General features: G+C 41.5%; 1 protein-coding gene, 1 long non-coding RNA gene and 1 pseudogene across 2 annotated transcripts; all 3 read right to left on the bottom strand.

Moving 5' to 3' along the window:
• Positions 1–3,280: 3,280 nt before the first annotated feature.
• Positions 3,281–5,076, bottom strand: LOC133811494 (ureide permease 1-like; annotated as a pseudogene).
• Positions 5,077–22,832: 17,756 nt separating this feature from the next.
• Positions 22,833–23,783, bottom strand: LOC133811495 (E3 ubiquitin-protein ligase BRE1-like 1). Its single transcript, XM_062246176.1, has 4 exons — positions 23,678–23,783; positions 23,396–23,578; positions 23,155–23,315; positions 22,833–23,083 (listed from the first exon to the last, which is right to left on the bottom strand). Exons 2-4 carry the CDS (start codon positions 23,433–23,435, stop codon positions 22,967–22,969), a joined length of 318 nt encoding a protein of 105 aa, XP_062102160.1. The 5' UTR covers positions 23,436–23,578; positions 23,678–23,783; the 3' UTR covers positions 22,833–22,966.
• A 1,580-nt stretch (positions 23,784–25,363) lies between these two features.
• Positions 25,364–26,711, bottom strand: LOC133811496 (uncharacterized). The gene is made up of 3 exons (XR_009883064.1): positions 25,821–26,711; positions 25,585–25,637; positions 25,364–25,474 (listed from the first exon to the last, which is right to left on the bottom strand). It is a non-coding gene; the product is annotated as an uncharacterized LOC133811496 (long non-coding RNA).
• Positions 26,712–53,555: the final 26,844 nt, after the last annotated feature.

Here is a 53,555-nt window from a genome sequence, read left to right as displayed (position 1 = left end):
GGCAATATTATAATACTTCTGACTGAACAAGTCCTTGAATCCTTCCCAAGTCAAAGCAGTAATATCTCTGGTCTGTGATGCCACCTCCCACAAGATTCGGGCATCCTCTCTCAGCATATATGTGGCACAGGCCACTCTGTCATGTCCCTCTACCCTCATAAAATCAAGAATGGTAGTAATCATGGTCATCCACTGTTCAACCTTCAGTGGATCGGGTCCTCCCTCAAAGATCGGGGGCTGCTGCATTCTGAATTGCTCATACAACGGTTCCTACTTGTTCCCAACCTCAACTGGCTACACAATAGGTACCACCGCAGGTGGCACAATGGGGGAAACACTCCCAGATGGAGCCTGCTGCCACAAAATTCGAATCTGTTCATATTGGCTCTATAGTCGAGCCTGCATATCTGCCATCAGCTGCTGCCAGTTCTCAGGGACTGGCGGAGGGGTCTGGCCCTGATCATCATCTCTAGTCCCGGACCTGCCGGCTAGTTGCGTAGATTTTCTTGGACGCATAATTATCCAAGTCAATCTGCAATCAACGACTCGGCAATCAGACTATGATGACAGGGTAATAATCCTGTCATGATCCATCACAGGAACTCCAATCATTCACAAGCATTGTTAATCAAGTCGTTTAGTTGAAAACGTGTCTCTAAGACCATTAATGAACTAGGGTTAAAAGCTTTTGGTCATAAAAGATACATTTCATATATATAAATAAACGTTTTTTACATGGGATCCCAAAAGAAATAACGTTTGAAGGACAGTTTACAAAATTTCCAGAGTATAAACATTAATTGGCCACTCTAAGGGCAAAACAGACGTTTAAGGTCCTCCTGACCCTGTCCCTCCCTCAACCGTGGCGGCCCAGCAGCTGATCATGTACATTCCGCCTCTAGAGCTCTCCAAATCAGGGCTGATCAAGCTTACCCTTGCCTTTACTTGCACCACATAGCACCCGTGAGCCAAGGCACAGCAAGAAAACTGTACTATCACAACATGAACAACAACAATAATCAAATAATCTATAAGCACAACCGTATACTCAGTAATTCATAGCATTCACATAATCAGAAATTTAGTATACCAAGTTCATCAAATCAATATTGATAACCAGGTTATTTATTAATCAAGTTCAACGCCCTTAGCTCGCACCCTCTATTTACCCCACTGATTGAGGTCCGCTTAAACAAAGCTCAATGAATATTAAGCTGTCCTCAGCTACCAGTGGCTAAGTCGCACCCTGAGCGCCAATATAAACTCTGGCACTCTTAGGCCATTTGTTTTATATTCACATGGCATAATACCACCTTACATAATGCATATAAGAATAGGGAACCCTTAGTCCCGTCATAAACTCACAACCGGGTGTAGTTTTTTACCTTTAATTCCAAGTGTTCTGATTATGAGAGATGACCCTTGAGCACGATCCCTTTCTCGAGCCCTAGCTTACACCTAGTCACAACCAAGATAAGGGATTCCATAAATAATAATTGGATAACGATTTCCAGGCCAAGTTCTAGCCTCCGAAACAACGAATTCCACCAAGCACAATAGTGGAATCGATCCCGAGCACCCTAGGTTAGGTTCTCGCACCTAAAACCTCCTTAAGGCCAAAAATTCCCTTAAGATTTGCGGCCCTAAGCCCTCTATGATGTGGCCCGCCTCCATCCAGAGGCCCAGCCTCACCAAACAACAGACACGGATGCGGCCCAGCACTCCCCATGTTGCGGCCCGCCATTCTTCCTCAGCTCCCACCTGCTCTAGAGGGCTACGCCACATTGAGTCGCAGCCCGACCCCTTCAAACCCAGAAAAATCACCATTTCTAGCAGTTAAACCTCACTCAATCCAACCCAAAACCATCCCAAAACATAAATTGATTAACAAAAACACTTTAACACATTCCCAGCAGCAAAAACCAACAAAATCCTAACTTAGAAACTCATCAAAATCCCACTTCAATCCTTGAAACCCAAAAGCTTATAAACCTCTTAGAATAGACAGAAATTCCCAGAATTCTGATGCTATACTATAATTAAAAGATTACCTTCACTGAAGAACAAGTCCACCAAGTACACTACAAGAAAAAATACTTTCAATAAGACTGAAAAAGTATTATTAAATATATACCATAACACTTTTTGATGTGTTAAGGAAAGCGGTGTTATAGTTGGTTTGAGCACTTTGCATAACACTTTTTCATAGTTATAGACATGGGTTGTGGTATAGCCTACGATAACACTTTTGTTGTGTTATTTTAATAGTTAGATAAGTTTTTCATTATGTTATTTATAAATAGATTATATAACACTTTTTCATACTTATAAAGTAGTGTTATGATACACTTTATAATAACACACTTTCTGCATTATAGAAAATAGTTTGCATTACATAATTTTATGCTTATAAACTAGTGTTATTGTAAAAGATACAATAACACATTTTTTTGTATTATTCATATATTTGGATAAGCTTGAATTATTATTATATAAACCTGTACATTATAATTATTTTTAATTGCTTTAATTCAAACCCGCTTTATTTAATAAACTTAAGACACCCTTAACATTGTACAAATATATTTTTCAGTACCAATTATATAGTACATAACATATATAACCAAATAATTGTGTCAAAATACATTCAAGATTATCTAAAAGACAATCCAAAAGTCTTAAGATATTCAACATTTCCTAATTAACATAAACAAAACATTCTCACAGTAGTCAACAAAATAGTCGTAAACAGTTGCATATTCAAAAGTAAAGGTAGGAATTCATGATCTTCCAAATGTCGGCACACCAAAGCCTTCCAAATCATATTTTCTTTTGCACTTCACTTGTTGAATCTGGTAAATAAAACTTACAAGAAAAACTAATGAGGTCATGAAATATCATATCATTCATCTAAAATAGTCAATAATATCATGACACGACCAACTTTACAATAATTGAGTTTGAATAATAATGAAATTATTATATTACACACATTACTATAACTATCTATACTCAAGTGACCTTAGAACTTTAATTAAATGGTGCATAATATTAATTCAAATTAGCCACATTATCATTTTGTCTTTCTCATCTTCCCTATCAAATTAATCAAATAATACTATCATAATCTTGGATTGCATGTCGGTTAATGGTGAACAAGCATTTATATAATCAAATAACCAAATAAATACCTCTCGAAATAACCTTTTGAGAAGGTCATACAATTGTTGAACCAACAACTTCTCGTATATTTTGTAAATGCATCCTCATCTGTATTATCAAACCACAGGCCAACTTATTGCTTTACACAAAACACTTCCCAAAAACAAAGGCAAAGGGTTGTGTATGCAGCTGACTCCTACTTTCGATGCCCTGATGATGCCATAAGAACAACAACAACCACAATAAACATAGAAAACATACTTACTAGCAATATATATGTTCTTCTTGATGATTTTCTGTATTCTCCAAACAAAAGAATTCCCCAGAAAGTGCTTACTAGTGGAAGTGCCTGCCAATCATCACCCCAAAAAAGTCTATATTAGTATGTGATGCACATTTTGGTTCAGTTGAAATTTTGCACAAACAAGTTTATCCAACAAAAGAGAAGTTTGGAATCAAGACAAAAAAATATATTTGAACCAACCTAAACAGCATCTGCTACAGCATACCCTGCAGCTTGGCCTCCCATGAATTGGAGACCATTGCCAAACCCGCAGAGCAAACCGGCCATTAAGGCCCAGCCTCTGCCATTCTATTCATTCATATAAGCCTTGAATAATGATTTGGGTTAGTCCAACACAGGGTAGTAAAGGAATGTGATGTTGAGGATTATAGCAAGGACAAAAAAAGATATTGAGAAGTAAAAGAATGCAGTGTAAACAACCAAGTGAGGAACCCCGTCTTTCAATGTATGCCATTGATCATTTGTTGCCAAGTTGAATGCTGGTGAGAATAGAGAAAAGCGAACACCAGCAAAGAAACATATGGACAGTCCAATGAGAGTGATTTTCTCAAACACCTGTAGCAAGAGTTATAATTATTAATTGTGATAGAGAATCTGAGATGTTTGGATTTGAATGTCAGGTGATGAACCTCCAAATATTGTTGTGTAGTATTTTTGCAACACAAGATTATCATTTTTCATCTAAATGTGAGAATTTTAATTGATTTTCCATACTAAAAATTATTGCCTCTTACAGTGCCATATATAGTGGTACAACTAGTTTTCTGCTCATTCTCATTATCCTTAAGTGAACCATCAAACAAAACAATTTAAGTAAAAATTGCATCACTCAACAAGCTCGATGATTTTCTTTTTAGAAATGAATAAAAACCAGATGATTCTTAGATAACCTTAACATTTAATGAACGAAACATACCCTTCTTTAGATGAAAAACCTTCAAGCTTTTCTTTATTATCAGTTGCATTAGATGAGTGGACAGCACAAGCAAGGCAAACTACAACCAAGAAGCAGCCAATGCCATGGAAAAGGATCTCAGCTCTATTAATTCTATCGTCTAAAAAGTAATTCAAGGTTGTTCCTGTCACCATTAAAGATCGTAACAGAAGCAAAAAATTCAGTATCTATAAGAGCAACACAGACAAACATCAACATTTAGAAATGGTCAGAGAGAGAGAACGAAAGAAAGGACCTATAACAACTGTTATGCTTGCAGTGATCACTTCTGTGACTGACAAGCCAACAAAAGCCCAAGCATACCGAGTTGGGAGATTTCCAAGGCTAAGTACCACCCCTCCTGCCATTACAAACATCACAGAAGGCCAATTATCCTGCACCAATCACCCTAACATGAATCAAAACCAAATACATACAATACAATACAACTCCATTATGGCAAACAGATGAAATTTTGATTATGTTGTGTTCCTTATCACTGGTCTCTCAAACAGCACCACATTCATCAGAGAGAATAGAGAATGAATGAACTAAACTTTATCCAAATATATGCAAGTGTTGAATATTTGTGATTCAACACTTGTAATGAGCTAAAAAATACAATCAATACTGAACTAATCATGAGAAGGAGCAGCCAAAAGAATTATAAAAAAAAGAGGGAAAACAAAAAACAATGGATTCTAGACACGTCTCGTAATAATTAGACATTTTTATTAAACTTCATGGAGACAAGACTATCACAATAAAATTGTCTAGCAATATTTTTATCTCATTTTCTTATCATTACCAATATAATAAAATATAAGCTTTTGTAACTATTCTCTCCAAAAGCACCACATTCTTTTCATGTTCTTCAGTATTATTTAAAATAACAAAAAACAAATAGTAAAATATTTTAAAGAGTTAGTTCTAACTTTTAGCTTATAGCTTCTATAACCTCTGCTAAATTGATTTTCAGCTCTATTAAGGTAAAAAAAAAAAAAGAGGAACAGAAGCTTCTGTTTTGGAGGTAATCTCTGAAAATTACAGAGGCCAAAAAAATATGACAGAAGCCTTTGGCATGCCTTATTAATCAATGGTGGTCATTATCGAGATGGTATCATCATAGGAAGGAGCACCATCACACTGTACTACATGGTATTATCAGCATTCCTTTGTGATTAAATAATAGCATTTCACACTTCCAAACATGCCCCCTGTGTGATCGCTGCCATCACACACACATAAGAGTACTTAAGAGAAAATGAATTGGATAAAATAATCTCTGTAAATCTACCAGAGATATGAGACTTTATTATTTATAGTTGAATAGTACAAAGATATAAAGAGAGGGAAAAAGGAGCTGGAAACCAAGAAGTGATTAACAGAAAACTAACCACACTAATCAACTAACTATAGCTGAACCTATATTACAGTTAGAGCTAACTAACTACATGTGCTAAAACTTAAGCCCAAGCAAAACAAGAAAAACCACCCATTTTGTTGGGATATTTAAGCCATAGCAAACAATCAAAGTGACTCCTGACTTAAAGGGTGGTGATAAACCATTTTGCAGACAGAGATCATCCTATGCCTATGACGATTCTCTTTCACTATCAAATGGTCGGGCTACCGATTCTTTGATGTCATTGTCGAATCCAATGGTGCTTGTTCAGCAATGACAATGGTCATGGAGGGACCTGTAGTGGGGGACTTCCTAAACTAAAGTGATAACTTAACACTAACTTAACTTAACATACAAGGTCAAATCAGAGAACACAAACAAACAAAAAAATCAAGAACAACACCATAAGAGGGCAATCTTTTTCAATAATCAAATTGTTCAAGTCTGAAACCACAAAGATAAATATTTTAAAAAATGAAAATGGGAAAGGAGTTCAAATCCATTACAGTTGTACAGGGGCAAATATATCTAGCATTTTATCTTAAGTTATAGAATATATGTACCTTTATGCATGAGTTTTATAATTGAGTGTTTACCGAGTTTTTCGGAAACGAATACAAATAAAATAATAAAAAGATAAGAACTGTAGAAGTGCAGAAATATAAATAGACAAATAGGTTTTTTACGTGGTTCAGGCGTTAACGAGCCCTAGTCCACGAGTCGATGTTATTATACTTGTAGAGAATTACAGTAAAATGGCTGGTGTACAAGAACCTCACAAACTCACAGTGTTTCTCTCGAGTTCTCTAGAAGAAGACGAAGCTAGAGAGATTTTGGCAGAGTTCTTCCTATGTCATCTCTTCTTTTTTTTCTCTCCTATTGCAAAATGAGGAGGTCTTTATAGCTAGAGTTTTGGATTAGGGTTTTACTCTGCCCCCATGAGTCTTAATTACACCAGCCATAAATAGGGGATACAATTACCGTAGTCTCCTGGCTACCAGGTTCTATGTGGGTATATTTACATGAAAGTATGGGGAATGTAAAAAGGCAGCTGTCTTTTCCAGGCTGTCAGCGGAACAGTAGGCGAGAAGGTACTTTTAGGCGTGCTGGGATGTGTGCGGCCTCGACCTGTCGGGCGTGTCAGGCGGGATCCTGTGTCAGGTGAGTATCATTCCAACTATGCCTCCTCCATGACTTGACCGCTTGGTCTTCTTCCGTGCGAGGCACGGAACTGTATCCGCGAAGATACAGAGTATTTGTCTATTTATATTTCTGCACTTCTACAGTTCTTATCTTTTTATTATTTTATTTGTATTCGTTTCCGAAAAACTCGGTAAACATTTTGGTGCTTTCATTGAGAGCTGTAGGGAGTTGTTAGTCAGCTCTTTTTCTGCGTACTGAAAAGATGGTGACTACGAGAAAATCCGCGGTTGACAAGAATGCTAGGGTCAACCCCGATACTATGATGGAAGATGCGGTACAAAACGAACCCTCGGCAGCCCAGACCGAAGGAGAAAGTACCCACGACTCGGACTACCAAGGTGAAGACCCGACATCCCGCCAGGATCGGGTCAGTACTGAAGATACGACATACTTAGAAAACGAAGAAGAGTATGTCCGAGACAGTTACTACAAAGACGGCTACTACTACGAGAAGGATCCAGAACTGGTCCAAGTAGCCAAAGAACTGGTGGCCACTAAGGCCAAGCTCGCTGAGCAGGAGCGCGTCTCCGGAAAAATGCAGCGCATGATGGAGCGCCTCCAAAGTAAGTTCGGAGATCTAGGCGACTCGGACGAGGACGCCTCTGTTTTAGGTGGTGCTGATGCCACCATGCCGGATCCCGCCGCTGCTGGACCATCCAAAGCCGCCCCTAACAAGGGCAAAGAAAAAGTTGGGGAGCCTGTGCGCACTAACGCCCCTGCACCTCCTAAAGGCGTGAATCAACAGGCCGATTGCCCCCCCCCCTCGCGCGCAGAAGGCCTCTGGCGCTTCTAAGCCCAGACGTCCTTCAGCCCCAAGGGGGCACTCTGTGCCTAAAGGGCCTGGTGCTAAGGCACCCAGGCCTAGGGGAAGGAACAACCGCCCCAGTGATTCCATCAACCAGGACGGTCGGGCTGCGGACACGCACTCCGAAGATTGCTGGTCCACGGTGGACCTAAGGAAAAGATTGGAGGCCAAGTACAAAAAGGCCAAAGGAGAAAAGGCCCGGCCTCGCGGAGATGACCTGCGAAATCATCTCAACGACAAGCTCCGGGGACGTGACCTCCCGGAGAGCGATACAAAGAGGCTCGAGGAACAGATCGCTGCCTTGACCAAGCTGGTCCGGAAGCAAAGTGGGGCCCTGTCAGACTCTGAGGAAGAAGACCCGGAACCATGAATTCGGAGGATCGCGGAAACGCCCCTCCCGGAGAACTTCAAAATGCCTCACATAGAATTATATGAGGGGAGGACAGACCAGCGCACCCATCTAGCTAAATACAACAAGATGATGCAAGTGGCGCGCGTCAGTGAGGATGCCAAATGCATGTGCTTCTCACTCACCCTTACCAAGTCCGCGGAAGACTGGTGGAAAAAATTAGCTCCCGGATCCATCCACAGTTGGAAGGAGCTACAGTCTGCATTCAGGAGGCAGTTCATTGCTGCCCGGGACCACGACATGGAGGTTGGTTCCTTAACCAACATCAAGCAGCTACCCAATGAGAGCCTCAAAGCTTTCATTCAAAGAATGATGGAAGCTGCTGCTAAGACCAAGGTCAGCGATGACATGAAGCTGATCGCCCTTCAATCGGGGCTTGCCGTCGGCTCCCTGCTATGGGGAGAAATGCAAAGGAGGCGAGCAGAAACTCTGTCCAAATTCATATCAAAAGCTCAAGGAATCATCAACCTTGAAGATGCCTACCAACAGGCCTTTGGAGTTCCCCCAGCTCCGACGACCTCCGTGACTGCACCGAGCTTTGCTTTGCAAGCTCCCGTGCCAGCCCTCACGCTTCCAGGAGCCCAGGTCACTCCAAGCGTGTATGGACCTTCCGCGTCTGCTCAGACGCCGAGTCAAACCCATTTCTCTGGGTACGGAGCTGTACCAACCGGATGTAGTATCGCTCCCAGCCTGTCGCAACCGCAAGCGGAAGGCCCAGAACAAAATCTGAGCCAATCGCGGAATAAACGAGGCGGAAGAAACTCCAACCGGGGGGACCATTCAAAGAAACCCCGGAAGAACTATGAGCCCAAGTTCACGGAGTACACCAGTTTGATAGACTCGCGAGAGAACGTCTATCGGGCGACCTGTAATATGGCCAACTACCGGAAGCCCCCGAAAGTGTCTCACGGAGGAAGGCGTCCGCGAGACTCCAATAAGAGGTGTGAGTTCCACGGAGACGTGGGGCACACCACAAACGAATGCCTTCAGCTGAAGGATGAGATCGAGTCCCTGGCAAGAACGGGACACCTCGGTCAATGGGTGAGGATACCCATAATCTATCCCGGACAGGGAGTAGTTCACGGAGCTGCGTACTCTCCGGGACAGAGGGGGACCGCTAGCGCTCCTGGAGCCGGTCACCCCCAAGCTCCTGGATCTCAGTTCCCAGCACTTCCTGCTCCGACCTCTCCGGCACCCATTGCCATGTTGACTCCAGGACCCAGAAAACCTTATCCGCCTAGCCTTGCTCCGCCACCCGTTGACGGACACGTGGTCACCATTTCCGGAGGACCGCACCTTGCCGGAAGCTCCCGCAACTCCCAGAAAAGGTACTTGAGGGAGTTAGAACACACCGGGGAGATGTGCGCCTTGGTTCAGTCACCTGCTCAGCGTCCCCGATTGATGGATCTTCCCATCACCTTCACGGAAGATGACGCCCGACATGTGCATTTCCCCCACAACGATCCCCTCGTCGTGGAAGCCCAGATCGCCAATAAGAAGGTGTCACAGATCCTAGTCGATAATGGAAGCTCCGTCAACATCCTCTTCAAAGCTGCCTTCCACGCGATCGGATTAACCGAGACAGATCTGATCCCATGCCCCATCCAGCTTCAGTGGTTCAATGGGGATGCACTCATGCCCTTAGGAAAAATTCAACTTCCAGTCACCCTCAGAGGAGACAGCGACGCTTGTGCCTTCAAGCACTGCACATTCGTGGTGGTCGACTGCCCCACGGCGTATAATGCCATCCTAGGCCGATCGGTCCTAATCGATGTTGGGGCCATAACCTCGATACGCCACTTATGCTTGAAGTTTCCATGCGACAACGGGCGCATCAGCACTCTCCGGGGAGACCAACGAAGTGCACGAAGCTGTTATAACGTCTCCGTCCGATCCGTCTACACGGTCCAGGAGGCGATTGTTGCCACACCTTTGGCAGAGGATTTACCAGAGACTGGGGGTGCCCAAGGGGCATACGTTGATGAACTCGACCCTAGAGTGGGGGTCGAGAGGGCGATAGAGCCGATGGAGAAAGTCGAAGAGGTGATCCTCAACTTGGAAGATCCCACCAAAGTCATTCAGGTGGGGAAAAACCTTCCATCGGCCATTCGAGAAAAGATCGTGGCCACTGTGAAGAATAATCAGGATATCCTGGCATGGTGCCACGCTGATATGACGGGGATTAATCCTAATGTTGCGTGCCACGCACTCAACATAGACCCATCTGCAACTCCAGTTCGCCAAAAGAGGAGGCCGTTAGACCCAGTAAGGGCCGAAGCAGTCAAAGCTGAAGTGGACAAGCTGATGTCCATAGGCTTTCTCCAGGAGTCACTCTATCCCGTGTGGTTGGCCAACCCGGTTCTGGTCCCAAAACCCGATGGATCCTGGAGAATGTGTATTGACTTCACGGACCTGAACAAAGCCTGCCCAAAAGACTGTTTCCCTCTTCCTCGAATCGATCAGATGGTAGACGCTACTTCCGGGTATGAACTCTTATCCTTCATGGATGCATACTCCGGATACAACCAGATCAAGATGCATGTCGCGGACCAGGTACACACCAGCTTCCTCACGGACAAGGGTGTCTACTGTTACGTGGTCATGCCATTCAGTTTGAAGAATGCTGGGGCGACATACCAGCGTCTAGTAAACAAGATGTTCAAGGATCAGCTGGGGAGGAACATGGAGGTGTATGTAGACGATATGTTGGTGAAATCCAAGACCTCCGGGGACCACAGTGACGACCTTGAGGAGGCTTTCGCCGTGATCCGAAAGTACGGAATGAAACTGAATCTGAAGAAATGTACTTTCGGGGTCTCGTCTGGGAAGTTCCTCGGTTTCATTGTCAGCTCCCGCGGAGTGGAGGCCAACCCTGAGAAAATTAAAGCGTTCATAGATATGCCTTCTCCCTGAAAGCATAAGGATGTCCAAAGCGTTACCGGAAGGATAGCTGCTCTCAGCCGCTTCGTATCTAAGGCCACTGACAAATGTGTCCCCTTCTTCAATGTGTTGCGAGGAAACAAGAGGTTCGAGTGGACCCCCGAATGCGAAGCAGCCTTCCAACACCTCAAGGAACATCTAACTCGAGCTCCCATTCTATCCAAACCTGTCGAAGGAGAGGCGTTGTTCTTGTACTTAGCTGTGACAAAGCATGCCGTAAGTGCCACTCTCGTCCGGGAAGACGGCCATCTCCAACTCCCTGTGTATTATGTGAGCAAGAGGTTACTGGACGCCGAGTCCAGATATACAATGATCGAAAAACTCTCCCTCTGCTTGCTAATCGCTTCGCGGAAGCTAAGGCCCTATTTCCAAGCGCACACCATTAGAGTACTCACCAACCACCCTCTCCGGCAAGTCCTGCAGAAGCCTGAGTCTTCTGGCAGATTACTTAAATGGGCCATGGAACTGAGCCAGTTTGACATCCACTACCAGCCACGTGTTTCCATAAAAGGTCAAGCTCTCGCGAACTTTATTGTGGAATGCTCAGGAATGAATGACCTCCCGGAAGATCCTGTCCCGGAACTTCCCACATGGAAAGTCTATGTAGACGGAGCCTCAAATGAAAAAGGAGCTGGAGCAGGGGTTATCCTAATTTCTCCCCAAGGACATCAGCTCCAGAGCGCCATCCATTTCGCGTTCCCAGCATCCAACAACGAGGCAGAACACAAAGCCATGCTAGCTGGATTACAACTGGCCAGAGAAGTCGGAGCCCAAAAAATCGAAGTATACAGCGACTCCCTACTTGTGGTAAACCAAATATCCGGAGAATACCAGACGAAAGGCGAAAAAATGGTTGCTTACGTGTCTCTCTCCCGCGGCCTCCTGTAGCATTTCAAAGGCTACCAAATCCGCCAGGTCCCCCGGGACCAGAATTCACTCGCGGACACACTGGCCAAGCTTGCAACAGACCCGGAGATTGAACAATATGGCCTAGTGCCCATCGGGCACTTAGAAGCACCTAGTACTGAGACACAGAGGGTAAATGCCATCATCGACCATTCCCATTCCTGGATAGGACCCATCCTCAGATTTCTCACCACCAGAGAGCTCCCCACTGATAAAGCTGACGCAAGAAAGCTCCAATATCAAGCTCCCAGATACGTGGTTATGGATGGAAAGCTTTACCGCAGGGGGTTGTCCATACCCTTCCTTTGGAGTGTTGCCGGAACCGAAATCAGCACCATCATCCATGAGATTCACGGAGGCTACTGTGGCGACCATACCTCCGGGCTGAGCCTCTCCAAAAAGAACCTTCGTCAAGGATACTTCTGGCCCACCATGAAGAAGGATTGTGTGGATTATGTCAGAAAATGTGAGCAGTGCCAGAGGTACGCCAAGGTTCTGCGAGCGCCGCCTACAGAAATTACCTTAATGACCAGCCCCTGGCCGTTCGCCATTTGGGGCATTGACCTAGTAGGTTCCCTTCCAACTAGAAAGGGTGGAGTGAAGTATGCCATAGTCGCGGTAGACTACTTCACCAAATGGGCTGAAGCTGAACCTATGAACACGATCACGTCTAAGAAAGCACTGGACTTTGTCATCAAGATTATAGTGTGTCGTTTTAGGCTTCCACATAAAATTGTGTCCGACAACGGGAAGCAATTTGATAGTGAACATTTCACAAACTTCTGTGCTTCGCATGGAATCATCAAAAGCTTTTCCGCAGTCGCCAGACCTCAAGCCAATGGGCAAGTGGAGGCAGTGAACAAAATTTTAAAGACCACGTTGAAGAAAAAACTCCAAGCATGCAAGGCTCACTAGCCGGAAGAGCTCCCACGAGTACTTTGGGCCTATCGCACAACAGAGAGAACTTCGACAGGGCACACACCTTACTCCATGACCTTCGGTTGCGAGGCCGTCATCCGAGTAGAAACTATGATCACCTCTCACAGGCAGGACACCTACGACCCTACCCAGAACCACGCCCTTCTCCAGGAGTCCCTGGACATGATCGAAGAGCTCCAGGAGCAGTAACAGGTTCAACTCAAAATGTACCAAGGCAAGATAGCCCGACACTTCAACTCAAGAGTCAAGAGCCGTACATTCGAAGTTGGGGACCTTGTCCTACGGAGAGTATTTCCTGCAACGCAGGATCCGGGAGTGGGAGTCCTCGGACCCAACTAGGAAGGCCCCTATGAAGTCCAAGAAAAAGTGGGCCATGGGACGTATCACTTAAAGAGACTCGACGGATCTAAAGTCCCGCGCGCCTGGAACGCGGAGCACCTCCACCGTTACTATCATTAAGCCCCGGACTATCTAGTCGAAAGTCCTTGGTGGACGTAGCAAAAATGTAAAATATGGAGATAGTCCTCCCAGCTGTAAAACACATGCCTAACAGGCTAATTTAATAAAACACGGAGAGTTTCACTCCGCTTTTACTGCATTTTTTATCCCTTTGTTCCAAGCTGCGTTTTAACAAGTGACCACGCGGTCCGGAGACGTCCGGACCCCACGCTCACTTGGGGGGGTATACATGGCTAAGGCATAGCCATAAGCCCCTTGAACAAAACATAAAGCATTGTGTTTGAAATTTTTAAAATTGATTAAGCTTAGGTTGATTTGTTGCCATGAACATATTTGCATTACGTGTCATGTGTGCATTATGTGGTTATGTGAAAATTGCCATGAAAATATCTGCCATTATGCATCATGAAAATTATCTCCTGTGTAGCCCAGCGATGAACAAGACTGGAGGTTGGGGCACATTCAGAGAGCCATGCCGAAACACCCCCAACTTCCTGACAAGTCCTTCGCAGAATACTACGCGTCCACTGAAAGCTTTGCTTCGCAAGCTTCAGCTCCGGGTCTCATAAAGTAATGCATGACAAGATCCGCGACTGCTGAGAGCTTTACTTCGCAAGCTCCAGCTCCGGGTCCCGCAAGGCGAAAGATGGCAAGATCCGCGACCGCTGAAAGCTTTGCTTCGCAGGCTTTAGCTCCGGGTCTCACAAAAAAAAATGCATGGCGAGCTACTCGACCACTGCAAACTTCGCTTCGCAAGCTTCAGCTCTGGGAGCAAATATAATCGATCCCCCAATTACAGCAGGCCTTGCTTCGCAAAGCCCCTGCTCCAGGATTGCACATGGTAGGCGTGACGATTTCCTCGACCGCAACGAACTTTGCCTCGTAAGGCTTCATGCCAAGTCCCTGAAGTCGGCCACCGTGAGGTCCGCAACGACAGTTAGTTTTGCTTCGCAAAGATCTAGCCCTAAGTCTAGCAACGCGCACCAAAAGAACTCCCGTTCCGGCACCATCCCGCGGAATCGTATTAAGTGTTGGCCTCGTAAGCTTTGTAAAGATCACGATGGGAAGATGCAACGGGTCTCCTTAGCCATCCCAGCGAACGGTATAACTACAAGTCCCGGGATTGGCTATTTACCTTAGGAAAGCTGAGTACGATGAAAGAGGGAGTCTGGTCGTTGGAACCAGGAACCCTCCGTAACCTAGAAACTACGTGGGAAAAGACATAAGCCGTTGGAGCTTTAAGTTAGAAATGCATAGGTTCTGGCCGTTGGAACCTAAACCTCATGCGCCCCTACAGCAATTTCTATCGTATAAAAGTCTCTACCCTAAGCACAAAATTAAACAAGGAACTCAGCAGGAAAGGAAAGAAGAAGTCTACAATTATGACAATGAAGGCCCTGCGGACCGGACATCTGTAATTCCCGCAATTAAAAAAAAAAGAGTACAGGGAGCTTCGCCCCAAAGGAAAATAAAGAAAAAAAAAATTATTATTACACAAAGAATAAGACCCCTTCAAGCACTGGGGGTGGCAGCGGCTTCCACGACCGGGGTCTCGGAGATAGCGATTTCAACTGGGGCTGGCGGAGTCAGCTCATTGGAAGATGGAACGTCATCAATGGCAAGTTCAGAGGTCCCCGCCTCTTCGGGATCTTCTGCCTCAGGGACTCCAGCAGGCTCGTCGATGTTATAAGTCTGGACGTACACCTCTGGGCTTTGATCCCACGCCTGTATCTTTTCCCTCATGGCGGCAGCGTCCTCTCCCAGGTAGCCTACTACCTCCGGGTTTATTTTCCAAAGTTGGTGCATGAGGACCACGCGAGATAGATTAATCATTTTATTCAGCACCACCTCGGCATCTTCCTTCTCCTTCAAGTGCTCTGCCTCAGAGGTCGCCAGCTTTGCCTCCGCGACAGCCAATTGAGCCCTCAGTTTTTCCAGCTCGGCCTTGGATGCATCCCGCTCTCCCTTAAGGGAATCAATCTCCTTGCGTTGCACCTTATTTTTATCCAGCAAGGATTGCTTCTCAGTCACATGTCCCCTAATAGTGAATTACAAAGCTCCAATCTGTTTATCCTTCTCAGCGAGTCCCAACTCCTGCATAGACGCGAGATCCTTGCTCCTCTTGTGATCTTGCTCCTCCTCGTACAGATTATTCTAAAGAATGGCGTATTCCTCGTTCTGCTTAAGGAGGAGATTGTTTTTCAATTGCAAGCGGGCATCCAGGGTGTCCTTCTCCCCCCTGGCCTGGGATAGCTCTTCCTGGAGCTTGGAGTTCTTGGCCTTCAAGTCATCCGACCGCTACTTGAACTCATTCTCCGCGCTGGCCCGGTACTCTTGATATTTGGCAAGATATTTCTTGTCCGCCTCTTCTTCAGCCGTGCGCCGGGCCTGGTTAATCTTCTCCACAGCCTCCCCCTTTATGCTCTCGACCTGTTGAGTCAGTTTCTGCTTCTCCGCCTCCAAGGCCTGGCGAGCCACCTGGCTCTCCTCCAGCTGAACCAGAACTGCACCCACCTCCCGGAACGAGCGTTCCGCGATGAGAGAGGCCTGCGAGGAAAGACAACAGAATGAGTTAAGCAGAACCAAATGTACTAAGACAATTGATCTCAGAACATAACAACTGACAGCTTACCCCAGAAAGTTGCTGCTTTACGGCATGTGTCAGCAACAGCGGGTCCTTACTGCTACTGATGGCCCATTTCTCAGAATTGAGCTCGCACAAGCTCAGGGCCATGTCCTCCATCATCTCCGCTCCGAACGGCGCCAATGCACGTCCGAGCCTAGGCACCAGCCTCTTCTCCAAGGCTGGGCCATCCAAAACCGCTCCAGCCGGGTGAAGGGATCTCACCCCCTCTGCCAGCTCAGCTCTCTTCACGGTAGACAGGTTGTCTGCCCTTCCCTGAGTAACAGCCTTCTCGGCCTCCAACCGCCTCTTCAAAAAATTATCAGCCCATCTTACACCCTCCAGGAGGGCAGCGGGGAAACGGGTTGGTTTCTGAGGGAAGTGGAACTTCAGGCCAGGCTGAGGAAGGCTTGTTTGTTGAGAAAGTGGAAGAGAAGAAGAAGAAGGAGACCCCGAAAGGGTGGACTCCCTTTGGACTGGAGGAGGAAGTAGATGGGGTATTAGGGACGGTAGCGAAGACACTACCGCCCCGGTTTGTTGTTGCTGCTGATGTTGCTGTTGCTTTTGCTGCTGCTGTGGCTGTGTAGATTGTCTTTGTGGTTGTTGTTGTTGTTGCTGTTGCTTTTGCTGTTGGAGTTGTGTTTGCTGCTGGGTGGTGGTAGTCTGGTGGGGACTGCGTGCAGCCCGGAGGTCTCCATCACCTCCGGGAGAAGAATGTCTAAGGCGTTTCTTCTTTTTGCCCTCAGCCTCTCCTCCGGGGCGCTTGCTCACCCCGGCCTTCTTCGCGGGGAACACAAGACCTTCCCCATCGCTGCTACTGCTCGAGACCACCATGTTCTCGGAAGGCCCCTTGACAGGAGGCTTCTCCACCACGGGCATGATTGACCTCTCCACCACCGGAGACCCTTGCGCCTCGCCACTTGTCTTCTTGGGTGTGGCAGATTTACCTCCCCTACCAGCTCCGGCCTTTCGTCTTTTCCCCTTGGATGGGTCTTGGCTGGTGGCGGCCTTCTTGATAAGTGAGGTAGATCTCCCCAACATCTTTGCTTCAGGATGTTCTGTAAGAAATGTACGAAGCAAGGTTAACCAATCGGCAAGTAATGTGAAAAAAGATAAGCAAAAAACAAAACAAGCAACAACATAAGACACAAACAAGTCCACCAGCAGGGAACAAGAAACAAAAAAGAAAAAAGTTTGAAAGGGACGACCATGCACGAGAAACGTGGATGGCCTTCCCCGAGCAAAACAAGACACCGCTTCCTGCTCCAGGAAGCTCCCGTACTCCTTGAAGTCTGGGAATGACATGCTGAGGGAAGAAGGATCAACAATGGTGACACCTTCTGGCAGACTACCGTCACTCAAACACCCGAGGAGCTCATCTACCCTATCGCAATATCTGTCAAAGGGTATCCTACGCGGATCTAGCCTAAGGAAGCGGGGATCGAACCCCACCTGAGAAGTCCGGGAAACCTCAGACAGGCTGGGGGTGTGGATCAATCGAAAACTAGTCTTATCTCTCCCGGAGGTACCAGCTCCCGGAGTCCCTTCATTGGGATAAGCTGCAGCGTGGCGAGCCTCGATTTCTTCTTCCTCCGACTGGGGGTCAGGGAACCTCTCCTCCCAACTGGGGGATAAATTATTCTCGTCCTGGGCCACCTGGCAGATCACCTTGGATAGCTTCAGGGCAATCTGCTCCCGGACGTCAGCTGACACCTGACTTTGCCCCCTGCCACTCACTGGCTCAATATTTTGGAAAGAGGCAAGTAGCCTATACTCCCTCAAAGATTTAGTGGTCACAAGTCCTTCCACCTTCAGCTCTTCCTCCGAGAGCCCCTCGTAGAAGTTTGACCTCCTTATCATCTCCGCACAGCGAGGTGTCCGCGGGACGGCTTCTGTAAAATCCAAACGCGAGTGTTAGAGATCCTCCCGAAAGGCAAACCAAACGTAAAGAAACAAAGTTAAAAAAGAGAGGAAGGAGCACTTACCAGGGACTTTGAAGTCCAAAGATAGAGCTGACACCCTCTTCAATGGGAAGCCAGTCGTCAAGAACCAGTACTCCCGGAGATCTGGAACCCTCGCGGTATGACATGTGGGGCACATCACGTCCGGATACCTCTCCAGCCTATAAAACCCCACTTTGTCTGCATGACCTCTCATGGGCTGAGACTTCAGCCCATAGAAGTATAGCACCTCCTCTGGGGTAGGGGCCTCCAGGTTCCTGGACTTGCAAAAGATATACCACCCCGCTAGAAGCTTGTAGCTGGGGGGAATCAACTGGAAGGGAGCAATCCCCGCCTTCACGCAGAAGTTGGCAAAATAACTTCTTAGGGGCAAGTGTGCCCCACACACTATGTGTGCCCAACTCTAGGCACCAAAACCCTCGTGACTCTGACTGGCAGACTCACCCAGCACCGACAGGCGGTGCCACATCAGGCCTGGGATGTTCTTCAGACCTGCCTCTGAGGAATACAGCTCCAACATGCCGTAGTTCCTAAGCAGGTTCGGCTTCTGGTCCATCTCCCAGATGGAACTGTTGATAGTCGGTGGGCTAGCCGAGGCCACCTTAGTTTTTGCTTTCCCCTTTGCGCCGGCAACAGGGGAACCTTGCTCCTGGGCAGATTCAGCCTCTACCACAGCGATGACTTGTTCCTTTGAGGTGCTCGTCACTGAGCAAAAGAAACAAAGAAGAAAACACTCCAAGCAGTCAGCACCCTTGCCATACCCTAACGGTATTAAAGGCGTCGGAGAGACCCTCCCCGAAAACTGCTTGGAGAGGCTCCCACCGAGCTTGCCGAGGGGCTGGCACCATGCCACCCGGAGGACAGCAAGGAACCAGATTCAAACTTCGAGCCTAAGCCCGCCGAGAGAAGTGTTTTCCCAGGGGAAGACACCCTAAAGGCGTTCACGCTTATGCCCTAAAATAACAAACCAGAATTACACAAGCAGACGAGAAACAACTTTCCAAAAGCAAATCGTCAAAGCATGCAAAGAAATGACTTATTGACTCGCATCAGTCACATGCCTATCGAAGCCCTATTCACGCATGCATAAAGATGACACCGGCTAAAAACTCAACCCTAACAACTACCAACAATCTGAGGTTTAGAAGGAAAAAGCAAAGTAAAAATACTTACTGGTATTCGAGTAGTTGAAGATTGATGGAGTAACCGGGTCACTACACCGCACGAACGCGTGAAGTAAAGGCTGCAAAGACAAGCAATGATTCAAACCTAGAACTTTGGCGATCAAACCTACTGCCTAATCGAAAGAAAAGTTTCTGGATTCCTTACCAAAAGAAGTGGCGAATTCGAAGGAAAGGAAGCTTGGAAGCTTGAGAGTTCGAAGATTTGGGAATCTGAGAATCTGAAAGCTCGAGAATTTGAAAGCGTAAAGAGGAAGAAAGGTCAGTTCCCTCGTTTTTATAGCAAGAACAAAATCGTTTCGAATTCCACAAATGGACGGTCCTGATCTTCCCATACCGCATGCATCAAATCCAACGGTTGGGGATGAAGCGCCGGTCCCATTTAAGACTCCTCGGATGGGAATAAAGTATTTATTTCCCATCGTTATACCATCTCGGGCCCAGTGCACCATTAAATACCGTCAAATCACTACTCAGACGCCTGACGCACGTACACTCAGCCAGTCTCCTCACGCACAGGTCTTGGTCACAGAGCCATTCCCTGCATGACGCGTGGCCCTTGCCACACTTGAGTACTTGAGTTCAAACAGAAGAAATTTCCTTTTTTTTGTACTGACACTCAGGAGGGAAAAAGGAACCCTTCCAGGAACGCAGGAGGTGACCCCTCGCCTAATCTAGAGACCAGAACACTCGGAGGACTATACAAGCTCCCGGACCTCTCAAGCCCCGTGACCTTGGGGGGTAAATGTTATCCAGATTTCCGGATAGCGTTTAGATGGATAGCCTCGGGGAACCAGAATTATCAAAGTCTTTCACGATAGGAGACCAGAGCTCGCGGATGGACAGAAAGGCTCCGCCTCTCCCGTTTAGTGTCCAGCATACTCTTTCCAGCAATCGCGACCGAGAAGGGATATCCTTCGGGGAAGGTCCTTCCAGGAGAAGCTCTTCGGGTTATCTTCGCGGATACAGTTCCGTGCCTCGCACGGAAGAAGACCAAGCGGTCGAGTCATGGAGGAGGCATAGTTGGAATGATACTCACCTGACACAGGATCCCGCCTGACACGCCCGACAGGTCTTCTTCCGTGCGAGGCACGAAACTGTATCCGTGAAGATAACCCGAAGAGCTTTTCCTAGAAGGACCTTCCCCGAAGGATATCCCTTCGGGATTCCGGGAGAATTGACGAGCTTCTGGGTCGCGATTGCTGGAAAGAGTATGCTGGACACTAAACGGGAGAGGCGGAGCCTTTCTGTCCATCCACGAGCTCTGGTCTCCTATCGTGAAAGACTTTGATAATTCTTGTTCCCCGAGGCTATCCATCTAAACGCTATCCGGAAATCTGGATAACATTGAGGCCCTGTTATTTGTTGTATAAGAGAATATTTTTGTTGCTAGGCATATATTGCTTCACTTCATATACTTTGCTATATTATTATTTACATTTTATCATAATTTTTTTTGACAAAGGTCACATGGCCTTTTATTATACTGTAAGTATGACAAAAATATGAATTTTCACTTATTCCACTACAATTTATCAATTCAACTTTTGTCATCATCTTTGAATTACACTATTTAACTTCTTCACTTTACATTTTTTTAAAGAGAGTATTTATTCGGCCCTCAAACAATAGAATTAGAATCTCATTTTGGCCTCAAGACCTTCAAATGTATGGTTTTACTACCAGAGACCAAAAATTTTTTTGTCAACAATAAAATAAGGGGCTAAAACATTATTAGAATGGTAAAATGAGACACTTGAAAGTCAAAAGGGCCAAATTTAGAATGTTAGTGCATAAAAAAACAAAGGCAATGGAGACCCGGGTATATCCACAATAGCGAAAAACCACAGCCAACAGCAGATCATAAAAAGTTCTGTAATGCTATTTTTTAATGCAAAACGAATGTCTATAGTATACACTTTTAAAGTCTAGGTATGCAGTATGCACCTTACAATTGAATTATTTGCTAATCCATGAACAATTTAAAAAAGTTAATTGAAGTTTGCCTGAGAACTAATGAGACAAGATAAGGGGAAAAACTAAATAAATAAATTCAATACCTTCCAGGAGTTCACGAAGTGGGGTTGGGGCCGATTTTTTTCTGGGTGCGATGGAGCTCTCGATGTAGGAGTTTTCTTGGAGACACACTCGTGTTTGAGCTTTCAATTGTGAAGTTGTTGCCAACTAAGTTGCTTCATATTATCCAAAACAAAATAAAATTAATTAATATTAGTATCCATGTTAGCTTATTCATTAAATGAAAAGAAGAGTAGCAACAAAACTAGTAAACTACTAACCTATGGAAGTAAACAAAAGTATTAATGATACAATAAGAAATATTACTGACTATCCCAATTGAAAACAGAACATAGAAATTTCAAGGTAAACCCAAATCAATTAACAGCAAAACCCACATACAAATATCCAAAATAAAACAGAAGCTACAACAAAAGAGCCCTAAAATACCAAAGATATAAGAATAAACTGAAAAGAAAGACTACCAGAACTGGTAGCTTCATCTTTTGGTTCGAGAGCGTCAGAGGCCAAAGGTGAAGAAACTCGGCGTATTTATGAGCTCCCTCGTTTGTCTTGTCAAGCTGCAAGACCAAAGGTCGCCTCGTCATGATCCCTGCAGATTTTCCAATCCAAATTCCATTATATATCCTTGCTAAAACAAAATAGTAAATAAGAAGAAAAAAGATACAAGAAAATTAAACGATAAAAATAGTAAATTAGAAAAAAAAACAAATACCTCACAAAATTGTTCTTTCTTCAGCTGGGATTAAATAAAGAGCATGGCCATGTATTTATATAGACTTTCTACTATCACTCTATAAAACAGAGCATAATTTGAGTAAGTTGATTGAAAAGAGCAAAAGATATACAACAATTAAACCTACCCATTTGAACCATATTACATATAACTAATGTTAAAACTTACCAAACTAGAGAAATCAAACTTAAATCCTTATTACACATAACTACATAATGGTAGAACTTAAGTTTATTGCAGTATTTCTTGATACTAGATATGATAATCAATTAGTGAACCTTAATCAGTAACATCAGCTGCAAAAATAGCTTAAGAAAAACTTGTTAAGAGCTTACAAAGAGATTCGAAATGTGGTCTTTCATTGTATCAAATAAGCAGCATTATCCTTTTCCACAAATATTCAAATAAGTAGCTATATTTTAGGCACAACTTTAGGACATTCATAAACAAAACGAATCAGATTGGCATGGAATACTTGAATGTTTAACATGTCTTTATAAATTATAGTATACTTTATAATAATACTTTTTCGGTATTATATAAAGTAGTTTACATAATACAATTTTATACTTATAAGTTAAAAGAAAAAAAAAATACAATACCACAAACACTAGTTGATAATTAATACCTTGGCCAAGCTTAAACTTGAAAGGAATCCTCTATAATGGCTGGAATTGAACTTAGTCCCATTAAGCAAAGTTTCAGTGTAATGAGGCGCTACACTAGCAGAAGGGGACATAAGTTAACTTTATAAATCCTTGTCAAGCTTCAACATCATAATAATGATGTTTTAAACAACATCATAGACTTGGCAAATTTTTTGCACAACTGAAAAGAATCAATGAATATAAAACCATAGAACCAGTTTCCATTGTACATACTTAGAACTTAGAAGGATAAATTTAATATGACATGACATTTATACAATTAACCAAAGATTAATAGTGATGGCCAGTCTCCACCTAGTGACCATGTAAAAGATACAAATCTGAAAACATAATACATACCACGGTTTGCAATTTCTGTATCTCAGCAGCCTGACCAGTGAATCTAGCGAATAGAGTTTCACACTCTTTCACCTGATGCACAAAAGTCATCACAAGCCCAATGATAACATCCAATAATTTCACCACATGAAAAACATGCTCACCTTCCTGTCAAGAATGCTAGAAAGAAATTGCACATCAGCCCTCAAAGAATGAACATCTGAAGCAGTTTCTTTATGTTTTCGCAATTGGTCTTGCATGTTTTCCATTTCCACAGGAAAGGAAGACACCAAGGCTTTAAATTCTGCAATGATTTCTTTTCTTCCTTAAATAATAATTCTTCCATCAGAATTAAAGAATAAAGAGAGGCATTGGCTTGCAATAAAGCTTCAGGTTTCTTCTAACCAGGTTCTCTTGAAGCATCTTCCACCTTTGTTTCAGTCATCTTTCTCTCATCGTACTGCTTCTATATTTCTATCCTAAGATCTGAAATCTTTGAATTCTCAATTGCAGCAGACAAAGGAAATCAATGACATCACTTTTAACACTGAGTTCCCTTTCCTTTAAGACAAGAATATCCTTCTCAGCCTACAATCTCCAATGAAAACATTATTGTTAGCATCAGAATGACTTCTTAGCAAAAAATGGTAGATAAAAGGCATAAATAAACTACCGACCAGTTACAACCTGAAGTTTCTCATACGAAGCCTGATACTCAATAACTTCAGATTTTGATTTTTCTATTTGATCTCTCACTAAGAGGTAGGCTTGGGAAGAGGAAATACATGCTACATTCTTCAATTTGCTCTATCCATTTGTGAGAAGAGTTACAATTAGTGAAATGATATTTTAAAGTAATAAAACCAGCACATACAAAAGACTAGTTATACATTAAATTGACCTGCAAATTAGATAATTGCTGCAATATATGTACTCTCTCTTCATGAAGACCTTTTATTTCTTCAAGCCGGCAAGAAGCTTGATCCTGCAGAGCTCAAATCAGTTAGAATGGATTACCCTCTACGAAAGATTAATTTACAAAGGTAAGTGTTCGAAAGAAAGGTAATTACACTACCATTAATTCTTTAAGAGTAGTCTCCATATCTTGTATATCCTTTACTTTATCTTTGACTTTGTCACTACTAACATGCTTGTTCCCTAAATTTAAGACAAGAAAGCCTGCCACTTTTGCGGCATCTCTCCGAGCTTTGAGAATCGCTAGTTTGCAATTACTCTCTTCTAGTTAAGCAACTCTATTTTGTAACTCCCCTTCATAAAACCAATGCACATAACATTAGCTTCACTAAACATTCAGTTATCCTCCAAGACAATGAAAACTATAAACAACTAAACAAAAATTCTCCATATTTCAGCAAGAGAAAACCAACCCTTCAACTTATTCCATTGTATCCATTTATGAAGAACTTTAAAATACAACAATGTTCACTTGAAATTAGCTTTTGTTTCAAACTTCAGTTACATCAACTTATCAAGTGACCAAAAGATTCCCTAAATTACTATAAATTATGATCATTCGAAAGTTCTAATGTATTACATGAAGGATTTGAAGTTGAGGTTCCTATGAGTACCAATATGGAAGCATATTCATTAAAAAGGAAAAGATAATATACTAATCTGGCACTTCATTTTTAGACCAAGTTACAAATACCAAATTGCTTCTCACAGATTGGCCAACCAACACGAGTGGGTGCTGCCCCAACTTAAAACCAGAGTAGTAATACTTTTCTTCTTTTAGCTGGACAATAACAATGGACTCCTTGGGGCCTATATAAAGTTATCAGAGGTAAGAAAATAAATTTAACTGTTTTTAGTACGAGACTAATGAAGATGTACAAGTTACCTAATGCATTTCCCATGTGTTTAGTGTCTCTAAATCCAATTTTTACAGCAATGCAAAGGATCATGAGAATCCAATTGATCTCTGGAATATATATCTGAACATGAATCTTGTCAGAAGTGTGAACGACCTTGACCCTTGGGAAGCAACCAATCGACTGGCTTTGGTTTATGATAGAAAATGTTCCATTGATGATTGCTTGGCTTCCAACAACTGAAGCAAGAATAGCTACAACAAGAACTGGCCACCTTACGCATTCTACATTCAAAAAAATTTATAGACATCATATCTTTCGTAATGAGTACTTATACCAGTCACTTTTCACAACAGAAGTTTGAAATAATAATATTAAAGAATGAGATGTGAAGTTTAATTTTCTTTAACATCATCTATCGAATGCTAGGAGAATCTGGTGAATCCTAGTTTTAATTTATTTCAACTTGTCAAAGCTGGCCCAACTAGAAATTAAACAACAATACTTCATACAAAAGGGAAGAATGGCCTTTACCAGGAACTAAGACATAAAAACTGATACTATGTTTGGAGTGGTGATGATGTGATAAATAAGCAGCTTCGCCCATGTATGCCAAAATAAGTGCTGGATAAACCAGAAAGGTGAAAGCAATCTGCGGTAGGAAAATACATTGGGAGTTGAAATTTGCTTGTTAGATTAGACATCCACTGAAAATGAGATTAAAACAAGATAAAGTACTGTTATAATGATGTTAAAAGTTACCTGAATGGCCGCATATGAGAAGTGTCCAAGATCAGCAAACATAGCCTCTGAGCCTGCAAAAGCACACGTATTCATTAGTGGCATATAATAACACATAAAAATCTGACAACAGCTTATGTCTTAATAAAGGTCATTCATAACTTATCAAACATGCAAAAAAAAAAAAATTACAAAGAGCTCTGTTTTCTTTCCTAAGAAAAATGACTCAAAATATTATGTGTGTTCTCCTATTTTACCTGTTATGCACAGTAATATTCCACCTAAAGACATTCATCCACTTATCCTTCTCTTCTTCAAGAACTTGAACATGTAATATGGGGAAATAGCTTGAATAAAAAACACAATCCAGACCCAACCCACGATTCCGCAAAAGTGAGACCTCACACAAACCACATTAGATAAGAAAAAAATCCATATTCGATAGAGAAACTTACCAAGTGCGAGCCCTGAACCCAAGTCGTCGTCCACAGCGTGCCGAGGTGAAGAAGAAGAAGAAGAAGCCATCGTCACTATCGGACCCTGTGAAGACCCACTATGCGTCGAGGAGGAGAAGGATTCATCATCACCAAATCTTTTGGTTGTAAGTTAATTGAAAAAACTAAAAAAGTATAATGAATGGAGGTATGGATGGAAAAAAGATGATAAATGGTATAAATTACAAAGAGTAAAAAAACTTGGAGCATCAAATTCTCAGACTTAAATCAATTAAAAATGATTATAGATGATAAAGACTTGTAGAAATGTTCATTAATAAACAATAAGAGAGAATGAGACGTTTGGCAACAGTAGTTTTTAGGCAGCCACCGTTGTGAAGTCCATGATGATTGACGCTTGCCTTGAGTAGACCCATCGCTTATTGGAGTAATTTGGTCTGTCACTGACTGTAAAAGTTTGTTGCTTTGTTTTTGTGCCCTCATTCGGATTTGATTTGGGAACTCTTGTTCCCAAGAAAATGAAGAAATTACAAGAAGAAGAAGAAGAAAAATGTGGTTTCATATTCATGTGCAATGGCTCAACCAAACCCCAATGCTGTCTTTACTGTGTTTTCGGGCTACTCATGGTGCAACAAGAAGTTGTCCTTCAGGATCAAACCGGGTGCCAAGCTTTTTCTTTATGACTTTCGCGCAATAAAGATATATGTTTTAAGACCATTTTAATTTTCAGTTTCAATTTCCCTCTAATTAAATTCACTACCCACCTCTTACACTATAGCACATTATATGTCCCATTTTTTTAACTAGCTTTTATAATACTTTTTCAATAGTCTTATAACCTGTGTTGTGAAAAGTTGTTTTTCTTGTAGGGGTAGCTGCTGAGCTAATTCCCAAATCCTTAGCCTCAAATCAATCTTCAATATCAAGAACCCAAAAACACTTAGAACCTAGCCCAAAACTACAAAATTTATTGACCAAGAATGTAATTCAAGACTTACCTCAATTCTTGATTGAATTCTTTAGCTAACACTTGAGCTAATCTCCAAAGTTCCAACTCAAATCCCTGAGTTTCCAGCCAAATCTCCGTTTGGTTTCAGTGATTTCCTTGAGAGAGAGATAGAAGAGATAGAAGGGTCAGTTGAGGTGTTTCCACTGTTTTCCTTAGTTTTGTCTAATCTGTCCTTAGTAAATTAAATTAATCCCAAAGCTCGGGGTACCAAAAACGTCCCCAAGGGAAAAATGATAAATTTCCCCAGTATTCCCTCCTAAGCTTCCTAACCTCAAATATATCTCTAATTATTTATTTCCATAACCCGATAACCCAAATTACTGTCTAATACCCAAAATACCCCTCGACTCACCCCGAGTCAAGTATTGGGTCCCGTTGTGACTTTCCCGCTAACTTGCTTCCTAGGATCGCCTTAAGCTGCACGCTGCAAATATATCCACATAATAATGTGGTCTTCACAATAATAACATGTAATTACATTCATATCCTCAACATGCTAAATTACTAATATGCCCCTTTAAGCTAAACACGGCCTACATGAATGCTAATACTCGTAGAATTGCATTTCATATATCCATATAATCATATAAGCATTGTTATCACGGAATCATGCATTAAAATCATTTAAATCACATATAAGCCAATTATGCCCTCCAGGCACACTAATCAATGCCCTTAAGCCTTATTAGGGAATTTTGGGTTGTTACAAGTGATCAATCGTCGCTTCAACTCCTGAAAACTGCCATCACATTTGTCTAACCATGTGAAACTCAGATTCTTCCTTGTCAACTTAGTCAATGGTGTGGAAATCTTTGAAAACCTTCCATGAACCGTCTGTAAGATCCTGCTAATGAAAGGAAACTCCTAACCTCTAAGGGGTTCCTTGGCCTCGGCCAATCCCTAACTGCTTCTACCTTGGTCAGATCCACCTTAATTCTATCACCACTAACAATGTGTCCAAGGAATGCCACTTCTAGCAGCCAGAACTCACACTTCTTAAATTTAGCATCCCTCAACCTCTGTAGTACCAGTTAGAGATGTTGCTCATGTTCTGCCTCTAAACGAGAGTAAACCAGGATGTCATCGATGAAAACAATCACAAACTGATCTAAGAAGTCCTTGAACATCCTTTTCATCACATCCATAAACATTGCTAGGGCATTGGTAAAACCAAACAACATGACCAAGAACTTATAATGCCCATACCTCGTATGGAAGGTCTTCTTCGGAATATCCTCGTCATTGATTCTCAGCTGGTGATAACCAGATCGAAGATCGATTTTCGTGAATACTGTCTTACCCTACAGTTGGTCGAATAGGTAATCTATCCTTGGTACAGGGGACTTTTTCTTGATAGTCAACTTGTTCAACTCCCTATAGTCTATACACATTCTCAGAGTCCCATCCTTTTTCATCACAAATAAAACCGGAGAACCCCATGGCGAGAAGCTAGGTCTGATAAACCCCAAATCTATTGTCACCTGCGTAAATTAAGTTGGAATCTTACCTGAATTAGTAACTGAAACTCCTCAGAATCCTCTGACCGTCTTTAACCTAGCCTTTCCTCAGCTTGACTCAGCCTAAAACCAGTTTAATTCCTAGCTTGATCACCTCTATTTCCTTCAATTTTAAAGTACAAGGAGAGGGAGAAAGAGAGAGAGGGTACGTGAGTGAGAGAGGTGAGGGAGAGCTAAGTGTTTCCACCACTTTCTGGTTAGTCCCAAGTGTTTTGTCTAAGTTTACCCTTTGCTTAACAAAATACTATTTTTGCCCTCACAGCTTATTCATCCTCAAATAGTTCCTAGGGGTAAAATTGTCATTCAACTCTCGGTTCCCGCTAATTCCTCAAGTGTTCCTAATATTTACCCATTAATCCCATCATTCTAAATAATTATCAAATCCTTATTCAATATCAAATAATTCCAAAAATATTCTCCAAATTCCCAAAAATAACCCTAGGCTCCCATCGAGCCGGGTATTAAACCCCACTGTGACTATTTCACTAATACGCTCACTAGGATTGTCTCAAGCAATATGCTGCAAATATATCCACATAATAATGTGGTCTCAACAATTTATCACAAATAACCACATTTATGCCCTCAATGGGCCAAAATCACAAATATGTCATTATAAGCTATAAAAGGCCCACATGCATATCTAATACTCATAGACATGCATAACACATATTCATATAATCATATTAATCATGCATTTAACCATTTAATCACACATGTACCAATTATGGCCTCCCAGCATGCTAATCAAGGCCCTTGAGCCTTATTAGTGATTTTGGATCGTTACATCTTTTTCCAAGAGGATCAATGGTTCCATTATATGTGGGCATAGTTGGCATCCTAAAGCCAACAGGATACGAACTTGTTGCAATGTGAGGAGGAAAAGGCTCAAGCTCCTCATCAGAATTGCAATCATCTATATTTTTCCCAGACAAGAGCCTCTTCTTTTTCTCCTCCACTAGGGCTAGCCATTCGAAGACTGGATCCTTCGTCTTAAGGTTATTTGGGAGCTGGTGTTGTCCCTCCAAGGTTGTGCTCAATTAGGCGGGACGTTCCTATTGTCACGCACCATAGAAGGATCTCCCTTGTTCTGAGTATAGCTCAAATCATCATAGCGAGCTAATTGTCTTCTTTGTGTGTTTAGATGATAACGCAAGTCTAACTGTGGATTGGAGTGCAAGCTTTGAGCTGAACTTAACTGATTTGTCAAATTACTTTCGTGTCTATAGGAATTCATGTTACGGGTATTCCCGGTCCTGCCCCACGATGGATCTTCATCCAATAACTACCATCCATGAAGCTTACTGCTCGTGGTTGAGGTCGAGCTAGATTATTAGTGTGAGATCGTGAGGCATATGTGTCTTCTGCGGGTATAGAATGTCTCCTTTCATTCATGCACCATGAAGCATTCCTCTATGGGATTGGTGGTGTTGGATGACGAATAGGTGAGGAAGTATTCGTTATTGGTGAAGCAATTTGTGTCCCTTCTGGGTGGACCCGATTAGCTCGCCCATTGTCTACTCTGATTTCCCAAGTTGGTGGCAACACAGAGTTATTGCGTGGTACCTGAGCGGCTGGCGGAGACACTGGTGGATTCATAAAGATCTCCGCCCTTCTCAATGTAGTATCAGCTCGCCCTGCCTAGCTAGGCTGATTTTTGTGAGTGTGAGCTGCTTGTCAATTCCTGTGGTTATTATCAAGAGGATTGTTCCTAGGAGTCTGTTAAGAGAATAAAGAGCTTCGTGTTAGTGTTCTGACGAAATGACTTACATTAGGTCGATTATTTCAGTGGGACCTACTTTACCTTCTTCTGACATTCTCGTCGGTTGTAGGAGGACATAAGAGGACGTAATCAAGCCATGATCTCATCTATTCACTTGTTAGCCTGGGCAACGTGGCTCCTTAGCTAAGCATTCTCCATTTCAATGGTGTTTAGGTACCTAGGATTAGGATACGGTGGGCATGAGGCAGAACTTCCAGTATCGTCCTGGTCCACGTGTTGTTTTCCAAGATGGCGTTGTGCGGACGTACTCTCCCCAGTTGGAATGGCTGTACGTAGACCTCCATGATCATCAGGCAACTCCATTTCATTGTTGCGCATGGAACGAGTAACCACCATGATGATTGCTGGGTTAAATATCATGAAAGATTTCAAGCTTAAACTGCTCTTAATGAAAGCACCAATCTGTTGACGCAGTTTTTTGCCAATAGAGGATTTTGAAATCTGAAATAGAGACATTAAGCTTATTGTAAACCTAATGTAAAGAATTATAAAAACACCAACAAGTTACATGGTTCAATGGTTAAAATCCACGTAGTCCATGAGTCACTATTATTGATTTGTTTAGGAACCCTAGATGGAATCATTTATGACAATTTCAGTAGAGTTTTTAAATACAGAATGTCATTCCCTTTTACTATCCATCACCCTTGTATTTATTGGGAATTATGGTGGACAATATTGGGTAACTATACTATAAATGGTAATGTACAATATTGGGTAACTTCCCAGATTAATGGACATTTAAATATTCTAATGAAGTCTATTGCTATTTACATCAATCAATAGATGTATATAACGATTGCATGCATATATTGCACATATCGGTAATCCGAGTCTGTAGTGATTCTCCCATGTACTTCATTGAACCACCCCAAGCTAAATTCCATTCTTGAGCAACACATGATTGGAGCAGGATGGCTTGACTAAGATAATGATCTGTCTTGATGTAGGCGATCTAAATGATGGGTACCTCAATCTCTGTCATTTACATCTCCAATGGTCTAGAAGATTCTTGGTTGTTGCGGACTCAGGAACATAGTCTCGAGCTACTTGGTCCTGAGTCAACAAAACATCTCTGAAGTCTTGCCTCCTTTATTTATTTTGCGCCGGTTGTACCCCAAGCTAGATGGTTGAGCTTGTGTATTTAGGTACAACATCCTCATTTTCTCTTGTTGTTTGAGTTATTAGTCGGTCTTCAGTTTCCTTGATAACCTTGTCTTCTTGTGTTTTGTTTAAACTTAGGAGTATATCTCCATCCTGGTTTGTTTTGGCTAAATTGAAACTATCCAACATTGTTAGTGTTTTTCTTCCTTTCCTCTTGTTTCTTCAATTATTTTCTTATTGTTCCAGCCCATGACTCCTGGCAAGTATCATGTTCAATTGTCTATACATATGACTTTGGACCAGTTTATTTGGTGTCTACAAAATTTACTATATCTCTCCTAAGTCCTTTCATAAATATCCATATTTTGGTTGCTTCAGTACTTACTATGCAAATCCATTCCAGTGCTTCAACGAGCCTTTCTTAGCAAAATCATTTACTTTGTGATAAATTACCGCTTTATTACAATACTTAGAATTGAACAGGGTTTAGAACTATGTCCACTACATCTCCGCCACCACAAAACATTTCTTTACCATATACTACCAAATTCTAGCATCTTGACTAAGCTTATAGACTATGCATTTCACCTTTTCCTACTAAGTAATTTCAATGAAGTAAAAAATATTCTCTGACATATTGATCCAGTCTTTAGTTACTAATGGGTTAGTAGTCCCCTCAAAAGTCAGAGGATTTTCTTGCCAAATCTCTCAGAGATAGGCCTTACAGAAGTCGCGACAGGCACCACAGCTGGTGGGTCAAGTTGTTGCACTTCTTGTAGTAGTTCTTGGTCTTGTTCTTTATTAGCAGGTTGACCAGGGTTGTTCTGGACATTATTGGGTGTTGGCTGAAGTCGTTGAAGCAGTGCTTCGAACATTTGTGCTTGATGAGCTTCTGCATCCTCTTGTATTTTTCGACCTTGTTCAATTTGAATCGCTTGACCTTCCATCATTTGATGCATTTCATCAATTTGTTATGCAATTCTTGAGGCTTGAGCAAGTACATGAACTTGCTCCATCCCAGCTTGTTAGGCTTGAGGCCTAAATCCAAGCCCCGCTAATCATACTGCTAGGGTGATTGGAGCCATTTAAATCTACGAAAGAATACACTCATATTTTCAGGAGAATAATTGGATTAAGACCAATGCAAAGTGTAACCACTAACACAACAAACTAAGCAATAATATCACTCCAAACACACTCATTAACATTCAAACACTGTTACACTTCCATTTTAATTCGTCTTAAGTACACACGTAAAAAGATTAGTCTTAACTTGATTTGTTCATATATAAGAGAAATTTACATAGTTATCCTAACTATAGGCTTAGGGTCTCCTCTTTGGTCTACCATAACCATTGCTATCTCAACAATAATGCCAAAATATTGTGTGTCTTGGCTACTATATGAAACTAGTATCTCCATGTTGGAGTCTCCCTCATTGTCTTCCTCGGGGTCCTCATTAGAGTCCTCTTAAGGATCTTCCTTAGGATCAACCACAACTCCAAGATTCTCTTCGTTGCTATCAGCGACGTGTAGACTAACGAACTTAATCCTATACTCCATGGGTGTCCCTAAGTCATGGAAGACTAGTGCTAAAGGTTTTGACACAAATGAGAGAAATGAGTGGAAGGTTTTGACACAAATGAGAGATAATGGGAGATAGAGAGAATGGGAAGCTAGGTGATGGAAAAAGAGAAAAGTGAGGAAATCTCCTTTTTTATTCTATCTTTAATAAAAGCTTACCACTTACCACTAATGGTACTTACCCACCATAAAACTATCACCTCAAAATAGTTTAATTCAACTTACCCTAAGGTAAATAATAAATGGTGACACCCAATTTTATTAATACACTATAGTTTTTTTGTGGAAAAATTAAATTTCCACACTTAGGCTTATTTAAGCAGTTTCTCATTAAAATACACTATAAATTCTTTTTCCAAGAATTTATTCAAACAAACAATCAGTCAATATTTTTTTAATAATTTTATTCCCAAAATATTTTTGCAATAAGTGTTTTCCTTAAATTTTATTATCTGAGATTTTTCTCTTAATCGAGGTTTTGGAGTTCGGTTAGGAACCCAAAATCTTGATTTCCTCGCAACTACTCCTACATATTTTTGGATAACAATCACCTAAAGCTTTCAAATATTTTTCTATGATGTAGTAGACCTTCAAAGTTATGAGATGAAAATTGATCTTATCTTGCCAATGAACAAAGTTAGAACCACCAAATCAATATAGCCTCAATAGATCTTGGGACATGAATTTGAGTGCTGAGATTGAGGAACTTTCTTGCATGGTGTTTAGGTATAAACAATTTTAGAAGATACATCTAGGGTTTGGAAATAGATCTTTTTGATGGTTGAGAGTATAGCTTATTAACACAATAAGAATATTGTAATTTACGAGAATTAATCTCAATACACAATGGAAGAGTAATACAAATATGATCAAGATGAAGAAATGACATTTTTAGAGAAAAACCCTAGTTACTTAAAATCATCAAGTTATGATATTATGAGACCAAACAATGGAGATGAACATGAAGGCTTGACACATTATAATTGTTGTCCAAAAAACTCTATTCCTAGCCTCCCATAAGAGATTGCTTGAAGCTACTATAATGGTGGAATGAGTTTGGGATTAACAAGTCTTGGTCTTCAAAGAAGTCAAGCTTTCTTGATGAAGATCTGAAAGAAAAATAGTAGTGTCTGTGAGTTAGAAAGAGATGGGTTTTAGAGGGTGTATAGTGATCAATTCACCAAAATCTCAAATGAGCCCCTTAAATAGTGTAGGAATCGTCATTAATGTTAACTAATGAGATTAGAGAATTTTAAAATAAGTTTTGAAGCCAAAAACATGTAACTATACGGGTCCGTACGAACAACACATGCGACACGTGGGGTTTACTACATGTAAGCGATGCATTGCCCTCATGCAAGCGATACGTCACCTATCTAGGTTTTTGTAAGATAGGCAATGGATTTCCTCTCAACATCGGATGCAACGCCTGCTGCACTAACTTTTGACCCCGTACATAAACCCAATACACCTCAAAATACCTCCAATTTTTTGGGAACTCTTATATACTCTATAGAAACACCTTGGAGCCAAAAAGATAATTTTAAGCGTCGACAACAAAAATCAACCCGCTCTTGTTGACTTTAGTGAAATCTTTATGGTTTTGCACCTCTTTGTACATAACTAATTTCACCATGTATATAACCAATCCTAACACAGGGTCGAGTATGACCCGCCCCAACTCATCTGGGGTGGGCTAACTCGAGGAGTCTTAACGAGACAGGGTGGGTCAGATGTCCAACTCGAGGAATTGCGATGGGTTGTAAGGAAAATTGGTGAAGTCAAAAATAGGGAGCTCTACTAAACCCATGAAATGAGAACCTTTTCTCACCCATCATTGCCAGTGCGCAATTTCTTGATAACTTCATACTTCTGATGATGGCAACATACGATGGAATGGGAAACACCTTAAAACACATTAACAACTTTGAGATTAAAATGGAAAAACACAAGGTTTCAGACAATGCAAAATGTAAGGTTTTTCTAGCTACTCTTATTGGGGCCGCTGAGCAATGTTTCTGAAAGTACCTCCTAAGATAAATCAACTCTTGGGAGTAGCTCACCAAAGATGTTTATGAGCAATTCTACACTGCATGTGTTCACCCAGTTGAAGCCAACCACCTCTCCAATGTGATGCAAGGTGAGAATGAGACTCTAAAGGACTACATCATGGGATTCCAAGATGAAGCTACTCATGCTAAGACAGTTGGCGATGAAGGGAAGCTGATGGAAGTAATGGCATGCATTAGGGTCAAAAGCCCTCTGTGTAATAGTTTAACGAAAATGTCAGCGAGCTCAATGTGTGACTTCCTAGATCACACTAACAAGTATATAAAGCACGACGAGGCCACAAAGAAAATAGAAGCAACCAGAACTAGCGACCACGACAAGAAGAATCCTGAAGATCATAAAGGTAGCGAGAAAAATGACAATGGGAAAAGAATGAGCAACCATCTAGTGTCTCACCAACAAGGGCATGACAAAAATAAGCCCAAGCAAGAGGAAAAACAACTCAAGTATGAGTTGTGATTTACTAATTACACCAAAAATCATGCACCATACAAAAAGGCCACCACCTATGAAGAAAGATTCAAGTAAGCGGGACTAGACCAAGCACTGTCATTATCATAAAGATCATGGCCACGAGTCCGACAAGTGTCGCCAATCAAAAGATAAGATACAGTTCCTATTCAGAAAGGGTCAGTTGGCTCGATACATGGACCGACGCCAAGGGAAGAACCTAAACAATGGTCAAATGATGGGGAACAAAGACAACAATTGCTGCCCAACCGACCACGGTCTCCAACCTATGTTGACGAGGTACCAGATGCAATAGTGACTATGATCACAATATGTGGAGAGCAACAAGTGTCGAGAAAGATGCATGGGTGAGTTACGCCACGAGCCAAATGACATGATGACCAATGAAGAGACACCAAAGAAGGTCTCGTGCATGGAAAACCAAGACATCACCTTCACTACCAAAGACTAGAAGCATGCCCGTTACCAACATAATGATCCCCTCTTTATAGCAACTCAAATCACTAATCTAAGGGTATTGAGGGTGTTAGTCGATAATGGTAGCTCCATCAACATTCTATACAAGTCATGCTTGGAAAAGATGAACTTATTGTAGGAAATACTTATTGCAGAACCTTTATTTATTTACATGCAATTTACATATTATCAAACAAACATGCAAATTCCTAGAACATGCTCTTATGAAATTGATATAAATACTGAGTAATATAAAAACATACATTGCGCAGCGGAACTGGAACAACTCATTCATTCAATCTCTTTAACCCTTGATTCCTTTCTATAGCAGAGTCTTATCAAGAGATTGGGACAGGTTTCTCAAAACCATGCATTCTACATGCCTCACAATTATTGTAACGCCCTACTTCCTTAGAGTCGTTACTAAGTGAGTTTAAAAACGTGCTTTCATCTCGCTAATCGAGGTTTTAGATTAAACAGTGTAATTAAGATATAAATAGAGGAAAAACCTTAGAAATAGTAATTTCCATAGAAAATCATAAAAGGTTTACACTTGGGATCCCAAAATACAGTTTAGAAATGTTTACAACATACTAACTAAACCAAGTCAACTAGACGACAAAATCAGAGTTTATTTACAAGCATCTCCCAAAATCCTCTGGCCGTGGCAGCCAGGCTGGCCAAACATGTACTCGCCGCCCCACGCCTGCTATACTCATGGTTGGTTGATCTTCTCTCTCCTTACCCTTACCTGCACCACAGAGCATCTGTGAGCCGAAGCCCAGCAAGAGAACCCACAAACAGATAACATATGCAACACATATATCAAGCATATAAAAAGGCCACCAATGGCCAAACACATACGACCTAGTCGTCCCAGGCGTTTACCAAGCCCTGGGTTCGTGGACCATGCCGTGAGGATATCCCAGGTATCCTTCTAGGGACTCGCCCTGGAAACTCGCACTCCACGTGCTCAACGCTACTCCCGGCCCCTTGCCGTTCTCGGCTTTGCACTCAACGTGCCCAATGCCGTTCCCGGCCCTTCGCCATTCTCGGTCCACACCGTTCCCGGCTCAAGCCGACCATTCACATCATAATATACATAGCATAACAAGCAAGTATAGAATTCTAGCATAATCAGATAAAGGGCTACGCCCCACAGTTCTAACATATTGGGCTCGGCCCTGCATATCAAATCATTCAAACGCACTGGGCTCAGCCCTGCATATCAAACCATTCAAACGCACTGGGCTCAGCCCTGCATATCAATTCATGCAAACACATTGGGCTCAGCCCTGCATATCAATCCATTCAAACACACTGGGCTCAGCCCTGCACACAAGCTCCATGGGAACAAGGGTTCTCTTACCTGAGTTCCGAGCTTTCTGAGCACCGATGCCCCGAGCACAGTCCTCCAACGTGAGCCTCGCCGAAACCCTAGTCACAACACATTAACAATGTCCAGTCATCAAGTTCTAATCCAATGAATAACTTCGAGCCACAACCCTAACCTCCGGGACCTTGAATTCTATCAACCCGGGTGATAAAATCCATCCCGAGCCTTAACCATTGAATTCCCAAGCCTAAACACCCTTAAAAATGCAAACTGGCACTAAGGGTCGCGGCCCCACCCTCAAGAGGCGCGGCTAGCCTCAAAACAGAGGCTAGCACCACACTGACCCCCACACGGGCCGCGGCGCGCATGAACCTCTCGGCCCCCCATGGCCGCGCGCGCACACGAGCCGCGGCGCACCGCTCCTAGGGCCGCGACTCTCACCACTGAACCCAGATTTTCCACCATTTTTCCACAACTTTCCTCAAGCTAATTCACCCAAAACTCAACTATCAAACCCATATACTTAACACATACATACCAGCTCAATATCAACACTAAAACCCCATCAAAATCTGCTCCGAAACCCAACTAAAATACTCAAGAACATATCAAACTTAACTAGCATGCATATTCTAGCAAACCAGTAACAATTCTCAACATAATCCCAACAATTAAAGCTTACCTTGCTGAATTCAATCCCTGTAGTTGATCTTTAAGCCTTAAGCTTCAAGGTCCTAGAATATCACAGCTGAATTCCCCTAGACCTTCAAGTTGATTCCCTTAGTTTTCCTTGTGTTTATCTTAGAGAGTGAATGAGGAAGGAAGAGATAAAACTATCCTTAGCTGAAAGAAGAGAGAGTAAGTTGGTTTCTATAGCTTCTAAATATTTCCCCTTTTTGTTTTATTTGACTTAAGTCTAAAGGGTTACCTCAAGGCTCGAGGTACCAAAACGTCCCTGAGGGCAAAGTGGTAAATTTCCCCAATATTCCCGCCTAGACATTCTATCCTCAAATATATCTCCAAATATTTATTTTCATGTCCCGATAATCCCATAACACCTAGTACCCAAATTACCCCTCGACTCACCCCGAGTCTGAATCTCAACCCCGTTGTGACCCTCTGGCTAAGCGCTCCCCAGGACTGTCTCGGATCGTGCTACACAGACATATCACACATACGATATTTATCACATTCATGCCCCTAATATCCAGACGGGGCCCACATGCACATTTAACTCACTAAACATGCATCACTATCATATATTCACATTAATTCACCCATTAACATATTAAAGCATATTAAATCATTTATTGCCCTCCAGGCACACTAATCAAGGCCCTAAGCCCGATTAGCAAATTCAGGTCATTACAATTATGCTCTCTGCTTATATCTTTGTAAAGGGATATGAAAGATTGCCTTCCAATGCTATCTTCTTCACCTTCACGTCACGCCTTCACCACACATCCTCGATAATGTGGTACTTTCTCTCTATACTCTTTGCCCTTTTATAGTTTCGAGGTTCTTTTCAATTTGCTATTGCCTCATTACCGTCACTAGAAAAAAATGAGTGGTTTATCCATTTCTGGAATAACACCGAGATCCCTATAGAACTTCCTCAGCCAGACTATTTCATTAGCTGCCATAGACGCAACTATGTACTCAGCCTCCAAGGTGGATTTGAAATAGTAGATAGCCTAACGCTTCTCCCAATCATAGCTATTGAGATGGCAGACAACCTATCGCTTCTCCAAATCATAGCTCCACCCCAAAGAGTAAACACTTTTTTCACAAGTAGACTTCTTGTTATCAACATCTGTCCAAAATCTGAATTGTAGAGCCTAACAGGTTCAAAGATCCACCTAAAAATACTAACCCATAGTCTCTAGTCCATCAAAGATATTGACCCCCTCTATTGTTCATTTCCAAAGTTTTACTGACACGTGCTCACCACTCCCAATGCATAGCAAATCTTCAGTCACAGTATACTACATAGCATGCATTAGATTTCTAATTGGAAAAGCATAAGGAATTCGTCCCATCTTTTCTTTCTCTTGAGGAGTCTATGGAGACTGCTGCTTAGAAAAATAAATTCTATGTCAAGATGTTATACATCCTTTCTTGGAATTTGTTACAAAGTAACGAACAAGCACCTCACTAAAGTAGGTTGCTTGAGTTAGAGTCAAAATTCAGTTATTTCTTTCCCTGATGTTCTGGATACAAAGAACATGACTTACTTACAATGAATTCTGGAATTTCATTTCCTGTCATTTCTTTATGTCTGATAGTTTCTTGACATTGTTTCCAATGAGTAAGATATCATCTACATAAAGGATTAAGAACACAACAATATCTTTTCCATAAGTTTTTAAACACAAGGGTTGACTACATTTTGTTCAAAACCACAGGTCTTAATGTTTCCATTTAACCTTAAGTTCTAGGAGCGCGAAGCTTGTTTAAGTCCCTAGATTGACCAACTACTTTAAATCCTCCTGATTGATCCATTTTAATTGTCTCATCAAGATAGCCATTAAAAATGACTCGTTGATGTCCATTTTCCTTATCTCTTAATCAAGAGTTGTGGCTATGGATAAGAGTATACTAAATGAATTTTAACATGGCTACTGGAGAAAAAGTTCTCTCTAAGTCAACTTTCTCTCTCTGCCATGAGTCGAGCCTATAATGTCTCGACCTTTCCATTAGCTCCTATATTCTTCTTATAGATCCACTTGTACCCCATGGGCCTCAAGTCCAATGGCACATCTACAAGATCTCAGACAAATTAAGAGTACTTAGACTCTATTTCTTGGTACTTGGCTTCGAGTCAAAGATCCCTTTAAGACTTACCCATTGCCTGTTTAAAAGCCAACAGATCATCGTTACTTGTGTCCCCAACCAGCTTGTCGGTTTCACTATTCATTTCATAGGTATCGTATTCCGAGAAACCCTCCCACTATGACGAGGCATTGTAACTTTCTGACTTTGATTAGTTGTTTCTAAATCTACCTTGTTTTCATCGACTTGCGTCGGTGGATGGAACAATAGTTTATCATTTTTCCATCTAATACTATTTTGCTATGAGACTTGAAATTCATTATGTAGTCGTTATCCATAAAAAGTATCATTTGTAGAGAAAAACACTTTCTTGTCTACTAGACTATAAAACAGACCACCCTGAGTACCTTAAGAATAGCCATCAATCAATTAAACCTCGGATCATTGTTCTAGTTTTCAAACCTTTTTCCTCAGGTCATAAATAGGACACCCCCAAAGTCCATCATGACGTAAATCAGGTTCACGACCATTTCATAATTCTAGTGGTGTCTTGAAGACAGCTTTTGAGACGGCACAATATTTTAAAAATGTCACATGCGGTCTAGGTAGTATGTCTTCATAAAAGATCTGGGTAAGAAGTTGGTAGAGTTGAATAGCATGTCATAGAACACTCATTTTCATAAATGTTTGATTCACACCTCTCAGCAACATTGTTCTATTGCGAAGTCCTTGGGACAAATGCTTTAGAAAATTCTCCAAGGCCAATTAAATGATCTTGGTTCTGATTATCCAAATATCCTCCACCCTAATCAGATCGCAAGATCTTTAACGTTTTACCTAATATGGTTTTAAAGCCATAGCAATGAATTCTTTGAACTTCTTAACAAACTCGCAGAATTCCTATGCCTTAGGTACTTACAGGAGTCTCTAGAGAAATCGTTGATGAAGGTGATTAAATACTCATAACCACCCCTCACTTGAATATTCATAAGTCCCCAGACATTTAAACATACTAGCCCTAGTGGTTCTTTGGCCCTTTCTCCTATCACAGAGAATGGACGCTTTGTCATTTTGCCCTCGAGGCTAGATTCACAAACAAGTAGGTCACCCTAGGTGAGTTCCCTCAAAGGCACAACCTTTGTTAGTCTTTGAATCCTATCAAAGCAAATATGACCAAAGCGAAAATGCCAAAGGTACGCCATTTCTAACGTTATTGACCTTTTTTCGTTTAATGGTCCTAGATGTAGCTATCTTAAACAACTCATTATTTATAACATAGGGTTCATTTAGTTGCAATAGGTATAGCCTGTTTTTCATACATCCACCCCACAATTCACATCCATTTAAAGAAATAGGATTTTATTACTTGTGAAAGTAACTACAAATTGTTGTTGATGTAATAAGAAAAATTGAAATTAAAAATGTCCATTGAAAAACGGAATAAAATAAAAAATTTAATAAAACAATATATTTATTTCCAAAATTCATTCAAGCTCATCATTTTGCCTTGTTTGATATGAACAACCCTTGATGGATTCCAAGTTGTGGATTTTTATCCTTCATGGCTTTCACATGCATCCAAGACAAATTTAATTTTCTTGGGTTCCATATGCCTTTACTGCTGGGCAATCTAGTTCCAATTCCCAATCTCCTTGCAGTTGGAAATGTAATTCTGTTTTTAGTAATTACCAAATTAATTAAACCAAGTAAATTAATTGAAGTGCGGAATGGTAATTAACTGTTTACACAAATTACAGTTTTGTCGGGACAGAAACCAAACTTGTCACAACAGAAACTGAACACAATAAAAAGACAATGCAAAACAATAAAGAACACGAAGAATTTTTACAAGGTTCAGAAACCCTTTCGGATAACCTACTCCTTGGGGCCACGCCCAGAGAATAAAACCAATTAATAAAGAATCACAAGTACAAAAACATTGACTTAAACAAAACAAGACTCCCTCTTGAGATTTGCCGCAACTTGTTGTACTTCTCTTCACTAATCTGATCTTGATTGAAACGCTCAACCACTTGAACTCCCTTCAATGGACATCGAGTGCTTGCATCCTCCCGATGCAAGGCTTGTAAAAAATCTTCTCCCGAAGACTATAAATGTTGTGTTCAAATTACAATGTGTATTCACTCATGAATATGGTATAAACTCACCACTAAAAACTAAACACACATAATTCTACAAGATCACGTGAATACTTATGATCTTGAATACAAAGAGGAACTCTCACAAATATTACAATAAAGCTCACGAATAATGCACCAAAGAGTTCACTTTTCTCACTACCTTTAGAGCCCTATTTATAGAGTCTTTTCGTGCTCACAAAGGCAGAGAAGGAATTCTTCTAATAAACGCAAGAATCACAGTGGTTATTCTTGATTGATGAAGAGTTGCCTTTTTTAGAAAATGCTGATCCGACAGATGCGATATCGGTGGGGACAGCTCAGACCTGTGTCGAATCAAAAACAAGCTCAAAAAGGAAACAATAATTAATGACATTAAGAACCAGTTTCCTGATTGCAATCCTTGAGCTGCATGAAAATATATCAGCAAATAATCCAAAAACAACTTTGGGTAAGTACCGAATATTTGCAATAAACTTTGTTTCCTTTATAAACAAAATGAGACAATATGTGCTAAATAAGGAAGCACATTATTGACCAAAATTCACACAAAAGGAAAGAGGATTTCCAAAAATTGAAATAGGAAACCAAATATTTCTGAAAATTATAATAAGGGAAACCAAATAATTCCGAAAAATATAATAAAGGAAAACAAATATTTCCGAAAATTATAATAAAAGGAAAACAAATATTTCTGAAAATTATAATAAAAGGAAACAATTAAATCAACCAATTTATCTTTTAAGAAAAAGATATTTCTATAAAAATGCCAATTATAGGATTTACAGGAAACACTCCCATTTAATGTACTTATAATCAGGCATTGCTCCAAGAAACTTTGTAACATTTGGTGCCTTGCCAATGGACTTCTTATTCTTTTTGTTTGAATTTCTTCCTCATTTTCTCTTCGAATAAGAAGCTTAAAGTAACTTCTCCTTGAGCTTGTTTAGTAGTATTAGCATCGTTTCCTTTGCTCGAACCACCATCAACAATCCTCTTTTGAAAGATTTGGTGATCGTTGCATAGGAAAAATAAGAATATCTTTGATTATCACGAACTCGATGTTGTCCATAATCAACACGATGTTGATGTTGGACAAACATTTCCTGAGGTTCTCACCATTAAGTAACCTTTTAAAGATTAGAGAGAGTATGAGGTGGGAAGCCTAGAGCTATGATTATCAATTAAGTAGAAATCAAAGCATTGTTTGACAAACATTTAGTCATTAAATTTTTTAAAATATCATAACATACAAAATGTTTTGGGATAAGTAAAATACTAAAACACTTATCTTCTATTTCTTAGGTACTTTAACTAACCATGAACCCATGTGTCCCGGTAGGCGAGAGTCACAAATATTGACTTAGTTAAATAGAGAAACATCTCAATTAATAAAACTACATAGACTTTTATTAACTACCTATTCCATCTGATCAAAGTAATGAAAACTCATGTGTCCTGATAGGCGAGAGTCACAAATATGTCTTACTTTATGAGTTTGATCCACGGTTTCGATTATTATAGATTTAATTCCTATAGTCACCGTAGGGATGAGTCTATAGAAGGTCCATCTACAACCATCTATCCTAAGAAATTTAACCATGTTAAGAAGTCCAGTGAACACCTTCCATATGGAGATGAAATCAAAGCGCCATGAGACCCCACTGAACTCTAACCTTGTTAAATCAACGGTGGAGATCGAATTCAACTTTTTCAAACTCATTATTAAAAATTTTAGTATTTTATTCTTTTTGAAAAATATCAACTTAGGTTTGCCAAATTATTAAAATAATTAATAAACCAACTTAGGTTTGCCAAATTATAAAATAATCAATAAACCAACTTAGGTTTGCCAAATTATTAAAATAATCAATAAACCAACTTAGGTTTGCCAAAATAATAAAATAATTAATAAACCACAGTTTATAATTTTTCCATTAATTCTGAAATTACCATTGAAAATTAATTCAAAAAATAGAATTAATATGTTTCTAATCAATTATTAAATCCAACTAAAAAAATATAACCTAATACAATTAAGTCGAACTTAGGTAAATGGACCTTGACAATTCAAGCTTGCATAGAGGACAACTGGGTTCAGTATGTCAGAACCACTACTAAGGCTCCCTAACTTCCACACAAAGTCCAAAAAGACAGGAATTTGAACATTCGTTTTATTAATTGTTATTAAATTGATTAAGCATAATCTAGTAATGCAAAGAAAATGGGTCTTCACAAGTGGAACCATCCACAAGAGAGGAATTTAAACTTTACACGATCAATTGGGCCAAATAAAACCAAACATTTTATGAAAGTTTTATTTGATTTTTCCCATATTTTTCAAACACAAAAAATGGGCCATCATTATACTTATATTTAAAGCCCAAATGCAAAAAAAAAAAAAATTATTAATAATGATGCTTGATATGTTAATAATTGGATGGGTCTAACATGTTACTCTATAAGCATGTATTATTAAATTATGCAAACATACCACAATAATATACTATTTTGTAAAATACCATAATTAATTACCATAGAATTCATGAGACAAAATTCAATATAATTAATCAAACAAGTTGCAAAATATCAAATTAATTAAAATATAATTTATCAAACAAAATTCAAATTCAAGTAATTAATTTAAACTAGGCTATTAAGTTGTTAGGAATGACAAGATATTTTATTTTTAAATATTTTTACCAATTTTAAAATATCAGAATATTTTTAACCAAATTTAAAATATCTAAAATATCTAGAATTATCTAATAACCAATTATAAATATTTTAAACAATAAAAATATCTTGAATAATCAGATAACTAATTTTAATATTTCAAACTTAACAACACAAAATATCCAATATAAAAAAAAAAAAAAAATTTAAAAATTAATTTTTTTTTGTGGAAAAACCTGTTGCGGGCCTGGTGTACGAATCCGTACGGATGTCGTACGACCCCGAGGTCCCAGTGGCTTTTTCATGCGTGCCTGACACGCATACTACCCAATCAGTCCAAAAAAAAAAATTAAATCTACCCATTTTTTCAATCCCAAAACAACCAAATTATTGCTAAATTTACATAACAACCCGTAAACATGCACCAATAACATGTACCATCAAACTAACACCCTAATATATCAATCAATTTCATATATGTTCATTCATGAAAATAAACTAGCAACCTATGGCTCTTAGGCCAAATGTAGGAAATACTTATTGCATGATCTTTATTTACTTTCATGCAATTTACATATTATCAAACAAACATGCAAATTCCTAGAACATGCTCCTATGAAATTGATATAAATACTGAGTAAAGTAAGAACTTACATTACGCTACGGAACTGGAACAACTCATTCCTTCAATCTCTCTAACTCTTGATTTATTTCATTAGTAGAGTATTATCAAGAGATTGAACTAGATCAGCAACACAGACTTCCTCACCAAGCCTTTGATAAACCTAGAACTAGTGTGGACTGGTTCTCAACACATGAGATAGAGATCTAGAAGAGAAGAAGAGATATTGGCTAAAAAAGGATTAGATTGTCTAGGTTTTCACTTACCCAATGAATCAACTAAGACTGACTTCCTTATGAAAACCCTAGATATCATATTCCTTATATAGGAAACTTAATGGGCTTTATTTAAATTTACATTAATTAAAATAATAAACAAAAAGATAAAATCCTTGAGCTCCCACAAATGGACTTGGGCCCAATTTCTTTGTTTTGAATTTAAATCCCAATTGGGCCTAAATTCAAAAGCTTTTATTTATTTTAATTAATTAATTAAATCCTTATTCAAATTCACTAATTATAATTTCAAACTTGATTTAATATTATTTATTTATGTTGACACCAATTTATCAATATTAATAAATTTACCCAAAGATTCTCTTTTATTCTGTAAATCTCATATCTCTGTAAATTTTCCAAAATTGACCTAGTCAACTTTAAAAATCATAATTGATAACTAAATCAATTAATTGAGAGATTCTAGATGATTTACTCAAAGGTGATGTGGGGACCATGGATCCATGAAATCAAGCTCCAACAAGTTACCGTTAATTTATTTACGAATAATTTCACTACCTTATTAATTCCTCGTGACTCCACTATAGACTCAGAATTGAACTCTTGAATTCATAGAACGTATTTTCCAAACCATAAATATGTTGTCCATTGTTATAACCATTATAGATAGTCAATCCTCTATCGATGACTTACTAACGAGCTGGGTGCAAATTATTATCCTTAACTCCCACTAAGTTCCTTGTAAATGATATTTTTGTGAACTTAATCACAGAAATGAGATCTCAATCATTTAACCTTTTGAACAAAATAATTAAGGAAATCATCTTTTCACTTTTCGTACAAAAGTTATAGATTTCATATCTATGAATAATACTCCAACTCAATTACACTACTTAATCTCCAAGATGCAAGTATGGGCTAGACCGTAGGGTCAGTTGGTAACGAACAAGTTAAAAGATTTAAATAATATAATTAGCAGAATATTATCACTCAGAATTAAGATCGACTTAACCTATGGTCAACGTTGTGACATTGATTAGATTTGATAACAATGATACTTATTTATCAATCAATAATCAATATCGGTCCTAGTTCGATGTAACCAAATACATCTAATCTTATCTACTTGGTCAATGCTTTGGAAAAGACATCACACCCAGAATGTGTAAGTAGATCGTATCGTAGATTGCCTAATCAGTGAAAATCCAATGCACTGATCTAATCTTAGGACTCGTTCTTTTGAACATATAATTACAGCTATAATCCATTGTGACCTAGTCACTATAATTGTAACTATCCATATGCTCAGGATTTTATCAATGTATGTATTATTTTAATAATCATGTAATAAAACAAGCAAGCAACACGGTTATCAAAATAAATTATTTCTACTACTTTTATTGACAATATGAAATCGTGTTACATGTTGTTATCCAAAAAACAGACATGAATGACGTGGCAAGTGATTCCCGGACACGTGGCTGACACTTGGCGGAATTCTGCTAGGGTATTGACTAGAAGAGATGTTACAAGTAAAAGACAGTCGAAGCTTACCCGCGACCAATGTGGTCGCAGGTTCCGCGTGCCTCGCGATACTTTTATAAAGATCTTAGTCAATCCCGAAATTGACTCCCATGATTTCCTGAGTATCCGATTATTTAGGAAAGAATATCTATAACAAATTAATGTAATCCCCCTTGAGCCTATAAATAGAGAAAGATAGCTCAAGGAAGGGACTTTTGGTTTTTCGAATTATTTGAGACTAGAGTGATTCTATTTGATACATTGTCTTGTTCTTTAGAAGGGAGTGAAACTCATTGAACCCTAGTTCTTTAATCACTTTTTTGAATCCTATATCAATAACAATTCAAGTGGACGTAGGTTATTACCAGATTCTGGGGCCGAACCACTATAAACCTTTGTGCTCTTTATCATTTCGCCATCACATTCTTTCTAACGTGTTTGTCCACATCAGGAAAATTTGACTCCGTGTCAGTTGGCCAAATTCTGGGTCAACATTCTGGTGCTTTCATTGAGAGCTTGATACGGCATCGTTGAGAAGATCAATGGCGAAAACTACCAGGAAAACTGGACAGGCGGCCGGCGCTGCACCATCTAACCCGCCTCCTCCTCCTCCTCCAAACGAGGCTGAAGATGAGCCACATTTGGAATTGGATGAGGAAGAAATGGACGACGTGACGTTGAAGAGTACCCTAGGGGCATTGCATGAGGAGCGGGCCAATCTAAGGGCCAGCCAGGAAAGTACTGCCGAAATCATGGCGCGGCAGCAGCAGGAAATTGAGCGACAACTCCTGGAGCTGAGTGAAAGGCAGGCGGAGATGGACCGTCGCTAGAGGGAGGCCATGGCAGCCCTCGATGCAACCTTACAATTGGCTAGGAATCAGGCTGCACCTGCTTCGCAGCCTGATCAACCCGCGGATGGGCCACCCCGGATGGGCCACCCAAGAGGGGTCCCAATCCTAGCCCGCCTATCCAACCTTCGAGCCCACAAAGACCCGAGCAGCCACCGGCGCCTCAGGACAATGTCCCGCTAGGGGACCTTAAAGCACAACCTCCATCTCAAACTGGTTGCGGCAATCCCCCGCAGCAGAGGCAGAATAGGACCGGGCAGCAGCCTCATAGTCCTAGACGCCATAGGGGCGATGAGCCAAACCTTTCGAACAGAGGACAGCATCCTCCTGGAAGCAGGAGGAACTCATAGGTAGGCTCTGCGGTCTGAGGCCCCCCACGGCATGATAATGCACAGGGACCTAACGACCAACGCAGACCACCCTCTAACGCTCGAGAGGTTTCAGCCCGAGAAGGAAATCGAGGGAGTAGTCGATCCCACCATAGCCAATCAAGATTCAGAGATAGTCATGGTTATAATGAGGCCGACTCAGGCAGAGGGAATGTCGGTCGGAGAAATGAAGAAAGAGGTGGAGGCAGGAGCCAGCTACCTCAGGATGACCAGCCTGACAGACGGGACGCTGGGGGGCAGCCCAGACAAAATAACGTCTTCAACCGGCTCGGAGCTAGCGAGCAGCGGAGGAGAGACGAGGACTTAAGAGATGTACTCAATGATTGCCGCGAGCGGCACGGCGAGTATGTCCCCCCAGTACTAGAGGCCACGGTGATTCCTAGCGCTGTGCAGGCCCAGATAGATGCTTTCAACTAGGCAGTGCAGCAGCTGGTCGGGGGAAGAACATCATACATTGACCACGATAGGAGGAAAGGCACTCCTTTCGTCCAAAGGATAGCTATGGCAGAGACTCCTAGCAAGTTTAAGATGCCTACGCTTCCAAACTTTGACGGGATGGTGACCCGGTATCTCACGTCAACAAATTTGAGATACAAATGGACTTTCAGAAAGTGTCCGAGGACGCTCGGTGCAGGATTTTCCCGTGGTTTTTTAAATTCCCTCCTGCAAGTATAGTTTCCTGGGAAATGTTCGTAAAGGAGTTTTACGGACAGTTCTACGCGGGTCGTGTACACCTGACTGAGGCGAACCAGCTGGTTGAAATACGCCAGCTGGTTGAACCACTGAAAGACTACGTCCAGTGTTTCATGCGAGCAGCTACTGGAGCAAAAATAGTGGGAGACGAAGGAAAAATGATGGCCATAACCGCAGGGGCTAAGCGTCGCACGCCTCTCTGGGAAAGCCTCCAAAAACATGGGGTTAGAACTACCCAGGAATTCTTGGATCGGGCTGATTGCTACATCAAGCTCGAAGATGCCATCGCCGACGAAGGAAAGCCCCAGGTAAGAACAAGGGGACCGCCGAGCCCGCCAAAGCCGCCAATGGGTCCAAGCCCAACGGCAACGGCAAAGGCAACGGGAACAGCAACGGCAATGGCAAGAATGGGGGGAAATGGCCACACAATGAGCCTTCCGCCTCTGACAATAAACGATCCAAGGGTAACCGTTATGAACCTTGGTTCACTAACTATACTGCCCTGGTTGAGTCTCGGGGAGAAGTTTATCAGGCCACGAGTTCTAGCGTGCCTTATAAGAAGCCTGCCCCCATTCGAAAGGATATTTCGAGAAGAGACACCACCAAGTTCTATCGTTATCATAACGACTATGGACATGATACCAACGAATGCAACCAGCTGAAGGATGAGATCGAGTTCCTTATTAGACAGGGTCACTTGAGAAGATATATACGTGCCTCGGGAAATTCCCAACGAGAAGCTCCAGGTGGCAACGAGCAAGTGCCCACGCGCCAACGCTCGCCACTTTTGCAGTTTGACCCTGTGACTGGAACATTGTTAATCATCTGTGGAGCCCCGCACCTCACGGGAATTAGCAGAAAGGCCAGAGAATGATATGCTCGGACTCTGCGCCACTACCAGGACATCGAGATGATGACTGTGGATGACCGCGCGCCGAAAAAGGGTCGATAAGAAGAAGGCGAAATAGCCTTCTTTGATGGCGATGCCCAACATGTCCGGTTCCCACATTCTGATCCGCTGGTCGTGGATATCGAAATGGCCAACATGATGGTGAAGAGAGTGCTGGTTGATACAGGAAGTTCAGTGAATATCCTGTATAAGTCTTCGCTGGAACTCACCCCCGCAGGGTCAATCAGACTACCAGGACATTACTCGCTACTTTTATAGTAGTCGATTGTCCTTCGGCGTACAATTCCGTCATTGGGAGGCCTATACTGGTTGATCTACGGGCCGTCACCTCTATGTGGCACTTAGCCATGAAATTCCTGACAGACGCAGGGGTAGGACGCGTGTTGGGAAACCAGAGGGAGGCCAGGGAGTGCTACAACGCCTCATCCACTAAGGCGAAGAAGGGAACGTCAAAAAGCACTCCCTCTAATAGGTTGCAGATGGCAATTGATACACAAGCCCAATCCGGTGATGAAGTCACCAAATAGGGTGTTGCCCAAAGTGAGGATAGAGATTTAGATCCTTGCTTTGGGGATTTTGAGGAAAATGTTGGACCCATTGAGGACCTAGAAGAGGTCCAACTTGACGAGAAAGACCCGACTAGGGTCGTGAAGGTCGGGAAAAGCTTAGAACCAACCACGAAACATGCACTGGTGGAGTTTTTGCAGAAGAACCAGGAAGTCTTTGCCTGGTCGCACAAAGACATGGCTGGGATAGATCCTGCAGTCATCAGCCATGTCCTGAACATAGACAAGAATTTTCCACCCGTGCAACAATAAAGAAGGTTGCTCGATAAGGAACGGTCGAGATCCCTAAAAGAAGAAGTTGAGAGATTAAAGGAGAATGGGTTCATCAGGGTGGCGTTTTATCCATCGTGGGTCTCTAATCCAGTACTGGTTCCCAAGCCTAATGGCAAATGGCGAACCTATGTGGATTTTATAGATCTCAATAAAGCTTGCCCAAAGGATTGCTTCCCACTCCCAAGGATCGACCAGTTGGTCGATGCTACTGCAGGACACGAGATCCTCTCCTTCATGGATGCATACTCAAACTAAAATCAAATCATCATGCATCCCCCTGACAAGGATCACACCAGCTTTCGGACCGATACGGGATTATACTGTTATAAAGTAATTCCCTTCGGACTAAAAAACGCAGGTGCGACTTACCAGCGATTGTTTAATCACATGTTTAAAGAATTGATCGAAGTAAACATGGAGGTGTATGTGGACGACATGCTGGTAAAGTCGAAGAAAGCAGAAGGACATGTGAAGGATTTGCAAGAGTGTTTCGATGTATTGAAAAAGTAGCAGATGAAACTAAATCCTCTCAAATGTTCCTTTGGAGTTGGATCAGGGAAGTTTTTGGGGTTTATTGTTAATTCAAGAGGAATCGAGGCCAACCCTGACAAGATAAGAGCTTTGATCGACATGAAATCACCAGAGAAGATCAAAGATGTACAAAGTTTAACTAGAAGAATTGCAGCCCTAAGTAGATTTATTTCCAAGACAACGGATAAGTGTGTCCCTTTCTTCAATCTACTTAGGGGCAATAAGAAATTTGAATGGACAGGAGACTGCGAGCAAGCTTTTCAAGCCTTGAAATCCCATATGGCACAGCCTCCTATTTTATCAAAGCCTATCGAAGGAGAAACTTTGTTCATCTACCTGGCGATCACTGAAGTTGCTGCTAGTGCGGTACTAGTACGAGAGGAAGAAGGCGTACAAAAGGCAGTTTACTATGTAAGCAAGAGGCTAATCGAGCAGAACTGAGGTATCCTCCCATCGAGAGGTTAGCATACTGCTTAATCTTGGCCTCAAGGAAACTACGTCCTTACTTCCAAGCCCATCCTATTACAGTTTTAACTGACCAGCCCCTTCGGCAAGTCCTCCAAAAACCAGAAGCGGTTGGGCGTTTATTAAAATGGGCAGTCGAACTAGGGCAGTTCGATATTACATATTCACCGTGAGCAGCAGTAAAAGGACAAGTCTTGGCTAATCTTATTGCAGAGTTCACCGAACTCCCAGACAACGAGCAGTGCGAAAAGCCTAGTGCGCCTGACCTTCAAGACGAAGCTCCTTCGTGGAAGTTATTCACAGATGGGTCTTCAAACGAATCTCATGCAGGAGCAGCAGTGATCTTGATAATGCCAGAAGGGCATCGATTTCACTGTGCCATTAGGTTTGACTTCACAGCGTCAAATAATGAAGTCGAATACGAAGCACTCCTTGCTGGATTAAGAATGGCGAAAGACATGAGTATAAAGGTGCTGGACATTTACAGTGATTCACACCTGGTAGTGAATCAAGTTCTAGGGGAATATCAAGCGCAAGGCCTAAAGATGGTGGCCTACTTAAACAAAACTAAAGACTTGTTAGCCCAGTTCATGAATTATACCCTCCAGCAAATACCTCGGGATCAGAATTCGAACGCAGATGCCTTAGCCAAACTCGCGAGCGCGAAAGATGCTGATACTTTGAACATTGTGCCAGTAGAAAGATTGAGTGAGCCAAGCGTATGAGCAATTGAAGCCAGTATGGAAATCCGAATGGAAGATACATGGATGGCACCTTACTTGGAGTATCTGACAAATGGTGTACTACCAGCAGATAGAAACAATGCTAGAACTCTTCAAAGGCAGGTTGCTAGGTACATACTGGTCGATGGAGTTCTTTACCGAAAAGGATATTCCATGCCATTTCTCAGATGTATTACACCAGAGAAAGCTAAGGAGCTAATGAAGGAAGTACATGAAGGCTTCTGCGGGGATCACGCTAGGGGGCAAAGTTTGGCGAAAAAGATTCTAAGGCAGGGTTATTTCTGGCCAACTATGAACGAAGATTCAATGGAGTTTGTGCGAAGGTGCGATAAGTGTCAAAGATTTTCCAAAATCCCACGCGCAGCTCCAAACGAGTTAAAACAGATGCAGAGTCCTTGGCCTTTTGCAGTGTGGGGAATAGACTTGATTGGATCCCTGCCAATGGGAAAGGGCAAAGTGAAGTACGCAGTTGTTGCAGTTAACTACTTCACCAAATGGGCCAAAGCCTAACCGCTCGCTACCATAACGACCAAGAAAGTTCTTGACTTTGTCATCAAGAACATTGTTTGCCGATATGGTTTGCCTTGAAAAATCGTCTCAGAAAACGGCACCCAATTTGACAGTGACCTATTCACCAACTTCTGCGAAAGACATGGGATTATCAAAAGCTTTTCTTCAGTCGCGCATCCACAAGCAAACAGGCAGGTCGAAGCAGTGAATAAAACACTTAAGGACATCCTGAAGAAAAGACTTGAAGACGCTAAAGGAGCATGGCCAGAACAACTGCCTAAAGTACTCTGGTCGTATAGAACTTCTCGTCA

Source organism: Humulus lupulus, unplaced genomic scaffold, assembly GCF_963169125.1.
Source record: "Humulus lupulus unplaced genomic scaffold, drHumLupu1.1 SCAFFOLD_159, whole genome shotgun sequence".
In the NCBI taxonomy this organism is placed as follows: Eukaryota; Viridiplantae; Streptophyta; class Magnoliopsida; order Rosales; family Cannabaceae; genus Humulus; species Humulus lupulus.
This window is presented reverse-complemented; position numbering and strand designations above follow the sequence as displayed.

What these genes read in the sequence shown, in the direction of transcription:
- LOC133811495 (XM_062246176.1), bottom strand. Translation starts at nt 23,435, where the DNA reads ATGACTGAAACAAAGGTGGAAGATGCTTCAAGAGAACCTG. An exon ending in AGATGCTTCAAGAGAACCTG is followed by an intron (nt 23,316 to 23,395) that starts GTTAGAAGAAAC and finishes TTATTATTTAAG; the next exon opens with GAAGAAAAGAAATCATTGCA. An exon ending in CTAGCATTCTTGACAGGAAG is followed by an intron (nt 23,084 to 23,154) that starts GTGAGCATGTTT and finishes TTTGTGCATCAG; the next exon opens with GTGAAAGAGTGTGAAACTCT.